At 29.4% G+C, this 60,948-nt stretch overlaps 3 protein-coding genes and 2 long non-coding RNA genes across 23 annotated transcripts in view; 2 read left to right on the top strand and 3 right to left on the bottom strand.

The window, feature by feature from the left end:
* Positions 1-525: 525 nt before the first annotated feature.
* On the bottom strand, positions 526-3,120 carry LOC103572255 (probable 39S ribosomal protein L24, mitochondrial). 2 transcript variants are annotated; one of them, XM_008550777.3, is made up of 5 exons: positions 2,899-3,120; positions 2,638-2,820; positions 1,035-1,237; positions 763-949; positions 526-691 (listed from the first exon to the last, which is right to left on the bottom strand). In XM_008550777.3, the coding sequence occupies exons 1-5, from the start codon at positions 2,998-3,000 to the stop codon at positions 605-607; spliced, it is 762 nt and encodes a 253-aa protein (XP_008548999.1). In that variant the 5' UTR covers positions 3,001-3,120; the 3' UTR covers positions 526-604. The 2 variants fall into 2 exon arrangements, with proteins under 2 accessions (XP_008548999.1, XP_014295646.1); XM_014440160.2 differs by having other exon boundaries at positions 526-687.
* A 20,679-nt stretch (positions 3,121-23,799) lies between these two features.
* LOC103575320 (protein pygopus) lies at positions 23,800-32,095 on the bottom strand. 4 transcript variants are annotated; one of them, XM_008555051.3, is made up of 6 exons: positions 31,653-32,095; positions 31,348-31,495; positions 30,464-30,758; positions 29,366-30,388; positions 25,851-25,996; positions 23,800-25,773 (listed from the first exon to the last, which is right to left on the bottom strand). In XM_008555051.3, the coding sequence occupies exons 3-6, from the start codon at positions 30,677-30,679 to the stop codon at positions 25,653-25,655; spliced, it is 1,506 nt and encodes a 501-aa protein (XP_008553273.1). In that variant the 5' UTR covers positions 30,680-30,758; positions 31,348-31,495; positions 31,653-32,095; the 3' UTR covers positions 23,800-25,652. The 4 variants fall into 4 exon arrangements, with proteins under 4 accessions (XP_008553273.1, XP_008553271.1, XP_008553272.1 ...); XM_008555049.3 differs by lacking the exon at positions 31,348-31,495 and having other exon boundaries at positions 31,653-32,094; XM_008555050.2 differs by lacking the exon at positions 31,653-32,095 and having other exon boundaries at positions 31,348-31,504.
* An 18,570-nt stretch (positions 32,096-50,665) lies between these two features.
* LOC103579114 (uncharacterized) lies at positions 50,666-57,780 on the top strand. 11 transcript variants are annotated; one of them, XR_008403981.1, is made up of 11 exons: positions 50,666-50,796; positions 51,283-51,425; positions 52,454-52,955; positions 53,853-54,228; positions 54,599-54,758; positions 54,857-54,926; positions 55,019-55,192; positions 55,286-55,432; positions 55,517-56,256; positions 56,345-56,464; positions 56,537-57,780. It is a non-coding gene; the product is annotated as an uncharacterized LOC103579114 (long non-coding RNA). The 11 variants fall into 11 exon arrangements; XR_008403976.1 differs by having other exon boundaries at positions 50,669-50,796; positions 54,857-55,192; positions 55,517-56,065; positions 56,142-56,256; positions 56,537-57,779; XR_008403979.1 differs by having other exon boundaries at positions 53,794-54,228; positions 54,857-55,192.
* On the bottom strand, positions 55,068-58,662 carry LOC103579116 (uncharacterized). Of its 2 annotated transcripts, XR_549510.3 has the most exons (4): positions 58,408-58,662; positions 57,827-57,960; positions 55,329-55,419; positions 55,069-55,158 (listed from the first exon to the last, which is right to left on the bottom strand). It is a non-coding gene; the product is annotated as an uncharacterized LOC103579116 (long non-coding RNA). The 2 variants fall into 2 exon arrangements; XR_549511.3 differs by lacking the exon at positions 55,329-55,419 and having other exon boundaries at positions 55,068-55,158.
* Positions 58,663-60,017: 1,355 nt separating this feature from the next.
* The window catches only part of LOC103574934 (ras-like protein 1), an 8,940-nt gene continuing 8,009 nt past the window's right edge, over positions 60,018-60,948 (top strand). Inside the window, exons 1-2 of one of the 4 annotated variants that reach the window (XM_008554504.3) lie at positions 60,018-60,142; positions 60,205-60,724. In XM_008554504.3, the coding sequence (XP_008552726.1) occupies positions 60,596-60,724 (129 nt within the window). In that variant the 5' untranslated portion in view covers positions 60,018-60,142; positions 60,205-60,595. Of the gene's footprint in view, positions 60,725-60,948 lie in introns of all 4 variants that reach the window. The other 3 variants (XM_014440170.2, XM_008554505.3, XM_008554503.3) reach the window with 3 other exon arrangements.

Below are 60,948 nucleotides of genomic sequence, written 5' to 3'. Positions count from 1 at the left end.
AATAGGTATCGAACCTCCTTAATTTTCATGATCAACTGGAAAATGGGGTCTCCACTTGACGTGATCTTACCCCTATACATTTTGTTATGACAACTATGTATCATTAGCAATACTTCAGATGGTTACGATAACCACATTTTTTTCAGCGTAGATATTTTAAAATTAATGTTAAAATATACGTTGGAGCTATGCTCCCCTCACTCATCTCTTTATGCGTTTTTTAGCGGAAAAGTAATGACCTCAACAAATAGTGTGTAACTATAGCCGTCTCAACCAAAAAGTCGTCGTCCCACTACCACTACTTAATACGTATTACCTATACCCCTACTATCAATGGGACTATTATAGTAGTCAAGGCTCAAATACCGACTATATAAGAGAAGAGATTTTTTTTGTTACTCCAACAGTTTCAAATTGTAGTTTATTTTCCTAATCATAAAAATTAAAATGCTGAAACTAATTTCAAAAAGTGAAAGTATAAACTCACGAAAAATGCAATTATAAATCAATTCTGTATTAAACAAATAAAGTTAACATTAAACATATTAATTTATTTTATTAAGTTACACAGATGTTATTTTCAAATAGTACCATTATATATTCTTCAATACCAAAAAGTTTTTTTAGGTATTCGGTCTTCTTTAATTCCAATACTATCCATGATATCCATTTCAAAAGTTTTTAGTACTGGCTAAAAATAATATCAACTTAGAATTAATACATTAAAATAAAAAATTACTCGAGTGTTAGCTGAGAAATTACCTTGAAAGTAATTTTCTCTACATTTGCTTTCGTTGTATCTTTTGCTTGTTCTCGATAGAGGTTTGGATGTTTATAGTCAATTGTTTCTAAATTACTTAATGGTATTGGTATAATTCGTCCTGTACGAATTGAAACACGAACTTTTTCTCCTTCTTCAGTGTATCTCCAGTCAATTTTAGTACTCTGCCTGAAAATTGAGTATATACATTGAAAATCATTGATAAGCAAAAAAAAAAGTTAATAATACATATTTATGATCCTTGAGTACTGACAAATCACTTGGATCAACTAAAGCCACATCTGTGGTCACCAATAATGGTTGCTCTTCTAAAATAAATATTCCTGGAAATTTTTTAGTTTTACCCATTGACACAAGTTTTGTGTTTAGACCCTCAACTATAATCCAGTTTCTTTCTTGGATAATCTGTTGTACGATACCTTGTTTACCTTTGTCACGACCTACTAACACTTCAACCTGATAAAAACAAAAAATGAATAAATAAGAAAAAAAATTAATCTGTAATTATTTTCATTATTAAGTGAATCAGGAAAATTTTATGCATATAAGTCAGTGTGATTGAAATTGAGATTGCTAGAAAGGTCTTGATTTGAATTTGTACCTTTTCATGGTTTCAGATGTTTGTATATGAAAATTAATGCGATATCCCAAGTTTTCTGAATACATTGAGTATATTATGCAAAATATAATAAAATTATATTTATATTTATGATATTTGTATACAGTAAAAGTGTATCGTACATATTATTAAGTATATTTTTATTAAAACTATAGCTATCGTAGAGTCTCATGTCGCGATTCTTGAAGGATTTTACTATAATGTTTTATTTTGCTGAGGAATACCGAAAAACGTCATCAGTTCAAAAGTTTATATATGTACGTACGTATGTATATATTTATTAGGGTGGCTAAAAAAAAAATGAAGGTTTTTTTTTTTCAATTACCGTGAAAATATCGTTAAAAGTGATAAAAAAAATAAGTTCTGGTAAAGTTTGAACTCTTAATTTTAATATTAATAGGTGCTTCTTCGTGATTTTTGATTTTCTATTTAAAGAGCATGGGGAAAAAAAAATTTTAAGTTTAGAATTTTATACCTCGGCAATGGCTCATTGTACAGATAAGCTCAGGGTATGTTTTCGTAGGAAATCAAACACTCTATAAAAAAAAATTATCTTATGATTTTTTGATAAATCCATCTGTTCAAAATTTATTAGAGCTTGAACTCAAATTTATAGTAAATGTCCAGATCCTTTTGCATTTCCAGCGTAACCATCAGACTTATCACAAAATGTCATAAGATCTTTTTTGTGGGCAATTTTATCTCCTTCAAATTATTTCTGATGAAGTTTTTTTTCAAATTCTGCATAACTTTCTAGTTATTTTCATTTTAATGTCAAGCTCATAAAATCGATCAGAACACTACTTTTTTAGAACATATCCAATTAGATATTGTATGAGTTTTCAAATACGAACAAAAGTTTGTTGGTAAACCATAACAATTTTATCAGTTTTTTTTTTATCTTTTGCTGTTGAAAGATAAAAAAAATTGCGAGACAGAATTATACAGCAGTTATGAAAAAATTCGAGGGTGTGTTGGTTTTTCTATTATACAACTATTAAAATGAATGGTTAAGTACTGATGGAAAACTTTGTCGCATCTGACTTTAATGATAATAAAAATCAAAATATATCATCGTGTACACGATTCGATAAGGAATTTAATAATGATACTTGGACAGTAGCGTAAGGGCTGCAAATTGCTAATAGTATCAAAATATATTTTCTACATTTCACTTATTTTTCCCCTTAAAAAGATTAAAACAGGAAAATACAAATGAATAATTGCAGATTTATACCCTATCTCCACGAAAAAAACTCCAATCCTTAATTGGTTCAACATGATGCCACGGAACTTTTTTGCCGGGATAATTATCAAAGTAAAATTCTCTTGTCCATGGACGATGTGTTGTGAATTGCCACTGTGTTCTTTGCACAGTTCTAGGTAGATAACGTGGATCATTGGGAGTTTTATAATAAACCTAAAAATGGTTGAATTATATTTAGTTACTCAACATTAAGCTAGATTCTTGTAATAAGGTAAAACATTATAAATATACTTGTTCCATAGCTCGTTTTATATAACGATCAGGCAAATTAGCGTATTTTTTCGACCACTCAGCAACATGTTGAAGACATGAATAAGGTTTCTTTACTCTCATTTTTGATTTTATATTATGATCAATTTGAAAACAAGTTAAATTGTTTAAAAACTTAACCCAACTTTTACTGCGCAATGCACTTTCTGTAAATTACACAGCCGTAAAATGTTTGATCCAACTAATATATTTCGAACTGACAAACTGGGTACGCTGCCTGGTGGTAAAAAATCAAACTAATGATAGCTTACGACGTTACGACAGTCAAGTAAATACGCCGTAAATGCATGCTGTTAACATCGTCAATAATTTTTATACAACAAATTATTAAGAAATAAAAGTTAAAATAAAAGTTGGAATATTTAGAGAACGTGAAAAGTAAAAAAATTGATGACCCTGAAGTTAGCCGTCATCCGCCATTTTAAAAATAAAAAAATCTTATAACTTTAGAGAAAAAAAAAGTTTTCAAATTTAAATAAAATGCTCGTGTAGATTTTTCAATTTTCTAGATGAGTATTTTTTCAAAAGGATTAAAAAATAAAAACTCAAGGAATAATTTGAAATTAAATTTCACGATTCCATAGTTTTTGTTTAAAAATTTTTACAAACCTCATTACTTTTTGATTTTTATATACAATTTTTCGAAATCTAGAGGAGTACTTTTTTTTATTTTTCACTTTTCCAATTTATAATCTGAAAATTCACCGCTACCCGCTATTTTTAAATAAAATATCTTGTAATTTAAGAAAAAAAAAAATTTTTTTTTGAATTTTGAAAACATACTCGTGTAGATTTCTTAATTTTCTATACGTGAATTTTTTTTTAAAGATCAAAAATACTCGGATTGTTATTTTAAATAAAAATTCATAAATTTAAAATTCATTAAAAGTTAATTTGTTTTTAAAATTTATAATTTATAGTCAGAGGCTCTCGTATTTATGACTACGAGTGGGGACAGAGCCATTGTCCAAAAGACATTCATTCGATGCAAAATATTCAAAATGCAACAAATTGTCGAGTAGACAATCTTATAAAAAAAAAATATCGTTGAATAAACAAAAAGTATATATAAAACTTCAAGTTTGTAACACTAAGAATTTACGAAATGAAATATTATTGAAAAAAAATTCTAAAATGTAAAACACGTCGAAGTACCATTCATAGAAAATAATTAGAATAGTAAATAGTTAAACTGAAATTAATAAAAACTGATTATTTTTTCTTCAGTTACCATGGAAATATCGTTAAAGATAATAAAAGAAACATTCTGGTAAAGTTTGACCTTTTAATATTAATATTAAGAGGTGCCACTTCAGGATTTTTGATTCCCCATTTAAATAACATGGGAAAAAAAAAATTCTAAGTTTTGAATTTTTTACCTCGGCAATGGCTCATTGTACAGATAAGCTCAAGATACATTTTTGTAGGGAATTAAACGCTCTACAAGAAAAGTCTCATCATTTTTTGATAAATTTATCTGTTCAAAAGTTATTGGAACTTGAACTCGACTTTATGGTGAATTTCGAGATCTTTTTACTTTTTCAGCAAAACTATCAGACTTCCCGGGAAAAAATGATTAGACCTGATCATGCCTGTTCATGTATGATCAGGCCTGTCCATGCCTGTTCATGTCTGAAGCGTTAAATACACTCAGGCCTGATCATGTCTGTTCATGGCTGTTCATGTCTGCTCATAGATATAAAATTTTGTTGACCAAGAATGTATCATATAGAAGATTTTTATTACTTAAAGTTCATACGAAACTTACTTTTCAACTAAATCTCTTAGGTCAGTGGGTAGCGTGTTAAACTTTCGAGCGCAAGGTCCACGGTTTAAATCATCCACACGCCCGAATTTTTCATTTGTTTTTTATTTTTATAGCAATAATTATATATAATATAATATAGTTATACATAATTATATATACGTATATAGGGCAATTTTATATATATAATTTTTTTCCCCGGATGGGCATGACCAGACATGAACATACCTGATCAGACCTGAACATGCCTGATCAGGTCTGATCATTTTTTCCCGGTTTATCACTAAATGGGCTTTAGCCCCCACTCATAGTCATAAATACGGGAGCCTCCAACTATGAATTTTAAAAATGAATTACTTTTCATTTAATTCTAAATTTATAAATTTTTATTTAAAATAACAATATAAGTATTTTTGATCTTTCAAAAAATATACACGCTTAGAAAATTAGAAAATCTGCATGAGAATTTTTTTAAAATTCAAAATTTTTTGTTTTTTTTTTTTTTTTAAAATTACAAAATGTTTCATTTAAAAATAGCGGGCAATGGTTAATTTTCGGATTAAAAATTGGAAACGTGAAAAATTAAAAATATACTCGAATAGATTTCGAAAAATTGTATATAAAAATCAAAAAGTAATGAGGTTTGTAAAAATTTTTTAATAAAAACTAAGTAATATTAAAATTTAATTTTAAATTATACCTCAAGTTTTTATTCTTCAATCTTTTTGAAAAAATTACTCGCCTAGAAAATTGAAAAATCTACACGATAATTTTTTTAAATTCGAAAATTTTTTTTTTCTAAAGTTATAAGATATTTTTTATTTTAAAAATGGCGGGTAGCGGCTAACTTCAGGGTCATAAAAAATTGAGTATTTTATGCAATAAGCGATTATGGGACTAAAGCAACTTGAAAATTGAAGTCACGTTAAAAAATAAATTGTTGTAAGAAAATTTATCACTTACTTATGTATATTGACAAATTTAAAAATAAACTTTTTTTTTTTAAAAACCAAAAAAAAAACCGGTTTTTGATTTATAGTACATAGATTCTTCTACTTTCGCCACCTAGTGATGGAATTTATAAAACTGCATTGTCTAGTGAAAGTCAATATTACCTTCTGAAATGGTAAAATCGAATCTAAAAAATTTAGGTCAACTTGACCATGATAGTCAGCGTAACCGTAAGTTAACGACAAGCTTCTGCCGTATTCTGAAGGTAACTTAAAGAAAAGTGTTGGAGGGCAAGCACTTACTTTTCATTTGGCAGTAGATTATCTGTAAACTTGAATTCAATTTGACTACAAGTGTTACTGCCAGACAATAACGTTAAGTTGATTGAATGTTTCACTTCAAATTGACGGCAACTTTTTCTGTCAAATTACATTCAGATGACGGCCGTAGATTCGCATTAACTTGCACGAAAGTATTTTCCGGCTAAGGCTTGCCAAAAACTTGTCGTTAAGTTGGCCGTCGATGCTTCACTGCAGAACTTGCTAAACAATTGTATTTAAATTGTGGCTATCAGGGAAGCTACTACTGCAGTCAAATTTTGCTACTCAATGTCCCGTATACGGAAAATAGTGGCTTTAATTTGACGTCAAATGTACGCTCAATTTGACGGTTGGTTGAACTCAACTAGCTATCAGGGGCATTGTCCGTATGTTAAGATGTCCATATTTCTAAACGTCACATTCTAAGCATCACTTACAGCTTAAACGGTGCTTGGGAAGGGGAACTTTTCGTCCGCGATCTGGCTGCACTGTTTACCACATGTATCGCTGACTTGGCTGTCGTGTTTGTCAAATGTCCCATTTTCAGATCGGTAAGTTTTTCAAATGTCACGCTTGCAATATTGTCGACTTGTCTAGATGCGGTGTATGTTTCAGTTGTCACTTTTACATGAGTGTCATAGTTTACGTATGGTGTGTAGGACAAATGTCACGCTGGACACATAACGCAAATATCAGATGTACCCTGATAGCCAAGTTGGCAAGAAACTGACGAGAAACTTGCAGCCGCAACTGGACACTAAGTTGACCACCAACAGTTGGTACCTCCAATAGCTGATAGACATTTTCTGAGAAAGTTGGTGGCAAAAGTTGGAAATTCAATAAGTTGACGAACACTTTCTGAGAAAGTTGGCGGTAACTTGTAGCCAAAAGTTGCAAAATCTAAAGTTGTTGACAACTTGTCGTCAAGTTGGTCGGAAACTAATGAATGACGAACTTTTTCACGATCAACTCGTGCTATCAGGGTAGCGCTGTTGAAATTGTCACGATGTATAGATATCGTTTTTGTCAGAGTAGTACGTTGTCCAGCATGTCCGTTGGGGTTATCTAATAGCACCCGTGCTCGTACTCTGAGAGCCACTTTAGCTGCAAATTAACAGAAATTTATTGCCGCAATTTCATTTCATGTCAAGTTGACTGCAAATAGTTCAATTAGTTCTCTGATAACTACCATAACCACAAGTGAACTTCAAACTACGGTCGTATTTTGATGCCAACTCAAAAGCAAATGTTAGAGAGCAAACAGTTGCGATTAAGTTGAAAGTAGATTGGCTGTAACATAAATTCAATTTGACTTCAAATGTAACAGTCAGATAATGGCGTTAAGTTTATTGAAAGTTTCACTTCAAATTGACAGCAAGTTTTTCTGTAAAATTTGTTAAGTTAGCCAAAAATGTTTAAGTGCAGAACTTGCTGAGCAAAGTGTAGCTATCAGGGTTGATGCAAACTTTCCCAAATCTCTCTGTCAACTTAAAAACAATGTGGCCTAATAGCCACTTTAGCTTGAAATTGAAAGTAATTTGACATTGAAATCGCCTGAACTTCGCTGTCAGAATTTGCTGACAATTCGACTGCAAAAGTTGGAAAGAAAAGTTTCCGGTTATTTTTCCACAATTTAGAAGTAATTTTTTACTAGAAACAAAAAGTCGGTAATGCTCATTCTTACCATTTCAGAAGGTAAGTAAATTTATATATATAAATGTCTATAATTTGACGGTAAAAAAATACTTTACAATTATTCAAGTCAAATTAACAATAAATTGATATAAAAATTTGCCTAAAAATTGATGACAACTTTTTTCTAGTCAACTTTTGAAATGAATTTGCATTCTAATTCGGGTAGTAAATTTACGCCAAATTGTATATCAAGTTGTATACAAATTGTCTTCAAAACGGAAAGGTTTGAAGTTGACGGACATTTGATGAAAAATTCAAGGAAACTTCTGTCAAGTAAACTTTTGCTGTAGCAACCTACGCTATTGGGGTATGCTCTTTGGCTACTTTCCCGCAACTTTCCGGCAGCACTTTCTATTAACTTATCTTCCGAAAACTGGCGCGCGTAGTAGTCAAACCTCGAAATGTCTCATGGTTGACAACAGCTTGTCATCAAACTGAAGGAAACTCCCTGGTAGCAAGACTTTATATAATATACCCTAATTGCACAGTTTGCTTTAGCAAAAATTTTCTTTACAAAAGTTTCCTTGAATGTTCTGTCAAATGTCCGTGAACTTCGGACTTTTCCGATTTTGACGACGATTTATATACAATTTTCTATACAATTTGACGTAAAATTACTACCCGAATTAAAATGCCAATTCACTTCAGAAGTTGGCTAAAAAAAAATTTGTAGACAATTTTCGGGCAAATTTTGGGTAACGTATTTTTAACTTCCCGCTCAGAAAATCGATGATTTTCAAAAATTTTGGGAAGTTATTGTTTTCACCCCGATTTTCGAAAATCGAGTTTTCGGCAGATGTCGACATTTTGAGATTCTAGGAAGCTATCCTGACTATTTTCAGAATGATGCCCAAGTGTGTGTGTGTGTGTGTGTGTGTGTGTGACTGGTCTATAGCTTTTTAACTAATCAATCGATTTAGATGGTTCTTGCGGTAATCGAAAGAGCTTGTTGGCCATCAACTTTCCTAAAAATTTCAGATCATTTGATCAAGTAGACTCGAAAATACTTGCGAATTACAAAAAAATTTTTTTTTTTTTTTTGAATTTTCAGAAATGAATCGAACGATTGACTTTGAAATCTAATCAGCTCTAGAACTTTATAAAACGCATCGATTGTCACCTTAGCTATCTCAATCGGTTAGTTTGTTCGAGAGATATTGCGGGAGAAAGAAATGGTAAAAAACGTTTTTTTTTCGAAACCAATGGCTTACAAAAGTATTTTCGAGCTCAAGGAGCACTTTCAAGCAAGGCAACTTTCCGTTAACTTATGATTGCCAACTCTTGCAACCAACTTTTGCCACCAACTTTGACCTCCATGAACTTGGCACCAAAAATTGATTTTTTTTAATTTTGATATAAACAAATCGTTTGTTTGTCATTTGTTCTTAAATGTTTGTTAAATAACTTCATTTGTTCTAATATTATTTATTTTTAAAAAATTAAAAATTGACATTTTCTCATGTTGCCGCTTTATGTCTCAAATCCGATTGTTTTTTTTTTCATTCAATAGCTTATTTTTTTTTATTCTTTGTTAGATCAATACAATTGTTTGTTCTATTGTTTTTATATTTTTATTTAATTTTATTCTGAATTTATTTATTATACCTATATTTTTAATTATCAGGCGCATGCGCTAGTTCATCTCACACGGTGGCGGATGTCCATTACATATGGTTTGTTCGGATTCTCCGCTCGGCGCGCTGGAGCGCTTGCAATATACCCGGGAAAATTTAAATTCATAATTAAATTTAATTAGTAGAAAAAAAAGTGAATTACCAATTAAAAAAATCTGAGCGTCGGTTGACCCTGCGGGCCAGCCCCAAAACTTCTCGCTGTTTTCGACCTCAAAGAGCGATTTTTTTGTTGATAATATAATTTAAACTAAAAACCAAGTTCGATGACATTATATGATCAAAAGAAACCATAAAAAAGATGAGTTGGTATGATATCAGGCACATTTTAGTACGTTATATTATGATTTATCCGGAAAAAATAACAGAAAATGTTATTTTTTTAATTTTTCAACGCCGATATCGTTTGAACTAATCAATCGATTTTGATAGTTGACGTGAAAATCGGCGCGATTTATTGAATTCTAGAGCTGGTTAAAATTTGAAATCGATCGCTTCAGTCGTTTCGAAAATATTTAGAAAAAACCGTTTTTTACCATTTCTTTCTCCCGCGATAACTCTCGAACGAATTATCCGATTTTGATGTTTGAGGTGGCAATCGACGCGTTTTATTGAGTACTAGACCTGATCAGATTTTGAAGTCGATCGTATGAGTCGTTTTTGAGAAATCAATAAAAAACTAAAAAAAAATTTTTTTTTTTTTCGTAATTCGCAAATATTTCCGAGTTTATTCGATCAAATAATCTGAAATTTTCAGAAAAGTTGATGGCCAACAACCTCTTTCGATTGCCACCTCAACCATCCAAATCGATTCATTAGTTCAAAAGTTACAAAGAGTTCACACACACACACACACACACACACACACACACACACACACACACACACACACACACACACACATACGCACACTCGGACATCATTCTGAAAATAGTCAGAATAGCATCCTAGGACCTCAAAACGTCGACATCTGATGAAAACTCGATTTTTGAAAATCGGGGTGAAAACAATAACTTCCCGAAATTTTTGAAAATCGTCGATTTTCTTAGCGGGAAGTTAAAAAAAAATGTATTAATTATCAGTGTATTGATTAAAGTGAAATTTAAGTGAAACAAATCTTAGTATTTCAAATCGATTATTAATTAATAGAAATTAATGTAAATTTCGTGTGCGAAAAAAGCGTCAAAGTACTCTGGATGGTGAGTCCAAACACACCAATATAAATAAAACAATAAAAAATATATAATTAATGAATCATTTGAAATATATATATACATATGTATATTAAATATATTTATACATATGTATATACGGGCCGTAGTCCCGTGTCTGCAACCTGTCTCGTAAATTATCTTGCAGTCACGCTACGAGACAGATTCGAGACACGCTACGTGATAGATTGGAGACAGATTGCAGTCACGTTACGAGATAGCTTGCAGTCCATGGAGGTCCTGTAGTTACAGCCTCAACTACACGCCAAATTAGCCGCAAAAGTTGGTACTTCCAAAGTTAATAGACTGTTATGTCCTGGGAGGTTACTAGGATCGGAGCTGACGCCACCTCCTGGACAGTGGGCAGTTCGTTGTCACGCGGGACCAAATTTTGAATTTGAAAACAGTGGATAAATTTATTGTTTACTAAGATGATGATGATTATGATTGTCATTTAATGAAATAATTAAACTATGATTAAGGATAGATGTAATTGATAAAATAACTTTTATCTGAAGACTGAATTTTATTATAAAGTATGGATAAAACTTGATCAGTAATAACAGTTGTATTCGTAAAGAGTTCTCGGAGAGAAGTAAAGTTACATCAGACGGCAGAGAGATCTCGGACCTCCACTCTCCAACTTCTCCCCACTACTCTCATGTTCACACTCATGCTTATATGTATAAATACTTATATATCTATGTTCTTTACTAAATATTATACTTATACATTTATACTTTCTACTAATACGAATTAGAGATATAAACTTATACATTTACGTTCTTTACTTTATCCATTCTATATCTTCTTATTACTTATATTATTTATATTCTATTTTCCCGTACTTGGATACAATCATTCGGTTAAATATTCTAGACTATCAGAGGTGTGTTCTATAATTATTCTATATTTAGTTATTCGTTACAATTGACATTATCATTTATCGTGAAACATCATTATAATTATTCTAATGCTATATTTCTATATTTTCTTTAATTTATTTATTATACGCGTCACTCTTTATTTAATATTAACAGTAATAGTTAAATTCTGGTGAGACATGGTTTTCATTAGTAAGTAACATTTATTAATTATATATTTTCTTTTCTTACTTGTTGATAGAATATGTATTTGTTTATAACCATATTGACGGTTAACTTTAGAACAAGGACCTATTCATGATTTTTATGCGTATGTTTTGTTTAGGTTTTAAGTATCGGATGACAGGAAACGTTCCAAGACCACTCAACCTGTATTTATATTTCTCTGAATACAAAATAAAGGTTTATCTATCTATTTATTTAAACTTTCTTATAATAAAAATATATAATTTAATGAGTATGTGCCACGACGATTTATCATTTAAATTATTGACTCAATATTGTTAAGACGCAATAAGTGTTGTAAGAAATTAATATATAATTTCAAATGGAATTTAAATGCGCGCTTCTTATATATCTCAAGTTTACTAATTAATTAACAGGTGAAGGCACCTGAGGCTGTTGAGGACATAACAAGACACTTTCTGAGAAAGTTGGTGGCAAACGTTGGTAATCATAAGTTGACGGAAAGTTACCTTCAATTTTCTCAGACACCTGCTTTCGAATTGCGGCTCTTTCCTGACGTCATCTCTCTCAGAAAGTTGGCGGTAACTTGGAGCCAAAAGTTGCAAAAGCTAGAGTTGTCGACAACTTGTCGTCAAGTTGGTCGCAAACTAATGAATACCAACCTTTCTGACGAGCAACTCATGCTATCAGGGTTAAAGTTAACTTGTGGATAGGTTGGCTATCAGGGTAACATGTTAAGCTCGTAAAAAACTGTGTCAGTAATATCGAGCGATTCTATACTGGTACAATCAACGTCATGTTTTCGTACCGTACCTGCCCTAGTAGCACAGTTTGCTTTAGTAAAAGTTTACTTACAAAAGCTTCGTTAAATTTTTCGTCAAATTTCCGTCAACTTCGGATTTGTCAATTTATTGTTAATTTGACTTGAAAAATTTGCAAGTATTTTTCTACCGTCCAAGTGTAGACAATTTAATGTATAAATTTGCTTACCTTCTGAAACGGTAAGAATGAACATTACTGACTTTTTTTTTTCGTAAAGAGTTACCTTTAAATTGAAGAAAAATTAACCGCAAATTTTTATTTTCAACTTTTACTGTCAAATTATTGGCAAAGTCGGGCAGGAAATTTCAGGTAATTTCCACATCAAATTACCGTGAATTTCAAGCTAAAGTGGCTATTAGGGACTTCACACTCCGTGTGAAAAATTCTTTCGGCAACCGCTGGGATTCGAACCTACGCCTGGCCAGTGATCAAGCTCAAGAGGGTAGGTTTATGCCTTAGACCCTCAGCCATGATCACCGGTTATATGACTCACTTTTAACCGTCACAAACTACTGCCATCTTACAGAAAAAAATCGAATTTAATACTAAAAAAAATATTTTAGCGGGTAACCGCTGGAGCATTTAAATACTAATTTCCCTTTCTTGTTATTTGTTATTGTACATACACGACATGTAATAAATTGTTTATTTTATTGAAATGAAATATTTAAATTCGTTAATATAATTATTATAATAGATTATAATAAAAATAAGTTATTAAAATATATTTAAACAGATAATTTTACACTGAAAAAAAGGATATCTTGGCACAAGTAATTTTTTCTTGTTGCAAGAATATTTTTGCAATGTCGAATGAAAACGAAAATTTTCTTAAATTTAGTCATCTTGGCATGAGATTTTTTTTTATTCAGCCTATATAATATGTATCTTGAATTAAGAAATATTTTTTTAAAGTAAGAAAATTAAATATTTTGCCCCAAAATATAATCAATTGTTCGAAGAGTAAAATATTCTTTCTTTAAGAATAATTAATTTTGAATCGAGATGATCTGTGATTCTAGTCAAGAATTAAAAGCACTCAACTCAATGGTAAGAAATATCTTGGTTCAAGTATTTTGTCGTCTTGCGTAGGCTTGCAATGCTTCCGGATTTTACCCGGACAGTCCGTTTTTTTTCTTTTTATTCAGAGTAAAAAACTGTCCAGACTTTTTAAACCTATTGGCGAGTTTACAAAAGTAAGTTTGTTCCTCAAATTAAGCTACTGCAAATTACTACAAGAATTAATTATAAATTATCAACGGATGGCGGTAGTGATCAATTTTTCGACCCGTCTTTTGACGCCGACTTATTTTTATTATTATCATTCTCTATTGTAACCAATAAAGGAGTCAAAAAAGTTTTGTGTCTTGACGAATATACCCGGGAAAAAATCATCAGACTTGAAAATGCCTGTTCATGCATGATCAGGCCTGAAATTAGACCTGATCATGTCTGTTCATGTATGATCAAGCCTGAAATTAGACATGATCAGGCCTGATCATACCTGTTCGTGTCTGAAGCGTTAAATACACTCAGGTCTGATCATGCCTGTTCATGTTTGTTCATGTCTGTTCAAGTCTGAAGCGTTAAACACGCTCCGGCCTGATCATACCTGTTCATACCTGGTCATGCCTGTTCATGTCTGAAGTGTTAAATAAGCTCAGGCCTGATCATATCTGTCCATGCCTGGTCATGTATGTTCATGTTTGTTCATGTCTGAAGCGTTAAATACGCTCAGGCCTGATCATGCCTGTTCATACCTGTCCATGTCTGAAGCGTTAAATAAGCTCAGGCCTGATCATATCTGTCCATGCCTGGTCATGTATGTTCATGTCTGCTCAAAGATATAAAATTTTGTTGACCAAGAATCTATCACATATAAGATTTTTATGACTTCAAGTTCGTACGAAACTTACGTTCCAACTGCATTTCTTAGGTCAGTGGGTAGCAAGTTAAACTTTGGAGCGCAAGGTCCACGGTTCAAATCCTGCACACGCCCGAATTTTTTATTATTTTTTTATTTTCATAGCAATAATTATACATAATATAATATAGTTATACATAATTTTATATAATTATATAGGGCCATTTTTTATATATAATTTTTTTTCCGGATGGACATGAACAGACATGAACATACCTTATCAGACCTGAGCATGCCTGATCAGGCCTGGCCAGGCATGGTCATTTTTCATGTCTGATCGGGCCTGAAGACTCATGCCTGTTCATGTCTGATTAGGTCTGATCATTTTTCCGGGTAACTAATTTTGTTTTAATAATAAATATCGGCCTGTATGATCCAAAATATTCCAGTAGTAAAACTAAAACACAAACAATTGCAGTTAATGTCATTGGCTCTTATCTTTTTGACGAAATTAAAGAAGATTTAAAGAAAGTAAATTATATAACAGTTATTATTGATGCATCGAACAGACCAGATGTAAAACTAGTTCCAGTTACAGTCAGCTGAACAACTATTACTTAAATTAAAACGAGAATTTAAAATTTCTCAAAATTCAAATGATCCAACTTTAATTGATTTTAAATTTGTCGAGGAACTATTTTATACGAATATTCCAAATTTTTATGACTGAGCTATTAATTATTGAAAGGAATAGGAAGCTAATTTTAAAGAAATTGAAGATTTCCAAAGGGTAGATTTAAAACACGAAATCTATTGGAATAATTTAGAAAAATGTTATACTAAATTGCATCGTTTGCAGAAGAAAATAATTGTGATCGGGATGCACTGTTTGATGACAGAATGATATTAAATAAAATAATGTCATGAAAAACCTAAAAGTACTGAAGAATGGACTGCATTAGAAACAGAAAAAAAGTGGCTGAAATAGCTCAAAAGACTAATGTATCAATAAGCAATATCTTAAACATTGGTGAATTTGTTCTTTGCATTCCTGGGCGCTTTGCTAGCGTCGAGAGTATATGTTTATATCCGTGAAAAAATTTTCTGATATGGCCTGATATGGGCAGTTCATATCAGACCTGATATGGAAATTGGCCATATCAGACTATATATACAGATAAGATTTGATATGTTCTGATATGGACATATCAGACTAAATATAGTGAGATTAACATTGTTATCTCGGGAACTAAATTTATAGATAATTTTATAACATTGTATATACCCTGATTAAAAATACTCATTGAGAGGGATTGAAAATTTTTTCAATCCCAACAGAGGTTTTGAAAAGTATTGAATGGGATTGAAATTTCGATCATTTGAATACTTTGTAATTCTCAAAATGGAATTCAAAAGTATTGAAAAGAATTCAATCTCTCATCATTTCAATACCTTTTAATTCCAAAGTGGAATTCGAAAGTATTGAAGGGGATTAAATTTTTTATCGTTTGAATACCTTTTAATTCTAGAGTGGAATTCAAATATATTCATCAGGATTCATTCTTGTATATTTTGAATACTCTTTAATTCTCACCCTGATTGAAAATGCTCACTGAAAAGGATTGAAAAAGATGAGAATTTAATACTTCAGAATACTTTCTATACCACCAGATTTTCATCTGAGCATAAAATTAATACTTTTCAATTCTATTGAATCCAAAAATATGAGAATTTCTGAACTTCCGAGGAATTGAAAAAGATTCAAAAGAATTCATATTTTTAATCTTTCTGAATACTTTTCAATACCAAAATAATATCCCATTTCGGGTCATGTGTGCGATTGAAAAGAATTCAAACGAATTGAAATTTTTGAATCTTTTTGAATCCTTCTCAATACCAAAAAAGTTCAATATTTCGGATCGAGTGTTCGGATCGGAAGAATTATTCGATAAGGTAATTCGCTATTAAGACGCGTTTTTATTTGTTTCTCTATTCGCACTCAACTGGATAAACGGTACTATCTCTGTTGCACTTGTACATTAAATAGGAACTTTGTCCAAGCTTTTCTCGTAAACAAATGGAAGTTATCAAAAAATTCAAGTGCACTTCGCTAGTTCGTAGAGTAAAGCATCGGGTCTGTGTCTTTATTTTGCGTTTAGAGCTTTTATTTCAGAGAAAAGCTGGGACAAAATTATCTGAAAACCGTTCTTAAGCTAATTTATGAAGATTTCTATTCGATATCAAGAAATTGAAATTTCACATTTCTTACACAAAAAAAAATTCTTATAATCATAATTGAAATAAAATTTATGATGGGCATTATAACAATTATATTGTTCTAATTACTTAGATTTTTATTCGTGCAAGGTAATTATAATTTTCTTTATAAGGAAAAAACTGTAAAACATTGAAAGCGGAATTGATTTGAATGTTTTTGAATTCTCTGCTGGTTTCTGAATTTAATATTATTTCGTTGAAAGAACTTTAGAAAGATTCAAAAATTTCAATTCATTTGAATTCTTCTCAATCCTACACTCGATTCGAAATATCGAACTATTTTGGTATTGAGAAGGATTCAGAAAGATTCAAAAATTTCAATTCATTTGAATTCTTCTCAATCCTACACTCGATCCGAAATATCGAACTATTTTGGTATTGAGAAGGATTGAAAAAGATTCAAAAATTTCAATTCATTTGAATTCTTTTCAATCCTACACGTGCCCCGAAATGTGATATATTATTTTGGTATTGAGAAGTATTCAGAAAGATTAAAAATATCAATTCTTTTGAATCTTTTTCAATTCCTCGCAAGTTTAGAAATTCTCATATTATTTTTGGATTGAAAAGGATTAATTTTATGTCCAAATGAAAATATTGGGGTATAAAAAGTGTTCAAAAGTATTCAATTCTCATCTTTTTCAATCCTTTTCAATGAGTATTTTTAATCAGGGACATCAAGCCGCGGTAATATCCACACTTACCCGATTTAAATTCATTACAAAAATTTGAAATTCTCTGATATTTCGAAATTGGTCTCGTTAGCTTATTGGAAAAATTTTTCAACAAAGTTTGTATACTTTATAATATTTATAAATGAGGTAAATTAAAATATTTAACAGACTTCATAAGATTTTATGAATCATCATAAAATCGGTTTTCCGAACAATGTTACGTTATTTGGTCATTTCTAAATTATTTTACCAAACGGATGTGTACGGAAAATTTAAAAAAACTGGTATATGTGCCCGTATCAGGGCATATCAAGCTAAATCAAACCTGATCAAAATTTTTTTTCACAAGCATATTAAAATATATTTACCCTTATCAGGTTATATCAGGTCATATCAAGACATAAAAAAAATTATATACAAGCATATCAAATCAGATCAAGACATATCAAATCTGATATCGTCATATCAAGTTGATATGGCTTGATATGGCCAATTTTCATATCAGACTATATCAGAATATATCAAAAATTATATATGGGCATATCAGATCATATCAGGTCAGATATGGACATGTCAAATTTTTTAATATGGCCATATCAGGTCATATCAGGCTTGGTCAGAAAATTTTTTTACGGGGGGAATCGAGGTGTCATCGCGGACCTCATCAAAGGTTGTACGAGAATTAAGTCTGAGAAAGTTCTTGTTGAGTTTTCGAGCTCATGTGTTGTTGAGCTTTTGAGCTCGTGTGGTGTTGAGCTTTTGAGCTCGTGTGATTTGATCGACCAATTGAAATTGCTTTCCTCTACAAAGGAACCGAATCTTCGGGGTTCGTTTTGTTCGCGCTCAAAGGAGGCATCAAAGGGATTATTTGGGGCGAGTTATGGGGCCCATAATCGTCATCGTGGTAAGTCAATAAAACTTTTTTTGCATAAAATAAAGGAAGGTCAACAGCTGACGCACTTGGGGTCTATCGACACCCTAACGACATCACCCTGGTCAATTTAAAAATATTCTGTATAATAAATAGATAAGCCAGAATGTAACACTACCATAGTTTTGATGATGTCTTGGTTAAATTTCCATTGAGGGCAATTTTTTGATAGCGCTTCGTGTTTGCCTCCACAATTGTAACAATGGGCAAATAACTTATTGCATGATTTTTTCGTATGGTCGATACTACCACATTTTTGGCACTTCTGGTACTTACTTAGGCAGTTTTTCTTTTGATAACCATAGCTTGAACAATTATAGCAAATCATCGGTCTAGGGATGTATTCCGTCACTTGTTTAACAATCCCATAAATACTGGCTTTGTCAGGTAGCTTTTTGCTTAGAAAGAATAGCTTGACTACACTCGTGTTCTAAAGAAAAGCTTCTCCGTTGGCACCAACTCTTCTTTTTCTTTTGAGTCTTTGCATCTTCGCGATCTCAACGTCTTCGTTACCTGGAAATTGAATGACGTTTAATTTCCTCCTCAGCAAATGAGGGTTCAACCTCTTTGATAAACCCGATAGTATAGTACGTTTTACTTGGTCTCCAAGCTACCCAGTCATTACAGACCTTCTCCTTGAAGTCGTCCATAAACATATTCGCTGACTCGTGGCCTTTAAATGTCAGCTCATATTAATCCTTACCTTGTGATTTTAGCTCTAAGAGAAACTGTGAATAATCTCTTATTTTCTTTCCGAACATCATTGGGCTGTACTTGCCGAGATTTTTTTCTTTGCATTCGTCCGTGACGAATAGGACAAACGGCCCAGAATCTTATACTCTGAATTTATTAAGGCTGCCAATCTGTTGTTTCCTTGGTATCTGCTGGTCCTTATTATTCTCCGGAAACTTTTTCGCTGACGGAGACAACTTAGAAGATGATAAGATGTCCGATTTCCTCTTACGAGTATCCTTATCATACTCCATTAGGTTTTCGCCAATGACCCGATTAGGGTTCCATTGGCGAAATCCATTTTGACAACGGTCAACTCTAGGACTACCTCGACGATTTGATAAATTACTAATGAGGGGGATTCGGTGAGAAAGGAAAGGATAGATGGAAATGCGTAGAATGCACTGCAAGGCCTGAGCCCGCCACAAGTTCGAATTCTTGTGATGTTTTTGATTCTCCTTTTTCTCTTTCAGCCCTTTTATTAAATGTTTGGATGAGTTCACTCAATAACTTTCGACGTTTCTTGACATAAATAATAATTTTTAACGTTGTTATTTATGTAAGTAAAACTTTTTCAAATATTTTACATTTATGGGTTACGAAAAAACGTGCACGTGATTTAAACCATGGTTTATCGTACGAACGTAAATTCCCTTCCAACACTCTGTATATAGATATATATATATTTTTACTGCTATTATTTTTTTCATTTTTTCTCTCCATCAACTACTGGCAGCAGCACCAGCGTGGCAGTAGGATTGAAAAAAAAGAGCGACATCTAAGACAAAAATTGGGGATATTTAAAAAATAATCAATAAAAAAATATGAAATTGAAAACAAGGAATAGAAAAATAAATAAATAATTTAAAAGTTTAATCATAATTCTTATTAAAAAAAATTAATTTATATTATGAAATAATAAATAAAAAAAATTTATGATTAAAAATAAAATAAGCGATTGAAGTGGGCACTTTTGGATTTTCCAACATTTATTTTTAAGAAGAGAGCCCAAGTATCACTTGCTTGAGCTAGATTCTGGTGCCAGTGTCTTGAGCAAAACCCCTCGTCACTAGTCTTTTTCTACGTATGGGTCTCGCGCAAGATCATGTAGCAAGAAATCGTCATGAAGACTCCCTATCCAAAAATTCCCATAGAATCCAATCAAATGCGACAAAAACCGAATTGAATAAAATATTAAAATAAAATTAAATAATAAATTCATCAAAATTCTTGTGTAAGGCTAGCATAAAATTTGCAGTTTAAATCTGTCTCAAATATCCGGAACAAGACCCATAGGAGAATGCCTTGCTTGAAAAATCCGATAGATTCTAATAGCTATAAGGGAAAGGCCCTATACTTAACTATAACACTTCTCATAGAACTCATTAATTACCCTCGCAGATTTGAATCACGGTGGAAACACAGTGAAAGTGTAAACACCGTGGATCTACCGTGGTTACACGGTGGGTTTGTTGCATTTTACCACCGTGTATACACAGTGTATCCACTGTGATTACACTGTGTATCCACCGTGATTCCACGGTGGGTTTGTGCCATTTCACCACCGTGGTTCCACGGTGTATCCATCACGTAATCACAAAGGTAAAATGGAACAACCCTGATTAAACAAAACGATTTGTGACGATTAAAAATTAAATCATCATTAATCGTCTTTAATCGTCATAATCGTCATGGAGTTTCAGATTTAATCGTCCTAAATCGTCAAAAGACGATTTATTATTTTACGATTTAAAACGATTCATGACGATTTGAAATTTTTAATCGTCATGAATCATCTTTAATCGTAAAATAATATTATAATTTCTGGTTCTGATGGAAGATTAAAAACGATTCATGACGATTTGAAATTTTAAATCGTCATGAATCGTCTTTAATCGTAAAATAATATTGTAATTTCTGGTTCCGAATGAAGATTAAAAACGATTCATGACGACTTGAAATTTTTAATCGTCACGAATCGTCTATTAATTATTAAAGAAGATAAAAAACGATTAAATTTTTAATCTTTTTTAATCCTGTCGAATTGTCAATTGACGATTCACGACGATTTAAAACTATCAAAAACTTAATCGTTTTAAATTCTCTCGAATCGTTAGTAGACGATTCACGACGATTTAAAACGATTAAAAATTTAATCGTTTTTAATCATCAATTGACGATTCATGACTATTTGTGACGATTAAAACAGTTTTAATCGTCACAAATCGTTTTGTTTAATCAGGGAAACCCACCGTGTTTCTAAATCACCTGGGTTCTTATACAATCTCTATGGAAATTTATAAGAATCTATTAGATTCTATAAAAAATTCCAAACAGGGTGGTGACGCTAACAACTATCGAACTTGAGAACAGACTTGTGCAAGCCTTGAAAGAAAGCTGCTCTATAGTGAAAGCAAGTTTTACATAGAGTATTTTTATCTTGAAAAGTTAAAAATAATATTTTAAGTTGTGTCTTTGAAGTGTTTCGCAAGAACAGAGATTTTTGAATTAACCGAACACGATTATGATAAATAGTAATGTAGTTACTTATGACTGAATGACAATAAAAAGTCTACTTACGGAAATAAAAAAAAAAAAATCTGAGCATCGGTTGACCCTCCGGGCCAGCCCTGAAACTTCCCGCTATTTTCGAGCTCGAGGAGTTCGAAAATATTGTGAATACATTTTCGAGCTCTTCGAGCTCGAAAACACTCTTAACTGAAATTGTTTTCTATGACTTTTTTAAGCACACACAAGTTAAGTTATATGTTCAAGTTTGGAAAGTCATAATAATCTACAATAATTAATGAACAAGCTATCTTTAAATTTTTATTCACGATTATCTTGAATAAAATAAATATATTCAGGCAGAAATCAATGTAAGTGACCAAAATAAGGATTTAAATATGAGTTTTGACCCAGATCAGAGCGGTAATAGAGAAAATATCCGAGAAAAATTTAAAAAACGCTGTTTTTTCGATTTTTTCGATGCCCTCGCGGACTTAGAATCATTGTGAAATCACAGTGAATTCACTTTCACCGTAATTTGACGGTGTATTTACGGTGATTTCATAGTGAATTCACAGTGATTTTGTGCCATTTTGTCATTGTGATTTAGTAGCGATTTCATCATGATTTCACAGTAAATTAATGCTGATTTCACAATGATTTCACAGTAAAGTAATGGTGATTTCACAGTAAATCAATAGTGTTTTCACCATGATTTCGCAGTGAATTAATGACGATTTCACCATGATTTCGCAGTAAATTAATAGTGATTTCACCATGATTTCACAGTAAATTAATGGTGATTTCACCATGATTCCACAGAAAATTTATGATGATTTGCCTATAGTTTTATGGTGATTTTAGAATAGCAAAAAAAAAGTTGTTCAAACATTCTTCAACTTTTTTATGTACTTTTTTTGAATAAACTGAATATTTGTGTCATGATGACCATTTTTAAATTTTGTTTGTATTCTTTTTTTTTTATTTCAAAGTTCTCTGAACACTTAAAAATTTTCAAGATGTATTTTGAGAAATAAGTTTAATGGAAAAAATTGCAAAAAGCTTCAAAGTTTGATATTATAGAATGACAAAAAAAATAAAAAATGGTAGTCATTGAAAATTTTTGTTTTTTTTTTATTTGAAAAAAAAAAATGATGGTAGGTTTTAATAATTTTTTTGTATTTTTTTTCCACAGTGAATTTCCAGTAAACTTACAGTGAATTCACAGTGATTTTACTGTAAGTTTATTGGAAATTCACTGTGGATTCACTATATATTCACTGTAAACTTACTGTATATTCACTGTGAATTTACTGTAAGCTTACTGGAAATTCACTGTGAATTGGCTGTGGTACCACACTAAAATCACTGCAATACCACTGTGAGGTAACTATGAATCGACTGTGATAACACAATAAGATCACTGTGAAACCACTATTGAATCACTGTGAGATAACCATAAAACTACAGTGATCGAATGGCACAAAATCACGGTGATTTCACTGTAATTTCATCATGGTCTCACAATGTTTTTACTATAATCTCACTGTGATTTTACAGTGATTCCAGGTCCGCGAGGGTGATATAATATTATTTAAACAAGAACAAGTCGCATTACATTACGTGATGATCGAAAGAAACTATGAAGATGAAAAGCTAGTATGATTTTTGGACCATTTGATAGAGTATATTCTGAGTTAGCCGGGAAAAACGAGATAAATTGTTATTTTTATAATTTTTCGACGCCGATATCTTCTGTACTAATCAATCGATTTTGACGTTCAATGCGGCAATCGACGCGTTTTACTCAGTTTTAAAGCTGACTAAATTTAGAAATTGATCGAATAAGTCACTCCAAAGATAATCGAAAAAAAATATTTTTCACCATTTCTTTCTCCACCGATATCTCTCGAACAAATTAACGTGTAATCGACGCGTTCTATTAAATTCTAGAGCTGATTAGATTTTGAAGTCGATCGTTGAAGTCATTTCTGAGAAATAAAAAAAAATACTAAAAAAAAAATTTTTTTGTTCGTAATTCGCCAATATTTTCGAGTGTACTTGATCAAATGATCTGAAATTTTCAGGAAAGGTTATGGTCAACAAGCTCTTTCGATTGCTGCAAGAACCATTGAAATCGGTTCATCAGTTAAAAAAATATAGACAGTTCATATCCACACACACACGCACCCACACGGACATCATTCTGAAAAATCAGAATAGCTTCCTAGGACCGCAAAACGTCGACATCTCATGAAAAATCTATTTTCGAAAATCGAGGTGAAAACAATAACTTACCGAATTTTTTTGAAAATCATCGATTATCTTAGCAGGGAGTTTATATATATATATATATATATATATATATATATATATATATATATATATATAAGAAGTCGCCAAAATTGAAATTAATTTTGTCATAAAATGACTTTTCTATTATTATTGTTATGATCAATTTTTTTTATACAAATCATACAAAATTTTAGACATGAAATTTGTTCAATTTCCAATAGCATACTATATTTTAATTACAAATATTTTATCCTTATTCAATCTCCTACAGCCAAGTTTCTTTTATCTATTGATAATATTGATATTAATACACTTCTTGTGACTAACATACTTTGTAGATGGTAGAGGTACTGTTTTTGGTCGCCCTGAATATAAAAAGGGATTTAATCCATGATAAGTGTATATCTATATTTAAGTCGATTCAAATTGTTTTAAACTTTTTTTTCAAATTGTTTTGAATTATTTCAAATAATATTTCTTAATTATGGCACTTTAGGGCCAGTTTTGAATACTTGAAAAATTTAAATAAAATCGTTTTTAAAAGACGCAATGACATAATTAATTTTTCACTACAGATGGTAATTGTACCCCAATTCACGCGAAACAAATAATATAAAAATGAATTTAACGATAATATATTCGTTGTAATACTAATATGAGCATTATATTATACGAAAAATTCTGTTTTCGAAAAAGATTATCAATTAATACTAGAGTAATAATTATAATTTGGGCAAAGTTTAGTATACAATACGTGAAAATTTATTTTTTTATTCAGCCGCCACAGAATTTAAACCAGATTTGAAGCTTTGAAAATACTTTAGTTTATAGTGAAAATGTTAAAATATTTTTTTAACGATAATTTTCTTGGTTCAAAGTTAACTGAATTAGGACGTAATGGATTGCGATAGATTCTAAGTAACTTCATAAAAAAATTTAATTTTAATTTTTGATTTTGGAAAAATATTTATGTATAAATAAATAATAATAAATGATGGACATAGACATACGAGGCCAGTGATTACTCAATTATATATATGAAAAAAATTTTGTAAGTTAAATACAAGAAATTATAAAATAAGATTAATTATGTGTTAAGAAGTATTTTTTAAGTTTTTAATTTGTACAATCAACCTAATTTAAAAAATTGATAATTTTATACAATATACCGTTGTTATATATATTCTAAATGCGATAAAGTACTGATATTATTTAATACTTATTAATATATTCTAAAAATTTATCCAAGATTTCTTTTTACATTTTTGTCAAAGTTAATATTAATTAGCTTATAATTTTGAATACGAGAGAAATAACAATAACACAATAACTAATTTATCAGATCTGTATAGTAGGTATAAACGATTAATACAATATTTAATTACTGAAATCAAAGTCATTTTGCCTGAGAAAAATAATATTGTCAATTTTTGAGCCATATTGAGATATAAAATTTTATTTATATAAATTCCAAACGTAATCTAAATTTTCAACAACTTCAAGCTAAAATTTCATTAACATTGTGAATTATAATCATGTACATAAGTACATAAATTCACTCGTGAGTGTGTCCGCCCTAGCGGATCCGAATTACGGTAAAATACCTATTTTACTGCAAATTTGCGGTAATTAACGGTAGAATATGACAAATGACGGCAATTTACCGAAATCCGTGTCATTGTTACCGTAACAAAGTGATATACTTCACTTTACGTAATTTTGCAGTAACTCTGCACGTTTACGGTGAAATACCGCGATGTTACCGCAGCTTTGCGGCAAAATACCACAGTATTGCCGCAAATTTACGGCGAAATAACCGCAACTTTACCGTAATGCTTTCGAATACCGTAAATTACGGTAATTATCGTAATTCGGATCCACCAGGGTGGGTACTGGAAATTATTATTTAAAATTATGTAAACTTCAACAGTGTTAATTGTGAATTATTGCAATAATAAACTAAGGGATGTTATGGTTTAAATTTCACTAACGGTATATTTTTAGATTGTAAACATTTATCACACACCCACTCTGCATAAACTTCTTGAGTCAATAACTGGAAAGCAGCCTCCGATAATCCTGAGCATCCTCTATAATATTTATTCATAATTAGTTGAATATCATAAGAAATGTTTATAAAAAAAATTTTGTCATTAAATTTTCTCACCTGTGAAACCAAAAATTGCAACCTGACTCACACAATATGCCTTGATCATTATCATGAACTTCTTTATGACAAATCCCACAAGGATAAATTGGTGGAGCATTCGGATTTTGTGAATTAAAAACCATTGGTTGGTCTGGAGGATAAATCTGAAATTGAAATAATTTGTCTCAAGAGAAAGTAAACAATAATAGTTCATTTCCTCTGGTGATAAAATTGTTTAAGGTAAAGTAAAGAGTTTCCAGTCAATCTAAAAATACGAATTTTTTTCATTTTTAACCACTCATATTTTGGAATTTTATTTGTTGTGACTAATTTTCGAAGAATCTCGTGAAAAATGAATCATACATGGACATATATACCCATATATGACCATGTATAACCATATATGGCAATGTACGTAAATTTGCCAGGTATGACCATACATAGCTTGATACGCCATATATGACTTGATATGACTATATATAGAAATTTTAACCAAGTTAAAAAAAAAATTTTTTTTTTTAATTATTTTTGCGACGCAGAGATTATCACATATGCGAATAATTAAACTCCTAATCGAAATGGAAATTTTTTATTCAGAGAAAAAACGCTAGACTTACTAATGACCGCACCAACTTCAGTAAGATTCGAACCCGGGACCTTCCGTACGAGAGACCGACGCTTTGACGACTATTAGGCTATACAACCGACAGTTACAACGAAGTTTAGTTCTGCTACGTAGGATTGAAAGAATATAATCACTTTCGAAAAAGCAAAATATAATCATCAATATGCTTGGAGTGATATCAAAAAAATTTCCTATTTCTTTTACACTACAACATCCTGTTTATAAGTAATTATAATAGTCAGCTCAAATTTTTTATATAAAAAATCTGTGTGTCTATATATGGCCATATATGCCCATGTATGAAATATATACGGCCATGCATGGGCATATATGTTTCATTTTCACGGGTAAATACATGGTTAAAATTATATTCAATATAGTTTAACAGATTTCCATTTTAAGAAATGTATATCATACACGGAAAAAACAATATAGTAATGGCAACTCTCTGGGATAGTGATGGATTATTTCTGAAAAAGAAAAATCTCAGACAGTACTGTATGCTATTTAGACTGTATCTACTACTGTCCGGAAAAGTACTTAACACTACAACTATGTATAGCCATACATGCCCATACGTGGACTATGTACAGCCGTATACGGCCATATATATTTAATTAATCACGAGCATACATGGCCATATGTAGCCATACGTTTCTATGTATGCCCATACATGGATCACATACGGCCATATACGTTCAATTAATCACGGGCATACATAGACCATATACGGCTACATATGGCCAAATATGTTTAATAAATAACGGACATGCATGGCCATATGTTTTCATACATAGCCTTGTACGGCCATATATGCCCATACATGGACTATATACTGCCATATATGTTTAATTAATCATGGGAATACATAGTCATACAAAATCATGTATGGTCATACATGGCCTTGTATGATTCATATATGGCCATGCATGACTGTATTATAAAAGTTTGTATGCCCATGTATGGCCATATATGCTCCATGTATGGTCATATATGCTCCATGTATGCTTTATATATGAACGATATACGGCCATGCATGGCCATGTATGATTTATTTTTCATCATATGGTTCAGTCGACAAATATGTGGAATAAAATTTTACAAAGGAATGAAATCATTCTTTATGAAATCAAAAAATGTTATAACTGAAAAGTAACTGATAAAACTTAATCATCTTCGTTAAAAAATGGTATTCTGTTTATTCTTAGTTTAATGATTGAAAACAATATCTTCGCTCTCAGTAAAAAACCGTCTAACGCCGCATTTGATAAAAATGACTTCTTTGCATTTCCTGTTTTAAAAAATTTGACAAAACGCCTTTTAGTTTTAAATTTAAATTAGTGAATATTTTTCTTTTTATTAATTTAACCCGTTAATGAAATCACGCAGGATTTAATTTGATAAGCTTCAGAATAATTTTTGACAATTATTTTATTTACAAAGTGAATAAAATCTTTATATCACGTGAACGAAGAACTTAACTTAAGTCACTTAACTAAGAGGACCTTTTTTTGTAGAGAATCAAATTTCCTAAAAAAACTTGATTTGCATTTTTACTGTAAATTTCGTTATTTAGTCAATTTCAACTAAAAACCCAAACCATTATTAAAAAATAATTTTTTGAACCAATACAGAAGAAACAATTAGAATCTCAGTAAAATTATTCCGGATACTTTTGAAGAGTATGAAATTGCCTACAAAATGCCGCAAATGGTGACCCGATAACTTGAAATGCAGCTGAGCTATAGAGAATTAAAAAAAAATTCCTTTCTTATGTATGTTAAATGGGAAAACTTCAAAATCAAATGTAAACACTTCGATATTTTTTGGTCGTTTGCTATCGCACATGTAACCAAAAAATATTTTTTGATCCGTTGATGATTTCACTATTAAAACGATTAGGTATCTTTTTTACCAGCTGTATCTTATCTAATATTTTTAGCTGCCGGTTATAGGCGCTAAATGTCGTACATTTCGAGTGTCTGTCACAAAAAATAAAATTAAGGGCTGAAACTTACAGGGATTTTTTTTTCCAATGTCTACAACAATATTTTGAAGTGGGAGTGAAAAAAAAAATAGTCGTCCTAAACAGACCACTTTAATCTGCATATTGATATATAAATATATATATATATATATATATATATATATATATATATATATATATATATATATATATATATATATATATATATACCCTCGCGGTTTTGAATCAGCCTGGAAACACGGTGGAATCATGGTGGATCCAGGGTGGTTACAGGGTGGGTTTGTGCCATTTTATCACCGTGTATACACGGTGTTTCCACGATGGTTACACGGTGTACTCACCGTGATTCCACGGTGTATCCACGGTGATTAAGTGGTGTACGTGGAATCATGGTGGGTACACCGTGTAACCACCGTGGAATCATGGTGATAACATGATAAAAAAACCCACCATGTAACCGCCGTGGATCCACCGTGATTCCACCGTGTTTCCAGGCTGATTCAAAACCGCGAGGGTATATATATATATATAAATATATATATATATATATATATATATATTAGTTGAAAAAAGGAGTTTTTATTAGTTTTTTATTTCTCCAGTATAATTTACAAAGATGGAGTTAAGCTTTTTTCTACTGAGAAAGACAATATATATTTAATGATATTTTAAAAGTTATCAAAAACATGTAATCTGAGTACACATTAGTTACTTTTTATTTAAAAGATATGTTTAATTAAATAAATTAATTTATCAGCAATTCTAAAAATTAAATTTTCTTAAAAAGAAAAATATTTAGTTCCATAAATGTTTTCGAAAGAGTTAAATAGTTATTTTTTTTTAAACGTATTTTTAAGTTTTTAAACGCCAATTTATTATTTTTGAATAATAGCGACAATTATCAATTATTTTAATTATTACCTTTCCTGCTGAAACTGGCATCGGTTTGGATCCCATACCAGGAGGCCCTTGGAATCCATGTGGTGGAATATTCATAGGATGACCCATAGGCGGTCCACTACCCATATTATTTGACATAGAACCCATAGGGCCGGATATATGTGTCATTTGATTAGAATGAGAAACATTCATATTTGACATATTATTCATTTGAGGGCCAGTTATATTCATATTGTTTAATGTAGTTGGCCCTGACATATTTATATTGTTAGGCATCATAGAGCTCATAGTGGTCATGGGCCCATTAATAGGTCTTCCTAAATTATTGAGATTACTTCCCATATGGTTCGAATGTGGTTGCGAACCATTATGGCTTAATGGACTGTTTACATTATTTATTGGGGGCCCATTAAGTGGACTATTAGGCGGCATATGACTGGTCATATTATTTATATTTATTGGTCCATTCGGTAAATGATTGTGGTTATTGCCTCCAATACTGTTCATTGGTGATCCTAAAGGCCCACCCATAGGACTTCCCATATTGTGACCCATATTATTCATTGGACTTCCCATTGGACCACTATTTATACTGTTCATGGGGCTTCCCATTGGTGGCCCACTCATTTGAGAATTATTCATGTGACTCATATTCATATGATTATTCATTGTGTTTATCGGTCCCGACGGTATATTGGATCCCATATTGTTCATTGGACTCATACCTCCCATTGGTGGATGATTCATTGGTGACATTCCTCCCATATGATTTATATGATTATTCATAGGTGAATTGCCCATTGGACTCATGTTTCCCATATTATGAGGAATCATTGGATTTATACCACTCATCGACGTAAGTGGGCTCATACCTCTCATAGAAGGACCAGTCATATGATGAGGATGGTGTGGATGCCCACCGTGTATGTGCGGTGGTCCACCATGGATCATTGCACTTTGTGCACTTTGAGGTGGCGCATCGTCGAAAGGATTACTTGCCACTATTGTGTCACCATAACCAGATAAAGGTGGAGGTAATAAATCCTGAAATATCAAATTATATTTTTATTAGTTCAATTATAATACTTTCAGATTGATAAATATCGAACGATAGATTACCTGTGCAGATGGAGCAGGTTGAGGAGCTGGTGGGGCTACATTAGCATTAGTTCTTCGTTTCTTTTTAGGATTGGCACCAGTCGGTGGTGGTGGTGGAGGATGAGGATGAGCATTGGATTCAGGATGTGGACCATTAGGTCCCATACCTACTCCCATTCCCATACCACTGAGTGGCATCCTAGCAAAAGGTGGCATGCCTGCAATATTATGGCTCATCTCCTTTATTCTATTCTTTTATTTTATCATGCCTGGAGATTATTATGGATTAGTTACATAATTTTTTGACTCTGGTGTGCTGCAATTGAAAAATAAGTGATAAATATTAAAACAAGTATTGAATTTTAACAAATAATAAATAAAAAAAAAATGTATACATATGTATCATCATTCTCAATAGAAAACCTCCTGACTCCATTTTGGTAAATAATACAGGAGAGCTAGAAAACGGTACAGAAATAATTTTTTCAACTTAAAAGACAAAAAAAAAGAAAAATTTTTAACATTTCATACTCAACTGTTATAGTAGATTTTTTTGCATTTCCTATTAGTAATTGTCGCAATACTTTCAAAAATTAAGCCAAAAAATTTTTTTTCCATGAACATTAGTAAAAAAAAATTATATTCTGAACAGGAATATTTGCATATTGTGCATATTAAATTTTTTTTTTTTTGTTTGAGCCAGGCGGTATTTATGCGACGATTTTTATAACTTCAAAATTCGGAAAAATAATTAATGTAAGCCAAACATTAAAAAAACTTGGATTATGACGATTACCAAAAGAAAATGTAAAGAAGTCATTTTATATCAAATGTGGAGTTAGGCGGTTTTCTACTGAGAACGACGATTTATATATATATATATAAATGTACATATAAATACATACTTATACATATACGTAGACATCTAGATATAATGTATAAGATTTAAAATTGACAAAGTGTAAAACTTTTGCGGAAAAATCAAGTATATTTTGTATCACAATGAAATGGCGACTGCAAGTAACTTGTAAGCAAATAACCTTGTATCTTATTCTAAAAAAAAACGTGAAGCGAGCTTCACTATGCCAATTTTTTAAACCAACCTAACCTACAGGTTTTCAATATTAAGTCGCGTAAGTTTTCACGACGTTTTCGGTTACCGTTAGTAGTATATTTTAAAATAGAAGAATGATTGTAACAGAATACATACCAAAACATTATCGAAACAAAAACAAAAATATAATCATTATGAGCCTTTTTATTTATTTATTAATATCAACACAAATGGATTGTGTTTTGATATTTTCATTGACCAACTTCTACAAATTTAACAGTACGATCTTATTCTTTATTTCTTATATTACACATCTTTGTCATTTATTCAAAATACCCCATTTTTTAAAATTATTTGTTTATACAAGAACACAAAATTCTAAAAAATATAAATGTACACTTTAAATTGCAGAAACCATTTTCGATACACGACCTCTCACTAATGAAGCTAGTGAATAGAATTTACATGTGTACGTGTTGTGTTGAAATGGCGTGTTCAGAATACTTGTGAACATTTTCTAACAAAATTGGTAGATGGCGGTAATTTACACTTTTGAGAAAAATGTATCCGTTCATTGTGTAAGGGTCTTTTTAGAGATATAGGCTATGTTCCGATATACACTGTGACCACTGTAAGGTGAGACCTCCGACATGCATTAAGAGCACTGAACAGTGCTCGCAGTACAATATCGGAACATGGCTATAATATGTACTATCGCCGACATTAATCTCCATCTTTTTTTGAAAACACTGTGAAATGAACTTCTTACTTTTTAAACATCTGTTTAGACTCAAGTCATAACTAAATAATCGGAAAAAAAATCAGTTCATATGAAAAACAATACAAAAATAATTTCCTCGAATAAAATACTATATATATCAAAAAATATGAAAATAAATAAACGTATTGCTATAAATTTACCAAATAAATTTTAATATAGTTACATAAATGAGTAATAAAATATATGACCCTGAAGTTAGCTGACTCCTGCCGATTTAAAAATAAAAAATCTTATAACTTTAGAAAAAAAAAAATCGGTCTGTCAGTTGACCCTGCGGGCCAACCCCAAAACTTCCCGCTGTTTTCGAGCTTCTTGAGCTTGAAAACGTTGTTGAGAATACGTTTTCGAGCTTTTCGAACTCCAAAATACTTTTGTATGCCTTTGTTTTCGAAAAATAACGTTTTTTACTATTTTTTCTCCAACAATATTACTCCAACGAATTCACCGATTGCGACGGTTGAAGTGGCAATCGACGCATTTTATTGAATTCTAGAGCTGATCAAATTTTAAAATTTATTTATCAAGTCGTTTTTGAGAAATTTCGAAAAAACTAAAAAAATTTTTCTTAATTCTTTCGTTAACTGTTTCTCTTGAACGAATGAACCGATTTTGAGGGTTGAGTTGGCATTCGACGCAGCTTAGAAAGTTTTAGAGCTGATCAGATTTTGGAATCAATCCATGGAGTGAATTAAAAGTTATTCAAAAAAAAACATTTTTGAAAAAATTTTATTTTTGAAATATCTCCGAACGCACCTTACCGATTAAGCTCAAATTTTTAGTGCTTATAGTAAATAACAAGCTGCGCCAAATGATACTTCAACGATCAAAATCGGTTCATCCGTTCAAAAGTAACAGAATATTTACATACGTACGTACATACATACGTACATACACTCGGACATCATCTTGAATTTAGTCAGAATAGATTCCTAGAACCTCAAAACGTCGACATCTGTTGGAATTTCGACTTTCACAAATCGGGGTGAAACCAATAACTTTCTGAATTTTTAAAAATTTGCACTTTTTTTAGCGGGAAGTTGAAAAATTTTCAAATTTAAAAAAATTATTGTGTAGATTTTTCAATTTTCTAGACGAGTACTTTTTTAAAAAGATCAAAAAATAAAAACACGAGGTATAATTTGAAATTAAATTTTAAGATTACTTAGTTTTTATTTAAAAATTTTTACAAACCTCATTACTTACCCAATGAAAAAAGTTTTTGTCTAATTATATATGATTATATATGATCATATATATAATCATTTATAATCATATATAATTATATATGAAATTTTACATAATTATACATGGGATTGTATATAATTATATATAAGCCTATACATAATTAGATCTGACCATACCTGCCCGGGAAAAAATGATCAGATATGAACAGTAAGGTGTCCGTTATTTACCAAATTAGATTTTTTTACTTGGCCATGATAAAAATCATTTATTTGTGATCGAAAAATAATAAAAAAAAAAATAAAAAAGTTTATTCTAACACCGTTTAACCTTGCCTAAGTAATAATACATTCTCATTTTAGTACATCGAGAAAAATTTTATTACTTGCTTAAAAATAAGTACACAGCAATGACTAATGCATAATTTTGTAGAAAATTTTCCGCTCTTCAAAAAAGGTCTCTTATGTTTTTTTTTGTGAATCCAACTGTTTAAGAGATATTGAAGGTCAAAACTTGATTTGTTTAAAAAAATTGGCGTTTTTGTTTGAAATTGGATAACTCTCCATCACCCAGACATAAAATTAAGCGCTATAAATTTTCTTATAGGAAATTTATCGCTCTTCAAAAAAGGTTTCTTATACTTTTTCTGTAAATCCAACCATTTAAGTGATATCGAAGCTCAAAGTTAGTAGATTTAAAAAATAACGTTTTTTGGTTAAAATTTTATAACTCTTCAGCAAACGGATATTTACTCAAGCATTCAACAATTATGTGTCGGGAATTTACCGCTCTACAAAAAAGGTATCTTTGGTTTTTTTGATAAACTCAACCGTTTAAAAGATATTTAAACTCGAAATAAAAGAAATTTCTTATATCATCAAAGAAAAATTTTGAGTTGGCTTGTGAAACTTTTCTGTCAACTTAAAGCTTAAATATCTCTTGAACGGTTGAGTTTATCAAAAAAATCAAAGATACCTTTTTTAAAGAGCGATAAATTTCCTACAAGAAATTTTATAGCGCTTGATTTTATGTCTGGGTGTTGGAGAGTTATCAAATTTCAAACAAAAACGCCAATTTTTTTAAACAAATCGAACTTTGACCTTCAATATCTTTTAAACAGTTGGATTCACGAAAAAAACATAAGAGACCTTTTTTGAATAGCGGGAAATTTTCTACAAAAACATGTATTAGTCATTGCTGTGCACCTATTTTTAAGCAAGTAACAAAATTTTTCTCGAAGTACTAAAATGAAAATGTATTATTACTTAGGCAGGGTTAAACGGTGTTAGAATAAACTTTTTTATTTTTTTTTATTATTTTTGGATCACAAATAAATGATTTTTATCATGGCCAAGTAAAAAAATCTAATTTGGTAAATAACGGACACCCTAATGAACAGGCATGAGTCTTCAGGTCTGATCAGATATGAAAAAAAAAATGACCGGGTCTGATCAGACCTGGCCATCAGGCATGTTCAGGTCTGATCAGGTATGTTCATGTCTGTTCATGCCGGTCTGGGTAAAAAAATTATAGATAAAAAATGGCTGCATATAATTATATATAATTATGTATAACTATATACAATTATATATAATTATTTCTATAAAAATAAAAAAATAAAAAATTCGGTCGTGGGCAGGATTTGAATCGTGGACCTCACGTTCGAAAGTTTAACTTTTTTTTTTTTTTTTTTTTATATTATTTATTTATTCATATAGTTTTTATATACATATATATACATTTGCTTAAACATATATACTTGGCTTTAGCTTTGTCATATATTGTAGTTCCTTCTAAAGAACAGATTCACCTACAGATATGGAGTTAGTTGTATTAAATTAATTATTTTCTTTTAATTTGTACATTTGTGATCATGTATTCGTATGCGATTTTTCAAGAACATTATAATATTTTATAGGAAAATAAGTATAAAAAACCTATCTATGGAAATTGAAGGAAGTTATCTTACAAGGCACTTATCAGTCTTGTCTGTTTGTTAAGATATACTTATAATTAATTTAGTAGTAATGGTAATACCTATTATTTTATAGCATGAAATATTCTCAGTGTTTGATAAGGCAATTTATATTTTAGTTCGATCGGCAAATTATAAGATCTAATGCTAGTTATATTTTTAGTTAAGTTATTGACATTAAGTTGAGTTTCATAAAATGTATCAGATAATTTATCTATATATTCCTTGATGTATGCTATGCTAGTGTTATTGTGTAAGTCCGTAATTTTTGTATACCTGTCTGCTGATAAAATTAGTCTTAGGCATTTGTTTTGATATCTTTGTATCACTTTGATATTGGTTGGAGCCGCACCACACCACACAGGAGCAGCATATAATAGTATTGGCCTCAGTATCATTTTATATATTAATGATTTATTGTGTTTCGATAATGGTGATCCTTTAGCCATGAGTGGGTATAACTTTCGTTGAACCGAATAAGCTTTTATTATAGCATGTTTGATGTGATTTCTGTATGTTAGTCTACTATCTAGGTGCATACCAAGATACTTGACGCTATTGACTGGTGTCACTGGATGTCCATAAACTCTGACAGGTTGAAATATTTTATTCTGGGTACGTTTTTTGGAGAAAACTATGAGTTCGGTTTTTTGCGCGTTCAGGTTTATTTTCCATCGCTTGTAGTATGGTTCGAGAATGTTCATGTGGATTTGAATTTGCTTAGCGGCGACATTGGCATTGAATGAGTGCGCGTACACAGCTGTGTCATCCGAAAGTTTAACTCGCTACCCGTTGATCTAAGAGATTGACTCGAAATCTGAATTACATATGAACTTCAGGTTATAAAAATCTTATACGTGATAGATACTTGGTCAACAAAATTTTATATCTAATTTATTAAATATTGAGTTATAGTTATATAAAATTATATATAATTTATATATAATTATAACTTCGTTAGCTATATATAATTATAACTAAGTTATATTTAATTATAACTAAGATTTTAATTTAATCCCATCTATCAGTCTGGATTATACATGATCAGGCCTGATCATGTCTAATTTTAGGCCTGATCATACATGAACAGATATGATCAGGTCTAATTTCAGGCCTGATCATGCATGAACAGGCATGGTCAGGTCTGATCATTTTTTCCCGGGTGGCTGTTTTAACCGCATATATAATCAGATATAAGCCCATATATGATCAGATCTGATTATATATCAGTCTATACATAAGTAGATCCGATTATACCTGGCTGTTATAACCCCATACATAACCATATATAAGTCTATTTATGATCAGATTTGAGCATATATGAGTCTATATTAGACTGGGCCAAAAAAATCGACTATTTTCTTTTTCTTTCGATACTGTTAAAATATTATTCCTGATGACCAAAAAAAATTATTGTGCAAGTTTGAGCCCTTAATATTGATATTAAGAGGTGTATCATTACGAATATTCGTTTTTTGACAGAAATTTCATTTTTTACCCAAAACTCGTAAATCGTCTATCTGAAAAATTTGGGCAATGTATATTCTTAAAGGAAATTGAATTCTCTACAAAAAATCTCTCTTAGTAAATTAACGTAAAATGAGCCGTTTCCTTGTAACCGTGCCTTAAATATTGCTTTGTTTTTTAAATTCTTTGTTTCTATTTTGGATTTTTGTAACTACGAGAAATATTAAAATTTTTTCTAGTCAAGATACAATTTTTGAAGAAAATTTAATGCTCTACAAAAAAGGTCTCAACATTTTTTGCTAAATTCACTTCTTCGAAAGTTATTCAGGTTATTTAAGTCGTTTTGACTCAACTTCAATCACCCGGGGAAAATGATTAAGATCTGACCAGATATAATTATATCTGATCAGATCAAATTATATCTTAGCAGATCTATTTATATATGATCAGATCTAATACCCTGACGGTTTAAAATCAGCCTGGAATCAGCCTGGAAACACCCTGGGAGTGGAAACACGGTGGATCCAGGGTGGTTACAGGGTAGGTTTGTGCCATTTTATCACCGTGTATACACGGTGGGTACATGGTGTTTCCACGATGGTAACACGGTGTACCCACCCTGATTCCACGGTGTTAACACCGAGATTCCACGGTGTATCCACGGTGATTACTCGGTGTACGTGGAATCACGGTGGGTACACCGTGATTCTATCGTATTTCCGGGGTGTTTCCAGGGTGAATCAAAACCGCGAGGGTATTTAGACATAATCAGATCTAATTGTATCTGGCCAACCACTGTTTATATCCGGTCAGATCTAATCAGATATGATTAGATCTGGGCTAGATACAATATCAGACATGATTATATCCAGCCAGATCTACGTATATCTCGTAAGACCTAATCACATATAACTATATCTGAACTACATACAACACTTAAGATAATCAGATTTTATTATATCTGCTCAGATATAATCATGTATATATTGTATTATTATTGAAAATTGTTCATATTTAGTTATTTACACTCACGTGATCACATACGTGGGTCAGCGCAGTGGATAGCATCAAATACTTTGAATCGAAAGGATGCATGTTCGAGCCCGGCAGTGACCGGGATTTTTCATTAATTATAATCATTTCTCTAAGTAACGTTCCTAATTTATCAGATTACATTTCGGATTGAATTGAAATTATCTTTTTTTTTCGCAATTTAATATTTTTTTAAATAGGGATCCCCGGAGAAAAAGGTTGAGATCTGTCCACATATAATTATATCTGATCAGATCTGGCCAGATAGAGACAATTTAAAGATCTGGCCAGATCTACTTTGTCAGATCTGATCAGATATAATTATATGTGGTCAGATCTAAACCTTTTTCCCCGGGCAGGAATAATATTTTCACAGTATCGAAAGAAAAAAAAAATAGTCGATTTTTCTGGCCCAGTCTAGTCTATATATAATTAGATCTGATCAGACCTGAATTACAACTGCCTATGTATGATCATATATAGGTGTTGGATTTTCTGTACAAAAATCAATCTTTATTCTAATATATATTTTATAATTTGATTTAAGAAAACAAAATCATTTATTTCTTTGTTTAAAAACATAATTTAATTACTAGTTGACAACTCATTTTAACCCACTGAGAGTTATACAGTGTAGACTCTGGTTATACACTGTTAAAAATTTTTGTAAAATTACAAATATTTTACAAAACAAAATATGAGTAAAATTACAAATCAGTGTGTTGTCAATACAATATACAATACAATTCGAGTAATCTACCAAAACGTGTTAGGAAACCTACCAAGATGAGTTGGTATTTTACTATCGTTATGTAGTAATCCTACCCGTATTGTGATTTTACCAAACCGTTGATCAGTTTCCAATTAAAAGTTTTTAAAATTTGAAAACTTTGTTTGTAATTTGATTTACTACATTTTTTTGTAAATTCACAACAAAAAATTGTAAGTGAAATTACAATAAAGTCATTAAAAGTTTACAAGTATTTTTACAACTCTGACTAGTAAATTATATAACCCATTGTAATTTCGCCGAAAAATCTTTATTTTTCTTACTCGTTTTGTAATTTTACCGAACCGTTGATTAGTTTCCGATAACAAGTTTTTAACATTGACAAACATTATTTTTAATTTGATTTGTAATATTACTAAGCTTAATGCATAATTTAAGCATAAAAATATGTCGATTTGAAAAAAAAAAATTCTGACTTAAGATAAAAATATCAAGATAATTATTTATTTGGTGCAAGATAATTTTGATTTTCCGGATTTTTCTGGATTCGAGTTAACTGTTTTTTCTATGTATAGTTATAATTTATAAAAACATCAGATAATTATAAAATGTATTTGTAATCAATACTAAAAGTTGGAATTATTTTATAGTATAAAAATTAGGGTGTGCATTATGAACGTGTACTTGGAGTAACTATACAGAGAATCTGTTTTTAGGGGCGATTCATTTTGATCTCGTTACATACTTGAATTATAAATAAAATAATAGAACAATAAAATAATAAATTATCCTTAATTTGTTTTAACTTATTATTTTTATCACTATCATAAAAATCTATTTAATTTCAAACATTTTTTAAATCCTATAGATGTAACATATCTATCAAATTTTTTCAAAGATGACGAGTTGCGTAAAATCATAAGCTTCTAAACTTTAGATAAAACTATTTCGAAATGAATTGAATAATGGATTAATTAAATTCAATATGACTCGTTAGAAAAATGTGAAAAATGACTATTTCATAATAACAAGTTTTAGCACACAATGGAAAAGTTTAGATTCGTATTCAAATTATTGTATGTTCACTTCAATATAGTCCCTAAAATACATTGATGGATCAAAATAAATGTTGAATAAAAAAAATTTTGGTAACATACTTACTACTACATTCAAACAGACAATTTTTTCAACTGAAATTATTTTTAAATTCACCAGAATTTAGATTGTTTTTTAATGTGTTTTATTAAATTATATAATAATTGTTTATTCTGTAAAATAAAATAATTTTCAGAAGTGATGAGTTAGCATAAAATGAATGTGAATCATATCTATTTTCTAAAAAATATTAATCACATAAAAGTATAAATAGGATATCACTTATCATTCAAAAATGTTGAAAGTAGAAAAATACATGACTTAACAGTTCTATTGTTATTATAGTAGTTAACATTATTTCTTTGCAACACTTCATATAGTAGCATAATCCAATTTCAATAATATGGTTTTATACTAAAATATGAGTACCGCATGGAAATCGTTTGTTCTTTGGATAATAATGAGACAATTTTTTATAATTCTGCGATGAAGTTATTTAAGCTGCAATTACCAGTAAACGAACATAATTCCACTTAATGTTTATCAGCCTTATACTCACTTTACCGATAATGCAGCATAAAATGTTTGTAAAAATAAAATATCTAATAAACACAAATAATACTTTTAAAATACTTTTCACTTCTAAATCTCTCTGAGAACTAAATTATTGAAACAGTATATAAGTCTGAAGTACATAATGTGTTCAGTCGAAATGCCTGATGACGAATTGATATAAAGTATTTATTTACTCGATATGTTCCTGTGGTAGACATAATATTGCCCGGAAATGCGATAAAGAAACAAATAGGTGTCATATGAGAAACATAAATATATTAAAGCTTCACAGATCTCTGCTTAACTGATTATATACTCATTTATTTTTTAAACTACTCACTATCAAAAAATTGAAAATTTTCAAACAAAATCAAATTATCGATTAAAACCTTTTTTTTGAAACAAATTCTCTTTTATTGGCTGTAGTGAAAAGGCGGGAGAAGGGGCGAGAAAAATTCGTTGAGAAAAAATATCAATATTTGAAATTTTTTTAGATTCCCAAATAAGTATTATATATCAATGTAACTCCACCATACATTAAGAGAAAAAAACATTTTTATAGAAAAATACATCCTCGATCCCATAAATTAATTTATTGCTATTTTTCAATAATATTTTTTGATTGAAGACATCAAATCTCTTTTGTAGTAACTCTCTTTGAAATAATACTGTACTTAATTGCTACGAAATAAAATATCATTGAAAAAAATTCCTCTCTCGAAATTTCAAATGTTTGTTGAAAAAAAAAACATGTCATGCATTTACTATTTCATTGGTTTTAATAATATAAGTTTTGATAGGAAAATTTTTTAATTTCATTTTTTTATTATTTTATTTTACAATCACTACAACTCAAGAAAAAAATCTAGGCAAAGGTTGGATCTGCGGGCCAGCCCCAAAACTTCCCGCGGTTTTCGAGCTCAAGAGTCAAGGAGCTCGAAAACATTATTGTGAATACATTTTTGAACTCAAAAAAGTTACGTTTAATGCCAAAGTTTGAAAATTTAAGAATCGAAAATAATTATAATGAACAAACGTTTTTTAAATTTTTATTCACACTGAGAAAAAATTTCTCTTCAGACAATTAAATTGGTTTTGTTAAATTCTATTGACGTAATAAAATTTAATTGGGACAACTTAATTTTATTACGTCAACATAATCTATTTTGTCATTTTTAACAAATGATTTAATAGACTCTATTTGATTGAGCTTAATATTTCTCTCTCTAAGATAATAAAATCATTTGGTAAAATTAAGAAAATATTAAACAACTAAACTATTTTATAGCGACAACAAATCCATATATTAAAGCAAAATATTATTATATTAACTCTCATAAATATTACTTAGACGCAAAAAAATATATTCATTTAGAATAAATATATATATTTATTAGGGTGTGTCAAAAAATTTGGCAAATGTTTTTTTTTCGAATAGCCGTGGAATTCTGTCAGAGAACGTCAAAATAAAGTTCCTGTGAAAATATGAGCTCTTAATATTGATATTTAGAGGTCGCGAATCATAATTTTCTATTTTCCATTTAAATAACATGGGAAAAAAAATTTTAAGCATGGAATTTTATTCCTCGGCAATGGCTCATTGTGCAGATGAGCTCAAGATATATTTTTGTCGGAAATTAAACGCTCTACAAAAAAAGTCTCTTATCATTTTTTGATAAATCCGTCTATTGAAAAGTTATTGGAGCTTGAAGTCAAATTTATAGTAAATATCTAGATCTTTTTACTTATTCGGCGAAACTATCAGACTTATCACAAAATATCATAAGATCTGTTTTGTAGAAAATTTAATTCCCTACAAATTATTTTGAATAAACTTTTTAAAAATTCCGCATAACTTTCTAGTTATTTTTATTTTTAAATCAAGCTCTGAAAAAATAGTGTTCTAATCGATTTTAAGAGCTTGACAGTAAAATGGAAATAACTAGAAAAATATGCGGAATTTGAAAAAAATTTATTCAAAATAATTTGAAGAAAGGGAAATTCTATATGCTATTCCGACTAAATTTTTATTTTATCTATACATAGTAGAATTTACTATACAGATAGTAAAAAAATATAATCGTGTTAGCAAAAAGTACATTGTGTATAGTAATTTTTAATATTTTGTGTAGTAACAAATCCTATATTGTATTATAAAATTTACTTTCTGCAATTTGTATTTATTAAAAATACTTATCGTAAAATTTACTATACAGATAATAAAAAATACAATTGTATTAGCAAAAAATACATTACGCATAGTAATTTTTAATATATTATTATTCAATTATTACTAATTAGTAAATTTTACTAAACGTTTAGTAATAATTACAATACAGAATGTATTTTTCATATCTGTTAGTAAATTTTACTATAAGATTGTAATTTTTACTATATTTTTTTCTCCGTGTATATTAGTGAGCTCTAAGGCTCACTAATATACTTCCATTATGGCTACTTTATAAGCTCTACAGATAATCAATTTGATTTTATGATTGCTACTTAACGCGTAATTATCTGTACTAAATATTTTGTAGATTCTAATAATTTATTTTGTTGGTGGATTACAAAATATTTAGTTAAAACAAGCAAATATATGATTGGCAATGGGCAATCAAATCATTTTGTTGTCATAGCTAAAATTTAGTTGTCAGAAGAAAATATTTTTCTCAGTGCAGCGCTTTGGAATTAATAAGTCGCTTCGAATACTACTTTGAAGATCTAAATCGGTTCATCTGTTCAAAAGTTATATCGCGTTACTAAAACCATAAGGACGTATCTCAAAATATACACCCTTTGGTTCTGCAGAGCCAAAAGGGCGTATAAAAAAACTTTTTTGCTCCAATCAATGTAAAAATGTTGACAACATTAAAATCTATGGAAAAAACGAAAAAAAATTTTTTTTTGTTGTACGTCTTTTTGGTTTTAAGAAAAAATTTTTTTAAAATCATAAGGGCGTATCCTGTTTTTTCGATTTATTATCAATTATAGGTAAGAGTAAGAAAAAAAATTGCCAGGGTAATAACAACTATCACTCCACAATTTAATTTATATGAACAAATATTTATTTAAGTGAAAAAACAAATAAAAAATAGAGAAAAAATAAATTCATCAGGGTATTAGTCCTATACCATCTCCATCGTCAGGATCATCTGTACCTAAGAGTATAAAAAAATTTTTTTTTTACTTTTTTTAGAACATAACTTGACAATAATAAAAAAATGTATAAACTATTACCATCGCTGAAAATTAATCTTTAATAATATTGATAATATTTTTGCAGGACGGTGCCTGATGCACAAAAATGATTTAGGTCATTAAACTTGCTTTGATATATTGGTATTCTAGAACCATAACAATTCTCAATAACAACGGCAATTGATTTTTGAAAATAAAAAGAAAAAAAAAACAGGAAACAGAAAATGAAACCTTGATTGAAAAATGTAAAAATGCACCTTTGAAAAATTGAACAATCTAAATGTGCATTTTTTTAATTTGATTAAATTTAATTTCACAGCACTCATAGAATTTAGAATTTTTTAGATGAATTTTTTTCGTTCTCGAATTATACATATTTTTTACATTAATTGTTGAATTAAAAAAATTGTGACAAACTTAACATTCGATCAAAATAAAATAAAGAAATTTGGTTTTTTATTTAAATAAATATTTGTTCAGATAAATTAAGCTGTGGAGTGATAATTTTTATTACTCTTGCAATTTTTTTTCTTACTCTGACCTATAATTAATAATAAACCGAAAAAATAGGATACGCCCTTATGACTTTAAAAAAATTTTTGCTTAAAACCAAAAGGGCATAAAACAAAAAATTTTTTTTTTTCGTTTTTTCCATAGATTTTAATGTTTTCAATATTTTTACATTGATTGGAACAAAAAAAAAATTTTATACACCCTTTTGGTTCTTCAGAACCAAAAGGGCGTATATTTTGAGATACGCCCTTTTGGTTTTAGTAACGCGATATAATATTTACATACATCGTACACGGAGAAAACGAGTCTCGAAAATATAGTAATAATTACAATATTTTAGTAAAATTTACTAACAGAAATGAATAAATACATTTCATTTTGTAATTATTCCAAAACGTTTAGTAAAATTTACAGTTCAGTAATTATTACAATATGCAGATTTTAAAAATTCCTATACATAATAGATTTTTTACTATCATGATTGAATTTTTTTTAAACAGAGTTGTAAATTTTATTACATTAATTTTTAATAACAATACAACGGAAAGTATATTTTACAAAGCAATATAGTAAATATTACATTTCTGAGATTTGATAAATTATTGAACGGAATATAAATTTTGCTATTCATGAAATAAAATTTACTACGTGTATTATGAATTTTGTTATGCGCATAAGAAATACTACTAAGTACATAGTATACAAAAATTACTAAACGTTTAGTAATTTTGTACTATGTTGAAACCATATCGTTGTAACCCGGCGTGCGCTCTACTCAGTTCTGCCCAAACGGCTTTGGAATAGTGTGTACTGTTAACCTGTCTTCAGGAAACATAACCTATAAAATTGTATAGTGATTATTTGAGTGAAGGTGAAATATATATGCATGTGCTTGTGATTAAGAAAAGTGAAAATGGAACTGCCGGTTATAGACGCTCCTTTGGAATCTAACAGCATGTTAATATTTATTATATTATTATATATAATCATAATTAATGTCTTTTCCTACAAATACACAACATATTGTACTATGACAATAACTTTTTAAATTAAATGTTTTGTTATAACAATAATAGCAAATTGAATCATTTATTTATCCTTTATAGACTCACTGAATTTTTTATGATGAATAATTTTTAAATTAGATAAATAGTTATAAATCTAGTTAACACTAAATTGTCAACTAGTGTACAGTCAACTATGCTCGAATCAATGATTTCAAATTAATTAATTATACTTTAAAAATGTAATTGTTTATAAATCTTTATAATAGTCACATATATATATTTGTTTATAAGTATGAAAAGATTCATGTATTAAGATAAAAAAATGCATTATGCATTTATTAATAATTCGTATAAATATATTATTTTTTACAATCAGTTAATTTTAATTCTTACTTTTCAAATTACGGAAGCTTATTGTAATTATTAATTGCAATTATTCCTAAGCAGGTTTTGTACTATTCCATATTTGCGATGTATATTTTACTAAAGAGTATAGTAAATATTCCAATATTCGTACTTTAAATATTACTAAACGATTTACAATTATTCCTAAGCAGGTTTTGTACTATTCCATATTTGGGATGTATATTTTACTAAAGAGTATAGTAAATATTCCAATATTCGTACTTTCAAAATTACTAAACGACTTACAATTATTACTAATGAGGTTTTATACTATTTCATATTTGAGATGTATATTTTACTAAGCAGTATAGTAAATATTCCTTTATCCGTATTGTAAAAATTACTAACCACGATAAGTAAAATATACTAATGTGATTAATAATATTTCCTATATTTTCAATAGCGGTTCAACATTACAATCTAAATATAGTAATTTTTACCCATATTTTTTAGTAAAAATTACTATATTTTTTTCTCCGTGTACATACACTCGCGAGACATCCGCGGACATCCTCTTGAAAACAGTCAGGATAATTTCCTAGGACCGTAAAACGCCGAAACCTATTCAAAACTTAGTTTTAGAAAATCGGGCCGAAAACAGTAACTTCCCTTTTTTTTTAAAGTTTTTAATTTTCTTGGCGTGCAATAAAAAATTGTTTTTTTTCCTTTTTTTTTCTCATTTGGGGGTTCTACGGTTTCCGTGTCACTGCTAAATGACCACGGGTTTGTGTAGAACTCGACGAAATAAAAATTTTTTTTAGAATAAAATTTTTCAAAATCTCACCTAGGGTTTGAGATATTGAGAAGTTTCGCGCGTGTGCGTGTGTGTGTGTGTGTGTGTGTGTGTGTGTGTGTGTATGTGTGTGTGTGTGTGTGTGTGTGTGTGTGTGTGTGTGTGTGTGTGTGTGTGTGTGTGTGTGTGTGTGTGTGTGTGTGTGTGTGTGTGTGTGCAGATAAAAGTGGGGTCCAGGGGCCAAGCCTCGGTGGGAGTTGGGAGGCGATGGCCCCCATTTAAAAAACAAAATTATTCAATATGTAAAAAGTTATATTATTAAATATTAGTTACAACTATGAAATACATCACATTATATCTAAATTTTAATAATATATTTCAATTTTAAATTTATATTTATTACTTATCGATATTTCGAAAAGTAAGCGAGATATCTGAAAATTTCATTCTTAAAGCTTGGGCCGTACTAACCGAATCATTGAATTTTATTTTCCTTTTAATTTCTTAATCAATTGTTATTATAAGCAACAATTTGTATTGCTACCAAAAACATGTGTAAGACACACTTTTTCGGAAGATTTGCATCATTCGAGCGATGTAATCGTTCTAAGCATAATAAAAAAAAGAAAATTCGATTAGTACTGCCCACCCTTAAAAAAGTTTGATTTCGTCGAGTTCTACAAGAATCCATAGTCATTTGACAGCGCCACAAAAACCGTAGGCTTGCTATTTAGTTTTTAAACGTTCTATGTTTTAGTTTGTATTTTGAATGATCGATATGATTGATGTATTTTATTATTCGTTTATTTAACTATATTAAGGAGGTTCGACCGACACTAGTGAGTCAAAGTAGTATTTGAATTTTTTTGTTTGCTAAATTCTCTTAATAATTATGAAAATTAATTATTCTAATTTCTAATAACATAACGAATTCATAAATTAATATTTATTATATATTTAATTAAAGAAAGTAATGAAATGACTTGGTTATTTTTGACTCATGTGATGTAATAAAAAGATTTGGCAACAGCGCGTTCTAACTTCTTACACATCGATATTCAAATTAAAGCGGGAAAAATTTATTTCTAATCTTGTCTCTCTTATTAATGTATTTCTATCTTTGTTTTTTCTCTCAGCTGCTTCCGCGACGTTGCCAAACCCTCAATAATATATATCTCTGTTGATGAACGAGATTAAATAATAAAGTTTAACTTGAATTATTTAAATAATTACAACGGTAACACTATATTGTTAGAATCTTATCAAATTCCAAAAATATTCAAGTTTATGGCATCTGGTCATGACGGGGAGCTTGTCCGCCATAAGAGCCTGTGTGTAAGAACTTTAAAAACATCATTTTTTAATTTTTTTTTCTAAAAAACTAGACGGTGGATCATATTCAAATTTTGAGAATACATAGATAAAGTACTTCTTTACATATATACTAAGTTTCAAATTTTAAGGTTGGAAAATCCTTTTTACATTAGATTCGGTCGAACCTCCTTAAAATTTATTTGGTATACTTATAGTAATGCATATTAAATTAAATAAAAATAAAAAAAATGCCGTTTTTTATATGAACTCATTTTTTTTAATTTATTTAATTATTACATTTTTTTGCATAATATTTTAAACACATAAATTTAATAGAAAACATTATATTTTTCTAATACTCAAGGCTGGCCCGCACCTAACGAAATCTCGAATTTACGAATTCTAATTAGTAATTAAATAACCCAGAAAGCATTCAAGTCGGAATGACTGCTTTACGACGTCTTTTTGAAGGCATCCTCAAGAAGTCTTATAATGACTTCTTAAAAGTGTCATTTTGAAGAACTCTTAATTGAGAATTCTTGAAGACTCCATAAATAAGACGTCAGTTATATGACGTCTAAATGTATTCATTTTTAAACTTCTTTATGAAGTCAAAATTAGGAGTTCCTTAAAGACGTCATGGTAAATTCATATTAAAGTCTTATTTGCGAAGTTAGAATAAAGAACTCTTGAAGAACTCTTTTTAAAGACATCTTATTGAGTTCGCTAGGTGGCTCATTCGACATCTTGAGAACTTCTTAAAGACTTCTTTAAGATTTTGATGAGACGTCCAAATCATAAATATGAACTCATTCAGAACTCATCAAGACGTCATTTTGCTATCTGGGAAGTATCATAACAGCGATTTTCTTAGCTTCCGACAGAAAGCATAAGATAAACTTTTTCGGAAGATTTTCATCATTCGAGTCCCATAAATATTCAAAACGTAATTATAATTCTTGAATTCGAGATTTCGTTAGGTATGGCCAAACCTTAAAAATACTTTATTTTATTTATAGTTATGTATTGATATAGGGTTTTTGTTATCATTTTGTTTTTTAAGACATATTTCATAATCAATATTTTTAATTATGTATCCTAATAGCCACTTTAGCTTGAAAATTGACAGTAATTTGACATTGAAATTGTCTGAAATTTGCTGCCCGACTTTGCTAACAATTTTACAGCAAAAGTTGTAAAGAAAAATTTGCGGATAATTTTTGCTCTATTTAGAGGTAACTTTTTACTAGAAAAAAAAGTCGGTAATGTTCATTCATACCATATCAGAAGTTAAACAAATTTGCCCTGATAGCCACCCTAACCGTAAATTAACGGGACCGATACAACACCATTCAAAACATCTCTACTCAAATGGTACGCAGCCATCTTTATTCGTCGACATGTAAATTCAACACAACTTTATCCATCAGTATATACTTATAGCGACATCTATGTTGATAAAAATATGAATTCACCTCATGCTTATTCAGAATCACCTGAATTCACAATCATCTTTATTCCATGATTTTGTATGGACGAAATAAAAAATGAACGAAATATGAAAATAAAATAAAATCAATAGCGATAACTTTAAAATTAAAGAATTAAATATACTTATTAAATGAAATACTATTGTAAATTACATTAAATAAAATTGAATAAATAAAATATAATTGATTCAACCGAAATAAATTTTTTTTAATTAATTTATTACGATAAATATTATTTTAATATGATCGAATAGATAATAAATAACTATAAGCGATGATTATAAATTTATTTTATTCATAATATGATAGCAGTAATACAAAATTTTTCAGAACAAATAATCTGCACAGAATATAAAATAGTTTACCAATTCAAATGAGTAAAAATACGATTAATTGATTGATTAACTCTAGTCTCTAGCAATTATCAAAACTACACCAGTACATGAACAAATATGTATTTGAGTAACTTTACTTTTATAATAAATTGTACCTTAACTTTAGAAAATATGCTGAAGATTATTGTTAAATCAATTAATTGATCCTAACATATATATATATATATATATATTAGTAACATAGATTAATATGCAGATTAAACGATAAAAAATTACTATTAAAACATATTGCTTTAACTTATATCTTATAGTAACACTATACGTTTAGTAATTAACAAAATGATCAATCAATAATTATCTTTAGTAATTTTTAATGACTTAAATAAATACTCTCTACTCAAGTAACTACATTTTTAGAAAAAACTATAACTTAATTTTTAAAATTATTTAGTAATATATATTAATATGCACATTTAACAATCAAAAATTACTAACAAATTTTTTTTTTACTCTCATAACTTATAGCTTGTTAATGATAAACGTTCAATAAGTAATCAAATAAAAGATCAACAATCTTCTCGGTTATTATGATTTTTACAGATATAACTCAAACCATAAAAAATGATCATTGAAATATATATTATCTTTAAACTCATATCCTATGATAACATTAAATGTTTAGTAATTAACAAAATGATCAATCAATAATTATCTTTAGTAATTTTTAGTGACTTAAATAAATACTCTCTACTCGAGTAACTACATTTTTAAAATAAACCATAACTTAACTTTTAAAATTATTTAGTAATATATATTAATAATAAAAGTAAAGTTACTCAAATACATATTTGTTCATGTACTGGTGTAGTTTTGATAATTGCTAGAGACTAGAGTTAATCAATCAATTAATCGTATTTTTACTCATTTGAATTGGTAAACTATTTTATATTCTGTGCAGATTATTTGTTCTGAAAAATTTTGTATTACTGCTATCATATTATGAATAAAATAAATTTATAATCATCGCTTATAGTTATTTATTATCTATTCGATCATATTAAAATAATATTTATCGTAATAAATTAATTAAAAAAATTTTATTTCGATTGAATCAATTATATTTTATTTATTCAATTTTATTTAATGTAATTTACTATAGTATTTCATTTAATAAGTATATTTAATTCTTTAATTTTAAAGTTATCGCTATTGATTTTATTTTATTTTCATATTTCGTTCATTTTTTATTTCGTCCATACAAAATCATGGAATAAAGATGATTGTGAATTCAGGTGATTCTGAATAAGCATGAGGTGAATTCATATTTTTATCAACATAGATGTCGCTATAAGTATATACTGATGAATAAAGTTGTGTTGAATTTACATGTCGACGAATAAAGATGGCTGCATACCATTTGAGTAGAGATGTTTTGAATGGTGTTGTATCGGTCCCAAATTAACTTCAAGCTACTGCCGTATTTTAAAGGTAACTTTAAAAAACGCATCGATTGTCACCTTAGCTATCTCAATCGGTTAGTTTGTTCGAGAGATATTGCGGGAGAAAGAAATGGTAAAAAACGTTTTTTTTCGAAACCAATGGCTTACAAAAGTATTTTCGAGCTCAAGGAGCACTTTCAAGCAAGGCAACTTTCCGTTAACTTATGATTGCCAACTCTTGCAACCAACTTTTGCCACCAACTTTGACCTCCATGAACTTGGCACCAAAAATTGATTTTTTTTAATTTTGATAGAAACAAATCGTTTGTTCGTCATTCGTTCTTAAATGTTTGTTAAATAACTTTATTTGTCCTAATATTATTTATTTTTACCTACCTCTACCCTCCATAATTCTACTCTTTAATATAATTTCGAGTTTTTTAATATTACGTAATTTATCTTCTTATTCATTGAATTATAAGTATTAAAATATATATTTATGTTAATCCAATCATCAATTGTTTTGTTTTTTCAGTTGGATCCTAATTATTATAGTTACAGTCTTAGTTTCTCATGTGCTCATCAGATACTTTTTCAACAGCAAAATGGAGTATATCAACAAAAACTGATAGATCATTATTGATTAATGATTGTAGTAGATGATATTTTTTATATTTTGTAAGTAGAAGAATATTTTTCGAAAACGTAATTATTGATACATTTTTTCGCTGTTTAAGAATGAAGTCTATTTTATTTAATTTTTTATTTTAATCGCTCTAAATGAATGTTGGACACAGGAATAATTGTTTATGAGACTGAAATTAGTAGGCATCATAAAATTTTTGTTTTTCATTAAAAAATTGCAACATCAATCGGGAAAAATTTTTTAAATTGCGCGCACAAATTTTTCACAGCTCCACGTGTGCATTTTTCTTAATTTTCACCTTATTGACAAGTAACTTATTTATAAACATATAAAAATAATTCAACATCTACTAATTTCAATACCATAATTTTTTCTCTAAAGCTTCGAAATATTTGCCTTAATTTATATTCTGATGAAAAAAGGTTTACTGTTGGATTTGTTATAGTCATAATAATGTTCTGAATTGTAGATTACGATATTCTATAGAGTACTTAGTAACTTTGTCAAACAAGAGGTGTACAGGTTAACTTTCTTTAATCAAACGGTAAAATGAAACTATTTCAATTATTTACGCCTTGTTTCATTTTATTTCATAGAAATATTCTTAACTTTAATTTAAATGTGTGTAAAGTGTTGGAGCTTGTAATTCTCGAAGTAAATTAAAGAATACTCCAAAAAATACATAATACTTCAAGATAATTAATACTTTTTAAGCAATTCGTAATCAAACAAATATTCCTCAATATTTCATTCATATTAACTATATTAATATTATCGTTTCAGTTTCTCAACTAAATTTTTTTACCTCTTAATTTAATTAGTCACTATTTATTTTATAAAATTTTATTGATATAATTATTTACACAAAAAAGCAAATTCATGCTAATACAATGTCAAATTATTCCTTTCGATTATATTTAGTAAACTTAAATATCCTTTTTATAGCATAAATAGAGTTTACTATTGATTTTTTAATATTGATCGTTCGATAATTATAGTTAACAAAAACAAATTCAATAAAATAAAGAAAATAAAGCACTTTTGTCTTATTGATCCGTAGGCTTGGGTATGTCTTAACGTTAAGATTTATAAACATGAATTGAGACACTTTAACGAAGGAGTTGGTCAACATGTTGGAATTAAATAACAATGAACTATCTAAAAAATCATGCAATGTTTACTTGCAAAAATTATCAATGCTTAGTGGGCAGTCAGTAATGAAAATATCTATTCAGAAACTGATAGTGAAAGCGGTGTCGAAGCAAATAAAGGAAACAGCTGTTTCTCATGTCCGCTTAAAAACCAAATTTGGAAATGGCGTTGATGCTGCAGCAAAAACCTACAAAAGTCGACAATGCGAACGAGCGATAGGTGATGATTATTAAAGACCTTAAGCGTTATAGAAGTGTAGAAGGTTTAAAACATTGTAATACTTCCAAATACGAAAAAATGGGGATGAAAAATGTGCGACTGAAAAAGCGACTACTATTGACAATATCAAAACAGGAAAAAAAGCTCGCTAATCAATTCGACATACCATGAGAAGAGTTGGAGATGCAGAGGTGAGTGTATTCAGCTTTAGAATATTATTAGGGATGATATCAAGAGAATGAAATGTTTCGGGTTTAATTATAGGCGATAGATTTTCATAATTTTGTAAATGTTGATGAAAAACTGGTGCTCATTTTTTGTTTTATTTTGATTTATTGTGAGTTTTTTATTGCGTTATTTAATTTTCTTTTTAACTTCCCGCTAAGAAAATCGACGATTTTCAAAAATTTCGGGAAGTTATTGTTTTCACCCCGATTTTCGAAAATCGAGTTTTCATCAGATGTCGACGTTTTGAGGTCCTAGGAAGCTATTCTGACTATTTTCAGAATGATGTCCGAGTGTGTGTATGTATGTGTGTGTGTGTGTGTATGTTGTAAACTCTTTGTAACTTTTGAACTAATGAATCGATTTGGATGGTTGAGGTGGCAATCGAAAGAGCTTGTTGGCCATCAACTTTTCTGAAAATTTCAGATTATTTGATCGAATAGACTCGAAAATATTTGCGAATTACGAAAAAAAAAAAATTTTTTTTTAGTTTTTAGGGTCAACCGACGCCCAGATTTTTTTTTTTTTATAATTTAATAAAAAAATATTCCTTAAGTTATTTTCAAATTTTTTTTTTTATGTATTTAAATTTACAAATAATTGTCACTCATTTAATTAACATGGAAAGCCGACTTTAATTTTCGTAAGTTTTTTTTTTTTTTTTTTGGATAAATAATGTAGTTGATCAATTATTAATGAGAATATAATTTTTTTGATTAAAGTTATTTAAATAATTTTAAATAACTGATGATTGGAAGATAGCTGAAAAAAAAAACGATAAATGAATAATATTTTATTCTCTAGATTCCCTGTGTCAGAACTGAATTTTAAAGAGTTTAATTTAATTTAATTTAATGTCATAGATGGTCAGAATTTATTACCTATATTAATTCTACTTGTGACTATCAAATGAAACTAGGAGAGTTATTTTAACTAGGTGATATACTCTAGTGTACAGACTGTCGGAATCAATGAAATAGCCTGGAAAAAATAAAACAGAAGTTGAGTCCTGTTGTGGGTTTCTCAATGAACACTGTCTTAAAAATGATACCTATGAACACAGTATTATCGTAGCTACAATATTTATTATTATTTTTCTGCGTTGTTGTTAGAACAATAAGTGTGTCTACAGAAGAGGAAAAAGAGAATAGAAAATAGAAGGTCTTTTACGGACAAATACATTCTAGTGATATACGCGGTTGCCCTCACATTGATAATCTTATATCCTTACCTAAGAAGGTAAATTTACTTATATTATATTTATTTATATTTTATAAAATACTTAAAATATCAATCCCACAACCTTCAACTATATTATTAAAGTATAAGTAATTTTTTTATGTATGTAGCAATTAAAATAAAAGATTAAGTACCCATAGCCAGCTCCCGATGTTCCAAACCAGTTATCTCCAGTTATTACAAATCTATTTATTTTGGTCTTTTGATGTTCTATGAATAGTTATTTTTTTTTTTAATTTTAGCGGCTCATGAATGTTCGAAAAAAAAAAAAAATTTTTATAAGACAAGCTTTAGATTGTTTTTATTAGTTTCCTCAAGTATTAATAATAATGTTAATGTTGTCATTAATAAGAAATTAAAATATTTACAGTTTAGTTAACATAATCTCTTATGAATCAAGATGTGGTGGTCAAGTATTTGCATAAACAAGGCATTATAATTTGGAGTTTTTGTGCGAATACAAGAATTTAAGTAATTGAACGACAAGAATATTATTAATTACCTATTATTGTGTCAAAAAACGTTTTTACGTACGTATGTCATTGATTAATATTTATTTATTTTAAATCTATCTAAATAAATAAATCACTTAATTAGTTTACTATATTAATTGCTATTTCTTCTGCAGGATATTAATTGAAAATGAACATATTAAATTAGATACATTCATGGCATCACTACTTCATGATCTCAATAAGGTAAATCTATTTTTATTGTGTGATATAGTTTTTACTTCGTAAAAATGATATAATTAGTATGCTATATACCTATGACTTTATTTGTTTTTTAGGGTGTATATTGCATATTTATGAATCGTCCGTTTTAGTCTACTATAGTAATTTAAAATCTTCGAATTGTGTTGTAACTTCCGGATGGATACTTCAAAAATTTCTGATTTCGGTCTTCATGGTATGCGGCATTGTGCTGAATCTGAAAACATTGGTGAACATCAATATAATGAAATGTAAGATTATTTTAATTTAATATTACACAGTGAGTGGCATTAAGTAATTATTGCTGATAAGCTATTAATTTTTTTTTTTAATTAATTACAAAGCTATTTTGGAAAGCATCAGAATTATTGAAAAATACCAATGCACCTATCAGAAATACACTAGACAGTGATATTTATTCTTTTGTCATCATATTTTTGAGATAGTCGGTAGAAAAGAACCATTTGGTGGAGTTAGTCTGAAACCCAACGGTATTTGCATTAAAACATCATATTATTATGTATTAACTAATAACGCTGATACGGTCAATTTATTAATCTTAATGTAATTAACAGAAATAATAAACAAAGTAAAAAAGTATCCAGAATATGACAAGCCATCATTTAGACCCGACATTGTGAAATTTTCAACGTCTGACACGAATTGTGTTGACTACGTAATTAACACGATAACAGACTGCTGGACAGAAAACTCATAATTACCCTGATAACACGAGTTGATCGAGAAAAAGTTGGTCATTCATTAGTTTTCGACCAACTTGACGACAAGTTATCGACAACTTCAGCTTTTGCAACTTTTGGCTACAAGTTACCGCCAACTTTCTCAGAAAGTTGGCGGCAGTATGGAGCCGCAACTGGAATGCAAGTTTTTGAGGAAATTGAAAGTAAACTTACCGTCAACTTATGATCACCAACTTTTGCAAGCAACTTTTGCCACCAACTTTCTCAGAAAGTGATCGTCAACTTTTTGGATTTACAACTTTTGCCACCAACTTTCTCAGAAAATGTCCATCAACTATTGGAGGTACCAACTGTTGGCGATCAACTTGGTTCCAGTTGCGGCTGCAAGTTTCTCGTCAGTTTCTCGCCAACTTGGCTATCAGGGTAAGACTGGATTTCAAGACAATTCTAATAACGCGCTTAAAGAAAATGAAAACTGATAGACATTGTAATATTATAGATTAGATGATGAATATAGTAGAGAAGAATGTCAACAACCTCGAAGATCTCGTCAATGAGCTTACGCGCCTTCTCTTTGAGGAGAAACAAAAACCTGAGGATCTAATTAATAGAATGTAACCTGACTTGGTTTTTAAATAAATTTTTATTTATTTCAACAGTTTTTAAATTTATTTATTATATTTTATTTTTTTGTTATTGCAGACCTATTACTGTTTGACTAATTGAATCGGCGTTGAACCTGAGGTTTTTGATTTAGTAGGAACCTATTGCAATAATATCGTTAGATTCATCGCTATGTATGCTGAAAGTACTCCTTTCCAGGTGCATATATTCGTTTATTTACTAAGAATTATTTTATATTCATTAAATAATTAAATTTATTGATTGTTTTAGGATTTTATTTTTCTTAATAATCTATTACGTTATTTTATCGTGTAATCAAAGGTTATTGCGTTTCTAAAGCCCAAACTATCGGTGACGCATACATGGCGGTACCTAATTTTTTTGCAGTGAAAAATTAATTCATTTACTTTTATTAATTTAAAAATAGTAATAGTTTCAATGTTTTTAAAGCTTCTTAACGCAGTTAAACATCATACGATTGTTCGTTGGCCAAATAATACGTCAAAATTGCGGATAGGAATTTATACGAGTACGGAAAATTTATGCTTATTATTATGATCTATGATCTGTTTATTTATTGTCATATTTAAGTTTATATTTATCTAATGATACATAATTGTGTACATTAAGTTTTACAATTAGTTTTTGATTACATACTCAGCTTGAATTTTTTTTTAATCAAAATATTTTTCTTTTCCAAGCGAACGAAACGCTTGTCTAATTGGTATCATTTATAATTCTGTTTATTTCAATCCAACTATGATTTTTATTATTATTAAGAGAATTAATGATTATAATTAGTAATTAAAATACAGCATAGATTTCAAGCATATGGAATTTATGTATATGAAAGTTACTGACGAGTGTTTATTTTTTAGATTTTATAATTTGTACCGTTAAAAATTTTTATAATTGTTCGTATTGAGAATTTTGGTTAATTAATAATAATTATGATTATGTTTATAAAATTAATTTTCGTGGTCTACAGAGTGTGAAAAAAATTTTTTTTTTGTTTTTGTAACGAAAGCGCTTTGTCGCAACCGAAGTTTAAAAACTAACAAATAAAACAAAGGAGACATAATCCTTGTATTAATACTTTAACTAAAAAATTATTAATGATTTATTGTTGTGTAATCTATAATTTCCATAATTATATAATTATATGAGTACATGACATATAGAATTTTTTTTGTTCACCGAAAGAACGCAAATTATCTGTATGGCTGTGGAAAGTGAACTGAATTGTACCTCAGATGCTAGCGTAAGAAATTATAATATCAATTATGTTAAATGTATGTAGCTGGATAGTTATAATCTATCTAATATTTATGGTATGATAATATAAATAATAGCTATAAATAATATTACTAATAACTATACTAAAAATACCTGACAAAATATGTAAAAATTAACAATAGAGAAACAAGGAATTAAAATATCCAGACACTATTGCTATCTATAATGTGGAATAAATATTATAAACGTACACTCAAATTTATTGATATATTCTTATAGTAATAAAAATTTTAAATAATAAAAGTAAGTATCAATTTTTCTTACCATTTCAGGTTACAAAGATAAAAAGAATATGGATAAATAACTGAAATTCCAATTCCAAAACAATTTCTTGATCGTCATCAATAAATCGGTGATAGGATATTCAACAGTGTATATTTAGCAATGATGAAACTTAACTGTGATAATGAAAAATTTCAATTATAAAATATATGATTCGTCTACATACCTATAATGCTTAAGATTGAAATATTTCCAAAAAATTATGTTATTTTTTATTGTAGTCATTAATAATTAGACTCAAACTTCAGTTCAATTATTTTTGTCAATGTACATAAAAATAAGAAATCTACGTTTAAAATTAAAAAAAAAAATATTTAACAAATACGACAAAGATTCACTTTTGATTCCAAACTTCTTATCATAGTGGGAAAATTCAATTACAACTTACAAGTGCAAATAATATTTAATAAATTAATTTTAGTCTTTTGAAAAATAATAATTACTGGCAATAACTCAGTGGTTATGGAAAATAATTCTATGATAAATATGCTTAAGCATGCCCGGCAATATTGTTAAATAATTAGTATGCTTTCAATATTAATACGTATCAAAAATTTATTCACCTTTCTCTAGGTAATTATTTAGCTACTACCCATAATAGAGCAATGTATTAAGCTATAGAATGCTTATAGAAATTCTTCACAGTCTATACAAAATAAGGGCTTGTCACTGTCTGTGAAATTATGTAGAAACGTAGAAAGTCTCGAATTTGTATTGTATTATCAGGACCTGATGGGTAATTGGTTACCTGTATCATTGGGAATCTATATATTTAATAGGAATTGCGATATTTGGGATCAGAATCATCGCGATCTGGACATCAAACATATGCGTCATCGGAATCTATTGGTTTGTTCGGATTCTCCGCTCGGCGCACTGGGGCGCTTACAATATACCCGGGAAAATTTAAATTCATAATTAAATTTAATTAGTAGAAAAAAAGTGAATTACCAATTTAAAAAAAATGTATTAATTATTATTGTATTGATTAAAGTGAAATTTAAGTGAAACAAATCTTAGTATTTCAAATCGATCATTAATTAATAGAAATTAATGTAAATTTCGTGTGCGAAAAAAGCGTCAAAGTACCCTGGATGGCGAGTCCGAACACACCAATATAAATAAAACAACCAAGAATATATAATTAATGAATTATTCGAAATATATATATACATATGTATATTAAATATATTTATATATATGTATATACGGGCCGTAGTCCCGTGTCTGCAACCTGTCTCGTAGTGACTGCAAGCTGTCTCGTAGCGTGACTGCAATCTGTCTCCAATCTATCACGTAGCGTGTCTCGAATCTGTCTCGTAGCGTGACTGCAAGATAATTTACGAGACAGGTTGCAGACACGGGACTACGGCCCGTATATACATATGTATAAATATATTTAATATACAAATGTATATATATATTTCAAATAATTCATTAATTATATATTTTTTGTTGTTTTATTTATCTTGGTGTGTTCGGACTCACCATCCAGAGTACTTTGACGCTTTTTTCGCACACGAAATTTACATTAATTTCTATTAATTAATGATCGATTTGAAATACTAAGATTTGTTTCACTTAAATTTCACTTTAATCAATACACTGATAATTAATACATTTTTTTTTTAATTGGTAATTCACTTTTTTTCTACTAATTAAATTTAATTATGAATTAAAATTTTCCCGGGTATATTGCAAGCGCTCCAGTGCGCCGAGCGGAGAATCCGAACAAACCATATGTACTGGACATCCGCCACCGTGTGAGATGAACTAGCGCATGCGCCTGATAATTAAAAATATCGGTATAATAAATAAATTCAGAATAAAATTAAATAAAAATATAAAAACAATAGAACAAACAATTGTATTGATCGAACAAACAATAAAAAAAATTAAGCTATTAAATGAAAAAAAAAACAATCGGATTTGAGACATAAAGCGGCAACATGAGAAAATTTCAATTTTTAATTTTTTAAAAATAAATAATATTAGAACAAATGAAGTTATTTAACAACCATTTAAGAACAAATGACGAACAAACGATTTGTTTATATCAAAATTAAAAAAAATCAATTTTTGGCGCCAAGTTCATGGAGGTGGATGAGTGTGTGTGAGTTATAACCCCACCACCCCGCTATGTGTCAAATAGAAAAGCACCTTTATAAAAAACCTTAATACTTAATGTTTTAATAAGTTTTTCCAAGTTTATGTCATTTCTATATCCTGTGATTTCTATCAACCTCATTGTAAATTATATACGTGGCTATCAGCTTTCTATATTTTAACAACTTAAATGTTAAGTTATATTTATAACAGTTAATAATACAACAATAAACATTTTAAATTAATTATTTCAGAGTATAATGTAATGAATAATTGTTCCAACCAAAAACACAGTGTTGTTTCTCAATTTTATATTGGATCTTATGTCGATTATAATATATCTACATATCTTCAAGCGTTTGTTATTATTTAATACAATTAATATCAGTTTTGACGTTTATGTTTAAATGATTTACATGTAACTTGATAGATTTATAATTCGAGTATTTTTTTTAAATGCCTTTTCAGAACAATGTAAGTTACTACAAATGAGTTGAATTTATTAATGAAAAAAAGATTCCAATTAAATTGTATAACTAATAATTCGTTACGTTACCCTTTTTTTACTTCAAAAGTGAGTTTTAAGATAATAGATACTTTAAAATTATCAATCAATTGGTAACTACTATAAAAAATAACTGAACAATGACAGAGTACAAACTAGTTGTTGTTGGAGCAGGAGGTGTAGGAAAGTCAGCACTGACAATCCAGTTAATACAAAATCATTTTGTTGACGAATATGATCCCACAATTGAAGATTCATATAGAAAACAGGTAAAACTTTACAATAATTAATTCTATCTAAAAGAAAACACGGCAATACTTAATTATGAAATGAGTAATTATTATTCATGAAATTTTTTTATCAATTTTATAATATATGAATTAACTAAATAGTGTGAGTAATGGTAATACGTCGCTCACAATTTTGAGATCTTTTGATCATGAGTGGCTTAGATTAATGATTCTGAATTTAGTCGACGTCGAATCATTTTTGC

This window comes from Microplitis demolitor, chromosome 7 (assembly GCF_026212275.2).
Source record: "Microplitis demolitor isolate Queensland-Clemson2020A chromosome 7, iyMicDemo2.1a, whole genome shotgun sequence".
NCBI lineage: Eukaryota > Metazoa > Arthropoda > Insecta > Hymenoptera > Braconidae > Microplitis > Microplitis demolitor.
The sequence above is the reverse complement of the archived record's forward strand: the minus strand, read 5'-3'. Positions and strand labels throughout refer to the sequence as shown.

Excerpts from the sequence above, each read along its gene's own strand:
- LOC103575320 (XM_008555051.3), bottom strand. The coding sequence starts at position 30,679 with ATGAGCCATAATATTGCAGGCATGCCACCTTTTGCTAGGATGCCACTC. Across the intron at positions 25,997-29,365 it reads TGCCAGTTTCAGCAGGAAAG|ATTTATCCTCCAGACCAACC; the intron begins GTAATAATTAAA and ends TTTCAATTTCAG. Across the intron at positions 25,774-25,850 it reads TGCAATTTTTGGTTTCACAG|AGGATGCTCAGGATTATCGG; the intron begins GTGAGAAAATTT and ends TAAATATTATAG.
- LOC103572255 (XM_008550777.3), bottom strand. The coding sequence starts at position 3,000 with ATGAGAGTAAAGAAACCTTATTCATGTCTTCAACATGTTGCTGAGTGG. Across the intron at positions 2,821-2,898 it reads TAAAACGAGCTATGGAACAA|GTTTATTATAAAACTCCCAA; the intron begins GTATATTTATAA and ends AACCATTTTTAG. Across the intron at positions 692-762 it reads TAGAGAAAATTACTTTCAAG|CCAGTACTAAAAACTTTTGA; the intron begins GTAATTTCTCAG and ends TATTATTTTTAG.